Raw genomic sequence first — 72,089 nt, 5'->3', positions numbered from 1 at the left:
ATGCAAGGACTTCGCAGTATTTGAATGTTTGAGCCCCACATCCTATCCTCTTTATTAGTGGTAATAGATAAGTAAATCAGAACTACTTGGGGGAGACTTTGGAGAATTGTGCAAATCAACTAACCTTTCCTTGAGAAGAACGGATGAAACAGCTCTGTCTTTTCTGTATGTGTAACATTACATACGAAACATAGACACGTGTGTCTAGAAGCAGACTCCCTTCATACTTACAGCATGATATACACATGTATGGTACTTCTGCCATGGCTTATACCTATCAGCCCCAGGGTACCCATTGAGATGGCACGTGCAGGATCATGTTTTCATCAATCTGGTATAATAATAAAAATATTCTGACAAAACCCTGCTCTGGTGCAGGTCAGCCTTATTCCTCTCAGGAGTATCAAACCTGCTTCTACATGATCTGAGGAAAGTCACCGAGGGCGAGGAAAGGAGGAGAAAGATCTCATTTCTCCCTTTAGCTACATGACATAATTGTGCTGGTAGTTGCTGATCTAATGCAAAAGTCCTTGAGTTTATCTCCCAAAGTACCACTTAGTAACCGAGGATCATTTCACTGCCCACTTGTATAAAAGGCTGGGAGAGAAGGATGAAGTTGAATAGGCTGTTCAGGTAGAAGAGCCTAAATGTCCCTAAACAGGGATAGTTGGCACTGGACCTGCTGACTGCACACAATCCGGCTCATACAACCGTGCTGGGGCTCCCCTTGCCCACCATCAGGGTTTCTCTCTTGCAGCACCCTGGGGAACCTGCAGAGGAATGCATTTTGCGCCCAGCTCTGGCTTCACATCGTGGGCAGGACAGGACTTCAGGCACTGAATAAAGGACGGAGACCACCTTGGGTGGTTGCTTTAGAGCAGCAGCCTGCAGTGCTGTTGACAGCTTCAGGCAGTTTAAAATATACGACTCCCAAAGAGGCACATATATAATATTTACAGCATTTCTAATTAAGTCAGTGATGGAATTAAATTTTGCCTCAAAGCTTGTTTCATAATAACTCTCCAATTGTCAGCACTGCACCTTCCTAAATTTTCTACCATCTGAAAAAAGAAATGGTTGGTAGAGGAACAGCATGACCTTCAAATATTTTCAGTGGGTTGTAATCACGTAATAGAAGTATGCAAGGGTTAAGCAAATTTGATCCTGCCTGTCTCCTGCTGTGATGCAGTTTCTCTAATCAAGTATAATTAAAAAAAAAAAAAAGAAACAGCAATACAATACCGTACACATAGAAATAGTAATCACAGTGGCAGCAAAGTCACTTTTATGCAGTGGTGTATGTCACACGCAGCACCGAATACTCACAGGCTGTTGCTCGCATGAGTGATGTTGTTCATGGAAAGAATCCACTGCTTTTTCTGGGACTACCTGCCTGAGAAAGGATTCACAGAACCAGGTCTGTGAACACTGACAGACATCAGATTCTGTCACAAACGTACTTTTCGCATTGTGATGATTATCTTAGACCAAGTGACATTAAGATTTTAATTTATTTCCTTCTTTTTATGTAGGTGACATTTGCCAGATGAGCTGCAGAAAAACCTGTGACTGTTGGTAATAGTTGCTTCTGGTTCCAGATGAATTCCCATACAGGCAAAAAAAAAAAGAGCTCTGATGAACACAAATGCAACTGAATATTTTTGGTATCGTTTATTTTTCTTCAGATTTGCTAATAATACCTAATTATAATAATAAATATTTTAATTTAGTCGTGGCATTAATCATCACCTTCATTCTCATCTCACGTCAGCTGTGACATTCAAATAATGCTCATGACTTCAGTGGAATAATTCCAGCTCTACACTGACACTCCCAAGTAAAACAGCTCTACTTTAATAGGACTGTAAAATACAATTCACTTTCCCAGTTAAGCCCCACTGGAAGGAGTCCTTAAGAAGGGAAAATTAAATTGGTTTTAGGAAACATCATTTCTGGAACTTTCCCTTGTTTCCCAGCTATGTGTGCTACCAAAAAATCTCAGTGCTCGGGAAAGTTGCTTTACTAATAATGATTTCTCTGTTTCACAGGTTGGACTGTAGGGCTGCTTTTTCTTTTTGTTATGGCTGACCAGAGAAATTGTTACGCAGAAAGGAAAAGGTTAAAAATAAAGGATAATAAAGTTAAAAAATGAAGATTTCTGAAACTATATTTAAAATTAAGATTTCTAGAACTATGTTTCTGTTTAATAGGATAGGAAAACTGCCTGCTATGTATTTAAATTTTTCAATCAGGGTAGCTGTTTTGCTCTTTAAAAGAAATGAGATAAATTAAGCAGTTTTAATTAAGCTCATCTCATTTTCATAGTCCCGCTTCTCACCCACACTATGATGGAAGGTCTGAAAAGTAATTGCAGAGGAACACCGCACTGCAAGAACAAATTCCAATTATTGCGAAGAAAAGTTAAAATATTTTATTTTCAAATATACATAATTTTTTTCCTTTCTGTTTAATTTTGAGAGTAATTTCTTACTGCTGTTCATCTCTGTTTTTCCCCTGAGGCAGTTTATGTTAGAGAAATGTTGATAGATGGCATGTAGTTAGGGGATGATAACAGCAAAATGAAAACAAACGCTGGGGAGCTGACAAATGCAGCATTATCAATATTGATAGAGAGATTGCTCCCAGTACTGGCAGTCCCACTCTTCCCAGGCTGCAGGGCATGGGCAGCAGATATCCCAGCCATCCCCTGGGGCTGAGCAGGGGTCTGCCCTCACTTGCCTGCTGCACAGGGGTGTGCAACCTTGAAATCGCACTGTTTACACCAGTTCCACGCCCCTACAGATGGGTGTACGGCCACGGCTTTCTGCGGGGAGCCGTTCCTGTTGGAGGGTATTGAGTTGGGATTGCGGCTGTGGTGGAGATGGAGGGATGGGGCAAGGCTGGTCATGCTGCTCCCACCCCAGAGCTTCTCTCACAGCCTTTGCCCATGGTCGCGAAGTGCACGTGGCTTGGTGCCCTTGCTCCATCTCCCTTGCCCTGGCACACCCGGCAGCGAAGGAGAGCGGCTGGTACGCACAGGTCGGTGGTGGCACTGTTCACCCCATCCCAGCCTTCGCCGGACCGAGCCCAGCACATTCCTGGTCTTCTGCCCGTCTTCCCAAAGCAAAGCTCCCCAGGGCGTCACCTTCCCAGGCCCTGTGCGTGGTCACCGTGCACACTGTTGATGGCAGCTCTTCATCAAAAGTCTCTCTTGTGGAATGCCATTAGCGCGGCAGAAATTAAAGCCCCTCAGATGTGTGGTTTGCTACTGGCATTTCACAGGCATTTAGCTCCAGGAATAAATGCATATAAATTAACCTGACTTTTATTTAATTTTTGCTTTATTTATGAGGTACTTTATAATAAGGTTGTATTATTACAAAATATTATTACAGATAATCTTTATTATTAGTACAGCCTGTAAATAAGGTTGTCTGTACTAATGTTTCATTTCATAGCTCCCATAACAGTGTGAAATAGTAACTGAAATCATGATATGTGATCGCCAGTGACTGGCAGCTTTGGTTTTTAATGGAGCTACCGAAGAAGGGCACTATCTATCAGTCTGCCTATGAAGTAAAGGAAACTAATAGAGGAACTCAAATCCCTTCTCTTCTCTGTGGGTTCAACATGCTGGGAAAGCTGATGGAATCAAGACACGGGCTCTTGTAGGTCATGGTGCTGAAGAAATCATTCCTTTGTTTTGCCTCATCTACCTCTTGGTTATTTTTTTTTTCCCCCCACGTAAAATTGTGCTTTTAGGAAGAGCTCATTCCAGATAAATATTCAGGCGTTCAATTGAGTAGGTTTTTGCAGAAAGGTCAGAAAAAACTGCCAATGAATAATGGCAAAGGACTTGAGGTGATGTGAATAAACCTGGCTTAGGAACACCAGTGAAGCTCTGCAGGCAACAGCATAGCAGTTGGCAAGAGTTCACTGGGAGCAGCTTAGATGCAAGTGAGACCAACCACCAGCTCTGCAAAAGCATTCAGCACCTGTAAGAGGTCTGCAGCTCTCTCCCTTTGACTTGCGTTGCTCCCTGTCGCAGTCACTTTGACTCAGCTTTTCCTCCTTCGTTAGCATTCTTTCCTGCTCAGATACGTCAGATAACGTCATTGCCATGCACATTTGGCAATGCATTGAAAAAGGATGTCCTCTCACGTCACTAAAATAAATAGCCCCATGAGCATGCCAGAGAGGTTTTGTCTTCTCTGTGGGAAGAAACTCCAAAGCTTGCAAAGGTCACTGCACTTATCTGCCCTTCTTCCTTTCTATCAAAAAGTAAGGAATATGTATTTTATGTCTCTACACGTAGAAGACTCTTTAAAGTCTAGTACACAAATATAAACTAGTCAAAACCCACGCAAAATAGGAAAAAGCCCCCTGCTTTGGTGACATTTACTCTCTGAGGCAGAGCACTTGAGGTAAAATAGCTGTTCCGCATGCTAGAAGTATCTTCGTTTGCACCTCCAGCAGAGAGCGTGCCATAAGCCCTTAGCATGTCTCAAGGCCAGATTGTCCATGGGGCTTGGTCCCTTCTGGTTAGCTCAATAGCTCAAGGAAAATCCGAAACTGGAAAGAGCAGCGGTCCCGTGCAGCCTCGCACAGAGCTGAACTCTCTGTAGCGTAAAAAGGATAATTACATACTTCAAAACCATTGGGAGGTTTGCAAAATTAAGACAGACGTTCCAGCCATCCCTTGCACAGGCAGGTCTTCTGGAATCTCTTTTTCTTGAGCTCAGGAAAGAGCACAAGCCTTAACCAGTTTGTCAGTTTGTGTCACAACAATACAATTTGCTCGATGAGGCATCCGGGGCTTTAATACGTACTTGACTGGCAGTTTCAATCACAACGTTTCTCTACTGGCCAGCAAGCAGAAATCGGAGGGTGTGAGAAGCCCAGAGTGTTGGCAAGTTTTGCAGCAAGCTGTGTTTGCATTAGTGAGTGTAAATAGGTCTCTGGGAGGAGGCATCACACATCATGCTTGTGTTTTTTTCCTCTGTGCTTGCAATTAGCTGGGAGGGGAGCACAGATGTTTTGCAAAGAACTCCTCTCAAATTTAAAGATGCGAAATTGTTAGGGTGGCTCTAATTAATTTTCTGCATCAGTTTAAATGACATCTTTATATTGTAGCACTGTGCAGGATGTTCTGAAGTGACGGGACCAAAATTGCCCACTGAATTTTGCTGCATGAAATGAATTTGGCCTGTTCCGATGAGCGTGTGTACTGAGGATACCATTTTATTGAGTCCCCAGACAAAATAATATTTTCCAGAAGACATTACTAGGAAGTCTGGTGCATTTCTGTTGTTTATTGCTGTTGTAATTTGTCCTAATTTATTCTCATTGTGCTAGTGGAAGACAGAGTATTTTCACAGGCCCCATCGCATCTGTAGTGTTTACAGAAATGTATTAGCCGAATCTAATCTGCTCGGCCAGATCAAACCAGAAAAGAAGTGTTTTAATCTCACTTTAGCCTAGTGCTTGGTTTTGGCTGGCGAGTGACTCTCGAGGCAGAAAGCCTGGGAGTTCGTGGCTTGCACGAACTCAGCTCAGAGAACTCGGGGGTAAGACCTGCCCCAGAAACTCTAAATCAAAGAGGGAATGGCTGTTCCAGGCAGCCCGGTTGCGGGCAGCTGTAGGTACCGTTCACACGGCCTGGCCTACAGCAGTGTTAAAAATGTCCCCGCTCAATCTACAGATGGGAAATGCACTGACAGACACAACAGCACCTTATATTTATAGCATGTAAGAAGCCATAAATTGAGAAGCAGTCACCTCTGACAAGCTTATGTTGTACTCTCCTCCTGGCGATATCCTAAGTTCGGACTGGCAGAAATGCAACCAAGGAAGTTTTAAGCCCATGTTCCTAGCAAAGGCTAGCTAGAGGAAAGAATTATTTTGCATGATCAACAAAAAATGATTATGTTGATCTGCAAGGGTTTTTTTTCCCCTTAGCAACCTGGCTGGTTATAGAAGAAGAGGTGATCCTTCTTAAGTTGGAGCGTTTGGGTTGTATTGAAACGGCATCTTGACAGGCAAGTCTGATACTGAGATTGTAATAATTTATATTGGCCTGGGAATAGTACAGTAATTGTTGCGAGAATACTTAAATGTGAAGTGCGATTAGCTTATTACAGCATTTTTAACTGGCAGCTTGCAGTCCCGTGGGAATCCATGGGCTACTTCTAGAACATCAGCAAAGATTAAGTAAGGAAAAGAGGCAGTACACTAAAATTTGCTGGGCCAGATTCCACATCTTTAGAGGTCCAAGATGCTGTGGCCTACAAGAATAAGTTTTCACGCTATAATAAGGGACTCACATTCTTCAGAAGTGTTTAGGAAAATATATCCATAGAGTTGGTAAAGTAACTACAGACTGTTTAAATATTCTTAGTCACCTTTTGGGCATTTATAAATTGAAATTTGTAGTTATTCTAACGCAATATTCAATATTCAAAGAGTGCCGTATCCATCCTGAACGACAGTGTGATAACCCTTTCCGTAGTAAGCTCCCACGGTGTAATTCAAACATGACTAAGCAACATCGGGTTGCTACGAAGCAGAGGGAGGAGGTGGGAGCAAGAGGAGGGTACCATCACACTCTTGGCAATCTAGGTTTTAATCCAAAGAGAAATCCAGGGGTTAATGGGGGAGGTTTATATAAATACCACAGATAAATGCTCTTGTTCTTAAAATGCCACAAAGTTTCACTTGAGGTGATCCTTGAAAATCAAGAGAAAAATAGCAGCGGCTGTTTTGCCTGGAGCTGGAAAGTCAGTGTTCCGAAAAAAAGTGTCAGGGAAAACGAGGGAAAAAAAAGAGGGAGGTGGAGAGGGAAAACTGCAGTCCGACTGCTTTGGAGCCCGCAGTGCCAATTCTCCCAAAGCCTGCACTGTGCGTGGCTACCAAAAAAAGCTTTGCAGTGGATCGTTAGCAGAATATATTTTCGTGTGTGTGGCTGCAAGTAGCAAATCATTTGCTGCCAGTGTGAAGGCAGCCTTGCCCAGCAAGCCTGAGGGAGCCTCCAGAGCAGCCCGGAGCAGCCATGCCTCGCTGCTTTGCAAGTTCATTAGGTAAAGGATGCTGCGAGAATAGCCAATGTAAAGACCCTTGCAGCTGAGGTCTGCTGCGAGCCAAATGCGTTGCTAAGAATGCTAAATTTAGGTTCTCGAATGCAGGAGAAACCCAGGCGTGAGAATTGCTGTCTATGGGTCACTGCTCTGCGTATGCCGTGTGGTCCGAGCCACAAATGGCAGAACAACCTGCTGTACTTTCTTTTTGAACCTTTGGGTGGAAATAGAAGAGTTAGCAGGGACTGACAGCGCCGGGGTTAAACTGTGCTGCAGTCAAGCGTTAGCTTGCGCCACTTGTCAGGGGACAGAGACGGCGAAGACACTAAGCAGACACTGCAATAGAAGGTCTTTGACATTCCTCCGCGTAAGGGTTTGATGAAGAGCGTACAGTGTTTTCCTTCAAGGCAAGAGGAAGCTATTAAACCTTGATTATTATAGGGGAAGGAAAATATTTATCACCATCTTTATTTCTCCTCATTTCATCAAAATAAGGTGAAATTTCTATTTCCGTCAAAGATTAGGATGACCTCACTCATTCTGAGGATGAAAAATCTTCTGCTCGGCAGTTAGCAGCGTATTGACAAAAAGAATGCAAGGCTGAAAGCTTTTGCAGCAGAAAGCTTTGCAGCAGCTTTTTGTTTTCAAGTTAATTTATGCTAAAGACCTTGAATAAAAGAAGTCTTCTCTGCAGTGCTCACTTTCCCGTGCACGACAAAATCAGCAGATTGATTTTTCAGCTGGTCCTCGCTTTACCTTTCAGCATGGAAGCAGCGCTCCCTAAGCCCCAGGGTCTGCTGAGCAGCACTGTGGGGTTTACGTTTACAAAGCACTCTTTGTGATCAGATTTCTTTAAAAGAAGAAAGGACAGTATAGCAAGTTAGGAATACTTGTTCAGGAATACACGAATATGGAGCGTCACAGCCTATAAATTAGGGCCCGTGAAAGCACAACAAGGCTTTTGTCCTCAGCCTCGGTACCCATTGAAATGCCAAAAGATGGGCACGTCTAGGAATTACTGCTGGACTTGAACTTTTCTGAGTTAAGGGAACAATAGTTAGCTTCACTGAAAAAAGAGTAGATGCAAACCACCAAGAAGAGAAGACTGCACAATTTTAGCCTTTTGCCCTTTAGGGATGGATACTGAGAAATGTGGAGAAAGTGTCTATAACACCGCAGCAGTAAATCTGTGCTCAGAGACTTCCTAGCAAGTCCCAGAAAAATCCCAATGTCGCCATGGTTTTGAGAAGCCTTCCCCGGCAGAGCATGAGGTCCCAGCCAAAACCTTCGCTCGAATCTGCGAGGTAACATTTCAGGTGATCACTGCTATTTGCACCGGTGTAACTACATATTCCAGCAGACACCACAGCTGGATTCCTCCTAACCCCAAAGCTTCTCTTCAAATTTGTCCTACTCCACAGCATCCTTAAAATCATAGAATCATAGAATTGTTTAGGTTGGAAAAGACCTTTAAGACCATCAAGTCCAACCGTTAACCCGGCACTGCCAAGGCCACCACTAAACCATGTCCCCAAGCACCACATCTACCCGGGTTTTCAATACCCCCAGGGATGGGGACTCAGCCCCTGCCCTGGGCAGCCTGGGCCAGGGCCTGACAGCCCTTTCGGGGCAGAAGTTTTTCCTAACAAAATGCACCAGTATTCCTTGGGACTTTGGAAGTCTGCACTGACAGGCATCCATGATCTGTGTTGTTAGTAACATACTTTTCATGGCAGTGTGCATAGGTCTCTGGATAAATTCTTGGAGCTCTTGGCCTCTCAACCTGAACCAGATTTGTGTTTTGCATCAGCTTTGGAGTTGCAAATATATTTTTTTGGCCACCCAGACCCTACCGAGGCTATGTTCCATGATTCTGAGATTTGGCTTTATACTCTCAGCAGCGAACAACTGCACAAACCAGCCTGGGACAAAGGTTCAAGAGAAATATCGTTGCTGACAAGCACAATGTGGGAAGAGTCCAGAATGACTAAAGAGCGACGTGCCAATGAATCGCTGGTTTTCATGAATGCCCCAAACCAGAAGAATCCCAAATGACGTCTGTGAGTACAATCATTTGACCCAGCCCACAGGCACAGATGGGTATTCAGAAACACATGCCAAACTGTTCAGAAGGCAGATGGAGATGAAATTAAATGGTATCAGCTAACTCACTCCGAACACAGTTGCTGACAGTTAGCTTTGCATATCCTCAAATTCAAACCAATGTACTCTCTGTCTTTGTAGACATTTGTAAAACCAAATGCTGAGAAATTAAGACAATCTTTCATTTTTACAGGTAACTGTAGCAACATTACTGGTACGCTAATGGCTTTGGGTGCTTTTCCAGAGTTTCTTGCCTTAGCTAGGAGCCACTCGGTGAAATATCATCACAGTGGTTATTCTATTGCTTAGTGCCATAGTGGTAACAATAAATATCACCACTAAAAGCAAGTGGTGATAAGAAAGAAAGATTATTTAAGAAAAAATGGAGGGAAAAAACCAGTCTAAATCATAAAGCATGTCTCTTTTGCACTTCAGGGACAATTTAGGCCAATTTTAAGTGTGCTAAGGATCCTATGTTGTATGCTCCCCACCAGCATATCTCAGATGAAGTCTCATGATAAAAGTCGCAGCCCCTCTTTTGTTTTGTTCAAGACACTCTTAATGGAAATGAATGTCCCATTTTCAGGACTAACTCAAGTTATTTCAATTGAGGACTGTGTACAATATTTGCCGGACTGCCTGAAAAGCAGAGGATGGGAGTTCGCTTATCAGCTGCTTAATTGCCCTGATACTACTGCCATCCCTCTCTCGCTCCGTGGAGGCAGCAGGCTGTGGAGAAGGCTGCTTTCCCCGACAAGCAGCCGCTGCCCTGGCAGCGCAAGGGGTCTCTGGTGGCTGGCCGCGCTCATCCCACCTCCCCAGCACTGCGCAGCTGTCCCAGCCAAAAAGGAGGCAAACAGATTCAGAACAGTATTTAAAGAAATATCAGGGAGAAGCTGCTGAGGGAAGCGAGCCACCCTGAGACCTCCAGAAAAGGACAGAGTTAGCAATTATTTCTCTCTAGAAATGCCCCTTTCTGAAGCACAGTCCTCGCTGCCAGAGATTTTAACTTCTGAGACCACCGTGATCCCCTGCATGATATAGACATCAAACATCAAATGCTCTTCTGGAGTTCCTTGAAAGTTTTTTTTTTTTCTACTGACAAAGGTTTCTGCTCCTCCCCCTCAACCGCTTCCATACCCCTTTCCTAAAATTGCTTATGACTTAGAGAAAAGCTTCCATCCATTTGGAATTACTGGAGCAAATTGGTGGAATTAAGAAGGCACATCGTAGCTTCTATTGAATCCCCAATGTGGGAACAACAGGTCATTTTTTTTTTTAATCTGGAGGTGCAGCTTTACTTGCTCACACACTCCTGCCCACGAAGACAGATTTTCCCAATACAAACCAACAGGGTTTGGTATCAGGGTGACACTCTAATTTGGACAGGTACAAATGCTTCTTTCTGGAACAAGTGAGTGTCCATAGCAAATGAAAGGAAAAAGAAAGGGGAGGAGATTGGAAGAAAATTTGAGAAGGTTTTTTTCTCTGCAGTGGTCCATATCATCATCAGCAATTTTATTTTATCTGTTCCTGAGCCAACAAGACCTCAAAGTGTGTCTTCTCCATCCTGTTCTTGTTTTTAAGGTACGATGAGCCAAATGTATCTCTGTCAACTTCTGTGTGTACAGAAAGCAGGCATTTGGGCCGTTACATGCACTTACATTGAGAAAAACAGCTCATAAGCAATCCTGCAGATTCATGAAGCAGAGACAGAAAGGGGATAAGGGGCTGCTTATAATTCTGCCCTGTTCCTGTTGGGACACAGGAACCTTCCCCGCTCGCTTATGATAGATGGGCACGTATTCTTCAATGCAGGGTGGGAAATCCCTCACTGATGGCTGCTTTTATCTTTTTTCCTTGCCTGTGACTCTCCTCCTCTTAGGCTATTAGGAGCACCAGAGCTGTCAGATGCCTTTCGCAGAGCGGGGTTACCTCTTCGCGTCCGAGCGGGCTAAGCTGCAAGTGCAAGGTCTGGTTCATGGGCTTATTGGAGCCTACACTGAACCTGCAGCTCTGCCTCCTGGGCAGAGAGCTCCTGCCTGGGCACCGAGCCCAGCCCTCCTCAGCTGGGGATTTATTCAGCCTGGATGAAAACCCATTCTAGCTATTTTCATCTGCCAGTTACGTATGAGTTTATTTACCCAGTTTGTTTTATGCCTTTTCTGTTTCAGCATCTCAGCTCTCAAGTGGGTTGTACAACTTCCATTAAAAGCATGAAGAAACTCTCGCTCTCAGCAGCGCTGTAAATCAGAGATTTAATCTCAAATGATTACAAAAGCAAAAAGAGTAAATCAATCATAGTTAGCAGATTTACCTGGTTTTGTGTAATATTTATCTCAGAATAAATAGTTCTACTCTGACATCAGTATATTGCTTTGAATTTATTTTGGTTAAAAAGCTCTGTAGTAATTAACGGGTCTAATGGGAATTGCACCTTGATTATTTTTTTCCTGGAGATTTATTCATCCCCTTCCTTTATTCATACTCCTCAAGATCTGGACGGGCTTTTGAATAATTTGTATTAATTATGAGGCAATGATATAGGATCAGTAGGGAACATCAAGAAGAATCACTGACATGAATTTTCATCAGTTTTAATAAATATTGAACGCATTTTTCTTGGGTTTTAAAAAAAATATAATCGTATGTCAGAGCTTGCATGTTTGTGAAGGAGTTAGGTGAGTGGAAAATGAAAAAGAGATTTTCTCCTCTGTGTATTTCTGTCTAGCAGCTATTCAAGTGTAAGAGTTTATTTTCTTCTTTTCTGCTTAGGACCCAAGGTATGCACTTGGTACTTTTAAATAGAACCTTGCTCCTAATCTCTAGACAGAGAGATAGCAGGATTAATTCAAATAAAGTCCCTGAGAAAGAATTACAGAATTTGAAATCTTAAAAAATCTGTATTTAATTATACCCCATTTGTGGTTTCCTTTTTTCAATACACCAAGGGTCAAGAACTATACTGCCATAAAATGTAGACATGAGCAATTCTTATTCTCTCTTCTTTGCAGGGGGCTTCCTTATCTGTACAGAATTATCAGTGATAAGTTCATTTAACTGAGCAGCACAATAAATTGGCAGGACAGAAAGAAATTATATTCATCAAATCACCTCCAAGGTACATGCAGAGATAGTGCAGAACTTGACACAGGTGCCACGTACTTCATGTTTGCTGAAAAATCTTTGCTCTGATGAAAAGGCGTCTAAGTTAGAAGCTAGCACAGGATTTAAGGTCAGATGCAGTGTTGGAGAAAGCCATAGCTCAGCCTGGCTTCTGCTAAGGAGATTTCCACCGGCCTTTAATCAGCGTGTGCCTGCCCCTCGGTGCGAGCGGCCCAGCAGTCATAGAATCATAGCATCATAGAATCGTCAAGGTTGGAAAAGACCCTTAAAATCGTCGAGTCCAACCGTTAACCTGTCACTGCCAAGTCCATCTATACCATGTCCTCGAGCACCACATCCATCCAGTCCTGCTGGAAGGGCGTCCTCCGCGGGCCAGGCTGGAACTGGAGAAAAATGAAGGCAGCAAAGGGTTTTAGGCAAAACACCTTTCCTTCTCTGGCTGTCTCAAAATCTGCCCCTTGTCCTGAGACGTGTGAAGCAGGTCACCCCAAAGACCCAGCCAACGGCCCGCTGAAATCTATTGCAGTATGTATGGAAACCGTAAATATTCTGAGCTATGCCCTGGGCTCAGAGAAAATGCGCAGCTCGAATAGGCAATTTTTCTTTAGTTTTATTCCTTTTATACTGTTTCAGTGACCTTTATTTCAGAAACACCGTTTTCCTGGTTTAACAGCGGACATGTGAAAGGCAGTTTCATGCTGGCTAGAGACTAAAAGGGCCGAAATAAGTGCCATAGTGATAGCTTTAAAAAAGGAAACTATAACTGTTACTTTTTTTCTATGTTTATTTCTCTGCCGTTTTCACACAAACCCTATAGCTTATGCCATTCTTAAGTGGGACAAATCAATTTCAACTGATAATAATTATTTTAATCTAAAGACAATATACAACAATATAAACTGTGACCTGCCTACCTTCATAAATTTTCAGATAAATTCACTTTGAAATAGGCAGCATTGTGAATGTCAGATATTTCCTGGATCATAAGAAAGGTCTGGGACAAAATGATAAATTTTTTCAAAAAGATTACTGAGAAAATGATCAGTTTTACAGGGTTTTTACCCACTCAGCTGCACAAGTACTCAGACATTTACCCTGCGGCTCTCTCTGATGCTTTAATCTTGAGCACCAGTGAACAAAGCATTTCAGATCAGGCAAACCTGGAGTTGCTTTGTGTGGTCAGACGTCACTTGTTTAGTGATGCTCACTAATCGACATCCAACAGACTCCTAAGACTGTGGCTAGATATTAATATACTCTTTCCATGCAATTTCAATTTCCCCTTATTTTAAATATTTTTTCTCATATTGCTTCCCATAAAATAATCCCAGCAAAGCAAAATCATGACAAAACCAGTGTCTCAGTAACCAGATCATGCAAAACCACTCAACCAAGTCAGTCAGTATGAAAATACAGAAAAATGTCATTATCACCACCACTTTTAGGAGCTCATTTTCATTAGCTGTGAGTTATGTGACACACCTGAGCTCTAGCCTATACAGAAGGCATCATCACAAGCCCTGTGCCACCTCAGTGCACAGTGTTCGTGGGAGCTGGGCTAAGCCAAACCCAGCACTGTTGGTAACCTAATAGAAATAAAGAGGACATGCTAATCATCTGAATTTCACCCAAGTATCACCCTTCTACGCACGAAATTCAGACTCTGCTGTGAGACTGTGTGAGGTCTTAGAGGAAGAGGAAAAGATAAGTGTTGGAGACGATCAGTGCCACTGCTGTACAGAGAAGGGTACCTTTGGGTCCTGTATTTACATGTATTTTCAATATTTATTTTCACAGAAGTATTTTCATGAACTATGGCAAGGTTAAAGCATTCAAAATCATACCAATAAACGCAATGACAGAACAGCAGAAACCATCACAGCATGGTAACGTATGTGCGCTGTGTTTTACGCAAGACAGCTCTTGTTCTCTCTCGGCCATTATCTAGGGCAATAACTCTAGGGCTGGAAGACCTCACTGGTTCATCTAAAAATAGGGTATCAACTGTGTCAATGCAATTATCAGTTGTTTCAATGCACAGAACTCTACGCTAACCTTACAGCCAGAGAGCTTTGTTTAAATACGTCGGCCTCTGAGCGCACACAATACCATTATCAGCTTTCATTCAACCAGAGTGGTCATCCATTGATGTGTGGAACTTGCTAATGGGGATTTTACCCGTGGTCCGGTTGTCGATAATTACGCCCTTCTGACCAACACATATTAAGTGGATTATGCTGTTAAATACTTGTTCCCAAGTGTCCTGGATGAAAATTGCATTGCCTTTTGCTGCTGAACAGTAAAAAAAAAACCTGAAAAAAAATTATCGCCATTGAGAGCTATAGCCAAAGAAATTCAAATCACCTGCAAGCTGATCGAACGCAGCTCATGCCGTTCCTGATTTATTCTCTTTGTCCATATATCGCACCAGTCTAGTCAAATTTCATTATCACCACCACTTTTAGTAGACATTAACAAAACAGTTCTCGCCTCCACTCCCTCCTCCCACTGACAGCTCGTGAACGACAGCCGCGGTGTAACTCTGCTGGGAAGTTACTTTCCAGAAGCACAATGACCAAAGCAGCTCTTAAAAAAGTGTGTGAGCCTGGCTTTACTCGGATTAGGATTCGGACTTGAGCAGGAGCTGGGGAGGATGGCAGGTAGGGGAGCAAGGAGTGTCCTCGGCCTGCAGCAGACGGTGCTAAACTGGCCATGCTCAGGACAAAGCGGGATGGGACTCAGCAGGGAGCAGGGCAAGGCTCTGGATGCAGGCACGAGTAGCAATTCTTCAGAAAGGGATCTTGGGTGTTAATCACAAGCTGGAGTGGATAACATTGCTTGGCTGCAGAAAAGGCTCAGCACCACCCTGAGACCTCTGAACCGAAGTAATCCCGCAGAGTGCTGCAGTCCATTCGGGGCACACCGCTTCCCAAAAACACACATCTGCTGGAGAGAGTCCAGGAAAGATGAACCAGGGTGAATGAAGGACGTGACCTAGGAGGACAGACCAGAACATGTCGTAGTAGAGTTGGGGTCAGTTGTGTCAGCACAAGGAGACCCCAGGACCCCGCTTCAGGCGGTCCTGCCCCCGGCCTTTGCCGTTCCCGTTGCCTGTTGTGAGAACTTTTATAGATGAGACAAGGAGGAGCGGAATAATCCATACTCCCTAACTTCTGCAGGCAGTGTAAGAAGCAGTGGGCTGATAGTACAGGAAGGAAAACAAAAGTTAGACATAACGTAAGCTTTCCGAACAGAGGGTTGCTGCAGATTGCCTGGGAGACAGGTATTTAGCAAATACATGGAGGTGAAAATCTTTCATCATATAAATATTGTTACTTACTTGTATATTTATATTTTACCTTTAAAAATATATACATTATATGATTACATAATAAACCAAATCAAGGTTGATACATTTATACTGATATTTATAAAACAGAAATGTATCAACAGTAAACATCGCACTTGCTACTGTGGTACAGCAAGATGAACGCCTTGCGTCCTTTCAGACCTATTTTTCTCTGATTTTTCTATGCTCTTTCTGAGGTAGTCTCTCCTGTAGGTAACTTAGGAGGAGGTGTATGTTATGCCTCGCTGGTACCTTCCTCAGTTTCTCTGATTTGCATCTAACTCACAATCGTTAACATCTGATATAAATCTTTGTTTGCTCAGAGGAATTCAGGCAAGTTGCTAAAAGCAAACGTGTTTAAATGGCGCCTGAAGGGGTTGGCAGAGTTTATGCAGAGTCTATAAATTAGTCTTATATGAGCCCTCGCTGGTTGTAGAAATGTCCTTCCTCTGTCCTTAAGCCTTAGCCCAGCTCTTTCAAAGGACGTTCAAGCCAGCAAGTCTTGGCATCAGTCAGGAATATTTCTAAAACCGATAATGTGAGATTTTGTTAGCATAGAAAATGCAAATAAGTAGAATAATTTTTTTATTAAGGTTGTTGTCTGCATCTGAATATTTCATGCACTTAGATCAACTGAATGATATAAAAATCTTTTTATTTTATTCCAACAAATATAGGATAAGTTGAGTTGATTAGACGTACCTTTCTGCTTTGGTTTTGCCTGCCTACATATCTCAAGGCCAAGTGGTTCCCAGGTACTCCTATAAATCAGCAGTAGCCCTGCTGACTGACGTGCAGTCCTACCCTTGTAAAAGCTTCAAGAAGGAGGTCAACAGAATTTAGAAATTTTTCACAAGTGCTCTCTTTCGAAACGTAGCGGGTGTGATGGAGCAGGGAGCCTGCCTCAACAGCCGCTGCGCTGCACCCCCTGCCTGCTAATATTTATGTATGCTAGCAATCTTTTTTTCGTGATAAGAAATAGGATGACAATAATAAAGGTGAAGCCAAATAGTGCTACTGCTGGCTTTTGTTGTTAACGGAGTACCTATCTCGCTGACTCGCAGTATATTGAAAAATCATATGTAGCCTGAAACCTACATATTATAGATGCTGGAAAGCACATTCCCGATGCAAATGCCATGTTACAGACATTGCAGAATTAACATATGCAGCCTGTAGGAATGCTTTATTATAAATAGTATACCTAAATACAGATAAGACTCCATGTGTATTTATTTTGTATATAGAAAATGTAATTTTGTTTAGTATGAGGAATCGTGTTATAGGATCTGGCTGAAGGATCATTTCTGTGTAATTCAGTAAGGGTGTACATAAATTGGGTCTTACGGATTTAAAGTTATAAGGTGCTTTAAGATCTGCAGGTAAAGCTGATGGAAGATGCAAAATACTGCTTTTTGCATAGCTTCTGATTACATGCGTGTTCTCTCAGGCATCACACTTCAGACAGCCTTGTACCTTATTCTAAACACGCAGATCAGGATTCCTGCCAATCTCAATTCATTTATCGGCTGAGACTAAATGTAAAATAACCCCAACAGATCCAAAACAATTTTTGATGCCAGGGTACAAGAAGTGCATTCATTACTGGTCCTACAGAGAGCTGTAGGAATACAAAACAGGCTCAGATCACGCTCATCTTCTGCATCCCAGGGATAACGAAAATAGATGTTTTGTTCTTAAAAGTACATCCGAGGCCCACTTATCTTCATACACTTGCTGTTCTCCTGTTGCCACCTAAAATCTTGAACCTCCAGTGTGATTGTTTTATCAAAACTCTCGTATGTTGATACATATTTTTGTCTGGACAGAATTTCAGGCCGTTGGGGATGGCCACCAGGCAGGGTCAGGGGAGGGCTTTGGGGATGGCTGAGGTGTGGGAGGGTTGCTGGGAGGACTGGGGGTGTTTGGGATATCCCCAGGGGTGCAAGTGGTACCCAGGATTTCTCTTTCTCCTGCAGATGACCTTTACGTCACTCAGTTTGATCTTGGAGCACCGACTCCCTCTAATTTCTCCTCAGGCATTAGGATGGGCCCCCTGCTCCCATCAGGATGAGGATTTCCCTGACATTTGACACTGGAATGGGACATGGTCACTGTGCAACATTGGAAAATCAAACAGCTTTCAAACACATTGCTTTGATCATGCTTTTTATTAAGTTGGCCCTGTATTTGGACATGATTTAAACACAGTCCTTGAGCTTCATTAGAAGATAGTTTATAGTAAATTTTGTCTTTAATTTTTATTGATATTAAAAGCAATGCTGTAGAAAATAAGAGTCATATTCTTGTTGCCTCAAACAGTGTCAAGGATGAACTTTTCACAAAAAATCATGGATGCTTCACTGCAGGGGGGGCGTAGGGGAAAATATCACCCGAGGAAAGCACATTTGAAAACATAGATTTACTTTTATGTTCTTATGCTGATTATCTGATACATGTAGTATCTGAGAGGTAACAACTGAGAAATTAATTTTTCTGAGAGTCTAATTGAATGGCTTTTAATCTGTGCTACTATCAGCACTGAAAAAACATCACTGAGATTTCTGTCTCTTTACAAACTACTTGGTGCTTCAGAGCTCTGAAAATGTGTTGTCCTGAAGGAATTTAATTGGGAATTAAACAGCTGGAACTCCAAAAGCAAGAGCCACTCCCGTAGCAGTCTGTCCATTACAAATTCACATTAAAATATCTGGTTATTAAAACCACTCAAGATTACTCAGAACTCTTCCCGCATTTGTCATCTTTGTCAGCTACGTAAAGCTGAGCTTGCCTTCTTAACAGCTTAAACCTTGGCAAAAATCCTTCCTAATATAACCATGTGCAATGGTAAAAAATAGAAAATTGCCTACTTTAGCCACAGGGTGATGAGAGACAGGAGGGAAGTGGAGGAAAAAGCAGTTTTGGTGTCGGGCTGGAAAACCCAAACACTCATCCTGGCAGCGGTCTATCGGGGGCTGCTTTGCAGGCAGCCTGCGTGCAGAGCACAGCAGCAGGGTTATATGCAGTTTATTAACTTGCCTGGAGATGTAAGAGCTAAAAACACAGGCTCTCACACCTCCTGCTTTGTTGATCACACGTCCTGCAAGCCAGATTAAGTGTATAAAAGAGCAAAAGGGCCTAACGGGTAGCATGCAGTACGGACGCTGATGCTGCGGTGACAAGCTGAAAATCCGTCCCTGCAGTAATCCACTCCCAAATCATTACAGTTCCTCTGCCTCAGGGAGGGGGCTGGGGTGGGTATTCACTCTTAACATAAAAGAGCATTTAACTTTCAGTTTAAATTGAAAGAAATTGGATTAATGAGTCACACGATCTTGCTATTGTTAGAGGTAGGTTTGCTGTGCTGCTTGCTCATTAACTTGGTCTCTTTGAAGCGAGATGGAGCCTCCCAGCAGTTCGCTGTTTAAATCCTCGCAGTTTGTTCGGTGACTGCCTGGTTTTAGTTATGGATTTGGTACAGATGTCAAAAGCTTTGAACAAACAAAATGAAGATCATTAGTGGAACAAGTTGTTCCAACTTTAAGAAAAACTCTTGGAGATTTGCTTGTGGAACACACAGAAGAGAAGTTTTTCCCATTTGATGTTGGCAGTGATAAAATATCTGCAGGCTTTATGGAGGCCAAGGGTCTCATTTACTAGCGAATCACTACTATCTGTCTATAAGGAGTATAGCATATATGCTGGTATGTGTATCTTCTACATACATGCTGCTTAAGCTACTTGTGAGCTTGGCATAGGTTCCCTTTCTCAGTGAATGAGTGAAGTTTATCTCTGGAGAGCTGGTGATTTGGGCTAAAATTATTATTCTATGTGTGTCGTTTATATTTCTAGTAAAAGATGTCCCATTCTTCAGTCAGGATGCGCGTGCCTTTTCATTCTGTGCTTTACAAACACGCACTCGGTGGTGCTCCGTTCACCAGGGAGCTTACAGCCTGTGGCCCTGCTCCTGCAAAGACTCGCACCCTGCTTTTCTTTACATATTCTGAATCGTCCCATTAAGCCTAGCAAGACAACCAATATTTTGGAAAGAGGAGACAAACGCTATATATGCTCTGCATACGTGTGCATAGACATCCACACATGTGGACACCAATTTAGCAAGTGAATGCATATGGGGAGTTGTTTTCTGATAACAGAGTTGCCAAATTTCTGCAGCTGAGGTTTGTCCCCTGCCTCAGCTTTCCTTGCCCCTCAGCAGCACATCTCCGCCCAGCCTGGAGCGGGGTGAGAAAGGAGGGTACCTGGAGACCTTATGGATGAGTCCAACAAGAACAGTTCTCTAAGGAAAGATATGCAAGAGGTGCTATGTCAATTTTTATGAGACATGCCCAAAGGCAGCCTCTGGCTGTAAGAGCCTGTGGCTTCAAAGGTGCCAATTACAAGTGTATTTTGAAAATGAGTTGGTAATTTTATTTTTATAAAATCCTATCTAGACAATTCTATCTGGACTCTTTCCAGCAGCATGACAACAACTTTCAGTATTCCTGCAAACATCCCAACAAATGCCTTTTACCAGCCATCCACAGCTCACTTCAAAAATACTAGAAACAAGGAGTTTCAAAGCGAGTAGTGACACAGACAGACATCGCTGTGGTTTTCATGTCATGTTCCCCTCACACAGGAGTTTTAAGAGATTAACTTTGTTTAACATTACAGAAAGACTTTCATAATGCCCCAAGTGTGGAGTTTATTTCTGAGCCAGCGTAATAATTCTGTACTTTTAAATTATTTTAGGTTTCCTTAACCTTGGCGGGAAAGCGAAAGGGGAAGGCGGTGTTATTCATAGTTAGCTATACTGATAGTCAGGTCAATAAAATTTATTTGCCTTCTCCCCGTTTAAGATTTCCCCAGCTGCCTCCATCAACTCTCCCTCGTTCTTTCTTCATATTTTATCCTTAGTTTTAAATCTCACTCTGAATGACAACATTAGCTTTCTAAACTACTCAGCAATATCAGTTTTCCCCCAAAGACTTCCCTGAGGCTGATTTGTACAGGCTGCAATAGTCTTTTTTTTTTTTTTTTTCTGACTTACGTTGAACAATATCCTCACTAATGACATTTCCCCAGCAATGATGCACCAGGGAAAAACATGGAACGAGAAGTAGGAATGATGAATACAGCCTAAATGGATGGAGGAGGACATGCTAGGTTTTGCTCCTGTATCACTCCATAAAAACTACATCTCTTGTCTCATTCCATCTACCATAAAGATGGAGCACCGTGCTGCAATGTTCTCAGACAGTTATATCAGGCGCACTATTGCATAATACATTTTTGCATCTGTCCAGATAGCCTGATAAAAAAGCCTCAGCTAAAAGAAAAGGCTGAAATAATTTGAGATAAAAGTGCACTAAATAATTTCCTGCGATGAGAGCAGGTAATACGCAGAGGCAGCGTCATCCCAGTTTGGCAAAACTAGTCATTAAAAAACACCTCCAGCGAGCCATAACCCTAACTGCTTCTCCTCTCCTGCCAGAGCTGCACCTGGCTGTATCCTTGCCTTGGTGGATGATTTCTTTCTCTCCTCTGCCTGTTTGCTCAGGGATAGACCCTGAAGTCCAGCTCTTTTTAAAGGCAACGAGAAGGGCACACTTCTTACCAAAGCTCAGTCTCTATATGCACGTGCTCCTTGACTGCTGTTGGTATTTGTTTCAGAGCCCAGCCTCTGAAAAACAGACTCATGCTCTCCTCTGTCCCCTTCCCAGGGTATATAACCGCCGCTTGCATCTGCCCACAATCTGTAGATAAAGACACAGTTGATGTATCAACAGAATGAACTTTCATTCAAGCTGTGAGCTCTTTGGAGCATGCGTGACCATCTTTGCTGTAATGACTTGTAGTTTTAAACCTTTTTCCTAAGAAGGAAGCTGTGAGAAAACTGTCCCCATCAAGTTCTCTGAAGCTGATACACAAAGTTGTCTCCTTCCTTGCTTGCAGTCAGGCTGCAGAGCTCCTTGGGGTAGAAGGCATTGCAGATGCTGACAGTCAGGGACTGAACAAGAGGTGTAAACAATCTATTTCCTGTTTACTTGTGATACTTGCTTGTTGTAGCTGGAATTTAATGCATTTGAATTCATTGACAGCAGGAATTATGCTGAAATATCACATGCTTGCACTGGAGAATTTCTGGGTTACTTAGCAATGTCACATAAGATAATAGAAAATGTCATTTTTACTCAGCCATCACAAGGTGCCTTATAAAGTGTGTTATTATTGCCTTTTTGTCTTCACTTCTCAAATAACATGTGTCTCTCAAAGCTATGAAATCCTATTTAGGAGCTGTCTAACCCAGAAAAGTAACAGAGGCAAACTTGAGAGGGAAGCAGCCAGGACCCTTCAGGTTCCCCCCTGAGAGCTGGAGGCTGCCCGGGCTGCTCAGGCACGGGCGAAACAACTGGGCAGATTATTTGCTTTGCATCAGAATTAGATCTGAATCGGGGAATTAATTTCCTAGTCCTCAAAGGTTAGAGTACAGTTCACTGCTGGATTTGCCTTCTTTTTGTCAGTGGTCATTTTCAGAGGCACGAGCAAAGATAGACTGGAGGATCTGTCTTTAATAAAAATTGTAGCTTGAACTTTGAGTATCAGTAACTGAACCAGATGAAGAAGTGGCTTTGCACTTGCATTTCACAGGCTTTCTTTTCTAAATGAGGTGTTGAGCCCATGAATTTCACAAGACGATTCAGATAGTGAAACATCGACACACTCCAGGGTGAAAGCCTGGAGGGTTTTAAGATTTTTTGGAAACAATCCTAACATTTCTCTGAAATGACTTTTTCTAGGATTTCCCTGGAATGCAACAGTACAGAGGCTTGATTTTAAAATTTGGAGCATCTAACGACCTCTGCCCCGTTCCTTTAACCTGGTTCTGACAGATTTAAAGAAATTAATTTGCTTTTAATTTGAAAAGGGTGTAAGCATGGGATACTAAGTTTGCAGTCAATGAACCTCTAAGAGAAAACAGAAAAATAACTTTTCACCACAGGCTGCTCTGTAGAGTAATAATTAATAATTAGCTTCTACTTATCACTTCTCATTCGCTTAATCTCAAATTGTGTTATGAAGAGGAATGTGTGATTATCACTCTAAAATGGAGGCTGACTGAGGCACAGAGAGGCGACGTGGTTCCTGCGGATTGTGCAGAAGTCAGCCCAGGAACAAGGCTAAACCACGTCCTTCATTACGACCAGCCTGCAGGCAACAGGTCTACCCTCTCTTTAGAGCAACTCCCCAGGTGAGAAACTGTCCTTTCTGCTGCACCGCAGGGCGGACCAAAAGAAAACCCAACCAACAACCCAACAGAGCTCAACCAATACAGACCGAGCCCCACAGCTTTTTGTTGAAACGGCTGCAAGGTTACATCCCATGCAATCGTGGCCACCAGCTACAGTACATCCTTCCTGCCCACGGAGAAGCTCATTTTTACGACAGAGTCTTGAAGTGATTCCACATGAATCATTTTCTTAAGTCCTAATGATAATCAGGCTCACTTCAGTTTCGTTAACTCTAGCTATCTGTTGATATGGACACTGGCTCTCCCCGCTCCTGCAGTCTGTCTTGTACATTTGCAGTCATCCTTTACAAAGCTTAGAATTGATTATGCCAATATTGTGTTAGCGAACACGGGGCTGACAACCCCGTGACGCTGGCAGGTCAATATTGTTTGATTCTACTTGAGAGTCTATTTCAGGAACTCATTGAGCTGTTTTGGGACTACATCACGTGCACAGCTAAAATTTACAGCAGTGCACAGCAGTCAGAAAGCATTTCTAAATATTTATGCATATACACTGGGACACAAAAACATACACATAATCAAGCCTGCAGGTTCCCACTGCATAACTGATTGTCTTTAAAAGGATTGCTAGAATCAGAGTAGAAATGACTCCTCTTCAAATGATGTCCTCCTTTGGCCAGGTTTGGTTATCTATGTGTTGGGTTGACAGAACATAGATGGTTATGACCTTGATAGAGCTGCTGTCAAGGTTTGACAATGCAAAGCTGGACACTGTATCTGAGAGCACTGAAAGAACCCCCAACACCTTCGTCATGCATGTAGCCCACGTTTCCAACTGCTAAAGGCATTTTTGGAATAGATAATCCATTGGGAACATTTTTACTCTCTTACTCTTCAACAAAGGACTCTCTGAAGTTAACAGGCATCAATTTCAGCCCCACGAGTCAGCTGAAACATCAAAGCTGTATGCCCCCAGTGCATTGCAGTTAGTCTAACAACACCTGGAGAGGTCTTTAAATACAGCTGGGATACTTGCCTTGTCTGTCTCCACTTAGCTAACATTTAAAACACCTGGGTACTAAGTGATAGTAAAGCTTTGTCTGCAAGGAGGATGCCTTCGAGGAGGCCTCTCCTCTGGTAAGTTCAGTGTTTTGAACTGTCTAGAAGTGATTTCTGAGTTAACTCTCACTTAAGAATGGTTTTTTCTGGCTTCAGAAACTTGATTGATTAATGTTCAGTAACAGCAAGCTGAATGAGATGGGCATACATGAGAAATTATCGTTATTGTCAGGTCAGTTACTGTATGTTATGAACCTGAATCCTTCCTCTAAGCTCTTTCTAAATGTTTCAGTTTGCCTACAGGTAAATATGACCATGCATCTCTCTCTCTCTATCTCTCCCATGCATGCTTTATTTCTTGAATAGTGACTAAATGGCAAACGTCAGGAGCTGTACTGAAGAGGTTTGGTTTGATTGAAACCTTAACTCATTTTGTATTATTAGAGCCAAGAGAAAAGAAAGGTGTTTACTCATTTTGTTGTGATGATGTAAAGCCTTGGATTCTGCTCTCTCGGGTGTGAACTGCCATCAGCGATGAGGAAAGCTGCTCTTCCTACCTAAGCAGAAGCATTCACAGCAGTGTATGAACTGACCTGCTGTCGAGATTCTCGTTCACCTAACTCCTCTGTTCTGACACTGAACCCCCAGTTATTTCAGAGTGGGTATTTTTATTTTCTCTATTAGTCCTTCTCATCTCATTAGCTCTGTGCATAGCAACTAGTTTCCCTGCCCATAAGAATGTAAACAGAAGACATAAAGCAAAGTGAGATTCAAAGAACAGGCATGACGTTATATTCTATCGTTTTCTTGCTGCCTGTTTCTTTTCTTGATTCCTATAATAACTTCTCTCTTCAGCTCAGGATTTTAACAAGAAAATTGCTCTCTAATTTACACTAAACAGTTTTACTACAGTTGTCTTAAGACCTTTCAAAGAAGCATAGGTTTGCTGGAGGCAATATTAATGAGGGGCACATGTGAGCAGTTAAAGCCTTGATTTAAAAGCTTCCCAGAATTTGTCTGGAGATAATGTGGAGCTAGCAAGAAATATAGGGAAGAAACTAAAACACAGAATGGCTCATTCAAACAGGCATATCGGAAAGCTGGGGGTTTTTTGTGGTGTTGGTGTTTAATGGAGAAAAGGGAGGTAAGTTAAAATAAACGAAGCCTGCTGAGATTTTTTTTTTTCAGTATTTTTATTTTGGTTACTTACCTACTACCTTTTCATTTGTTATCACTATTTAGTTTTTTGAACCTTGAGAGCAAAGTGCCACAGTTAAGATAATATGGACTTAAAGTGGCCTTTGGGTGGATGTGGGGGGCATGGGCAGGGGGGAGCAACTGTGTACCCTAGCAGCATCCCAAGGGACAAATCAGCAAGAGTACCTGCCTGCGGGAGAGCAGTCAGGGCCCTTCTCCTACCGCTGATCACCATGACGCAAGCATGGTTAGATAATCTGTAAATGCAAAAATCTGCAATCAACAAAATTAACATAAGCTCCATGCCAAGCCATAATTAATGATAATAACAAAAAATAGGTATCAGCTTGGAAAGGCGAGTGCTTAATACTTCCAGAAAAGATTAGTGGAAGAGAAATATTCAGTTTTAGGGACTCCTGGTCACAACTACCAGAATTTGGAAACGTGAGCGTGAAAAGTGTATAAAGCAGTTGCTGTATGTTAGCACACATAGCTCTGGGAAACCTGCTTTGGCGGCTTCTGCATTTCTTTCCACTGGTTGAAAGGCTGCCATTGCTAAACTAGTAGAGTCACTGCAGACTTCTGGTTTAACTGGGACCAGAAAAGCCTAAGTTTCTAATTACTTACTGGGTGTTAAATATATCTGAACTTACTTCTTCCTAGAAGCTTGTGTGGTTCCAGCTCCCCTCTATGCGTTATTCCCCCTTCCACATTCCCAAATGGAGTCTTTGAGGGCTTCTTGTTCGTGTGCTGTGGTGGGCAGGTTGTTTCAAAGCTAGGCTGTACAGGAGCTTCATATTCCGAAATCCTGCTTTCTCATTACAAAATATCTTAATCTTTTTCACAGAGTAGCTGAAAAGAAAGTAAAAATGAGCTGGCAGTGAGAATTGGCATAAAGATATTCTTGGAACTATTATGGCATAAACACGGAGACTGGTTATGTCTAATGGAAGTCAGAAACTACAGCTTGGTGCAGTAGCCAGAATTTTGAGTGGGCAATAATGGTGAGGGGGGGAAAAAAAAAAAAATCTTTTACCCATTTGGGAGTAGCCAATGACCTGGACTGTGAGGACTAAGAGTCCTTGTATTTTAATCCTTGCTATTACGATTGACGATACTATTCTTAGTCATAGAAATGTGTCATCCTATTTTAAGCTTAAGTAAGCTGTGTGCCTCTATAGCAGCTTGCAATTGTGAGTTCCAAAAACCAATTGCTGAAACATGCCTCAATGACTCTACTGTTATTATTTTATAATATTGAAGTAGCAGATGCTGCAAACAGAATAGATACACTGGCTAGACATTTTGGTACTTCCCCTTCATCGTTTAATGAATTTAATAAATATCAAGTGTACGCTAAGGACACAGTCCTCATCTTTCAATTAATGTAAAACAGAAGCAAGATTTTCAAGAAAGGATTTAAAGAAAACCCTAAAGCAGGGAGGACTGGATCTCCAAGACAGGACTCGATGCAACCCCCTTGCAAAAATTCAGTCTTACAAACTGATTTATACACGGGATACTTGCTTTATTCACCCAAGAAACAAAGACCTTACTCTGCACACAACAAGCAAACTTTCCTTCGGTCTGCTGACGTATCTGTGGGAAGGCTAGCAAGTGAACCCGTGCAATTGAGGGAAGATGAGAAAACAGTAATAAACAATTTAAAAAGGAAAAAGATTCATGTTTGGAGAAGTGCTAGCTCCTGAGTTGAATGTGATGTGACACTACCATCTGTTTATCTTTGCACAGCTTAGATGGGAATAGTCGAGGTGTCCTAGCAGTGCAGCAGAGAGAGAAAATGGAGAGGAAGAGGAGCTGCCATCCCTCTGCACCGACTGCCCCAATTCACTGGATTGTTCTAATTTGCAGTTAGCAACTGTGAAAGGTGCCAGAGTAACAGGGCAAGAACAAGAAATCTCCTGTTTAATTACAGGAATTTTACATGCTGGAAGGTGGCATTTCAAGCTGTCCTTCGGATCCAGCCCTTGAGACCACCTAGGGGTAACGCTATATTGAGGGGTCAGACTGTAGCTGGCCGCTTGCAAGCACAAGCGTGAGGTGGGGAAGAGCGATGTAAGGCAGTATTTCTAACAAGTCTCAGAAACCTCATTTGGAAAGTACTCTTAGAAATATCACAAAGCAGCTCCCTGATCTTGCAACCACGGACCCATTAGTCTGCCAACGAGAGGCATTCGAAGAAAATATAAGAGGCTTTACTCCTGATCCCAGGATTCATGCACTCACTCGGAGAAGCAGGGAATACTGCTAGCTTCAGCTCAGATCTATGAACTTTAAATTCTTTGGGCTTTCCACACTGATTTCGTCAGTGAACTCCACATGGTAGCTCCACAGTACATTTACCACAAGCAAGGAAAGGCATCGACTCGTATTTTTCCAATAGTAGCCAATCTTTGTTGTCTCCAGAAGGTGGACTGGGACTGCTATGCAAACTGGGAACTATTCATGACCTGCTAGTTTCATATAGCATAAAAAAAAGAAATTATCTGATAGGCTGAAGCAGGAACAGACTACAGAGATGGAGTGTTCTGGTGTATAACTAGCTCTTGGTCATCCCCCTGTAACAAACATCATGGCATACTCTGGTAGCCAAGGAGCAGGGCAGGTGCTTGTCAATAGTAAGGGACAAACCTATATGCTCCAAGATAAAGTTGTAGGATTGAAAGTTTTGAATACTTTTGGCATGTCTAACTTGATAAAGAGTGGAAGTTCATAGCTTTTGGGGCTGCGCTTGTGTGAGCAGCCGCATCGCTGTGTGTGTGAAAACATGTATTCCACTTTGGAAAGTCCAAGATGGTCCCTGCCGGCTTTCAAGCCCCACCATCCAGCTGGAATTCGCAGCTCCAGGGTTGTTTGATAGACGCTCCAGCAATATTCCCTTTGTCGTGATGCTCCTGCCTCTTTTGAGAACCAGAACAGCACAGGAGGTGAGGGATCTTCCTCCTATGTGCTGAGAAGAGCAGCAAATTCTTTGAGTGAGAACTATTTTCAGCATAAGAAGTGTCTTTTATGTCTCAAAAAGCAATCCCAAGTAGCTGGGCCAAATTTATACAGGCAATGAGGTAGCCAACACTGCTGATAAATGCCTCGTATTGAAATCAGTGGGAGCAATCGGGAAACCTCTGTCTGCATCTTTAGGCACTTGGTGGTTTGAAGTGCATAAATTCATCCCTAATGGGTATAATATAAAGATAGCTTTCTTGAAGACTCTAAGGTTATATACATTTCTCATAGAAAACCAAACTCTTCAGCTTCTAGTGAGAGATCTATAAACACAAGAAATGTCTCATTTTAACAAACCAAGTATCTTTTATAAATAGCAAAATAACTTCAGCTGGGACTGAAATTGAAGGAAATAACCATGCTGTTCCAACAACCTTTGCTATTACTAGCTTATAGCTTCACGACTACTTTTGTACTTTTACCTTCTGCTGCTCTGGGAGCACATAATTGTCATTGCTTTTCAATTGTTTCTGCTTCAGCTGTATGATTTTCCATGAGTTATAGTTCTTTCTCTGTTAGATCGGTGGCTCAGAATATTCCAGATTTCAGTTTAGCATCTGCTTTCTTTGTCTATCTACTTTTCTCCACAAAATCCATTTTAGCTCTTCTGCTAGATGACACTTAAATGTGCTGTGGGAGCCCCAATAGATTACACTTTGCTGTCCAAATGAGCAGAAGTGTGCATTTCCATGATCTTTCTCAAATAACATTGTTTTAAAATGTATTTTCCCTCCATCTGTCAGTCAATTGCCTTTTATGGTGAATTTTTTTACCACCTGATTCCTTTTTGTTTATCCTAATAGGATAAAAGCTTTTAAAAGTAACACCCAATTCAATGATGGATAATGGCTAAACTGGTTATCACAAATTAATTAATAAATATTGCCTGTTTCTTTCTCTTTTCTGGTTTATTTACACAGGAAAGCTATTGCACAGCAAGGTAGAACATGAATTTAAAGTAAAGTAACTATTTCACATTAGCTTCCCACAAGGATACTGTCATCCTGCACGCAGGTTTCATTTAATCCGCTCCCAAATTGGCTAAGAAAACTGGCATAAATGTATTCTTGCTGTGAAATTCTGTCCATGTGCAGAGTTAAGTATGACATAGCTTTCCAAGCTCCTTTCCATGACGGCAAGAACTTAAGTACGTTTTTGGTCCCCACTGCAGCACCTCTGAGTTTATAACGTATTTATTCTCATCACGCTCCTAAGAGGAAGGGGAACCCTTGGTGTCTTTCCCAGGTTTGTGCAAGAAGGCTGGAGTAGAACAGAGAAAAGAATTCCGTTTTCCCGAGGCCAAAAATGTCTTCGTTGCTGCTGGGTCATCCTTTTACTCCATGAAAAGCCTGTAGCTCCTAATCCTGTCTGCTAAATCATAATTCCATTTCTCTTCCAGACAGGTGTGACTCACTGCACACCACCCCTGATGGATCTCGTAAACTGAAGTTGTTTTTTCCCGACAGCGACTGGCTGTGTGGCTTCATGACGTTTGTACTAATTCATGTTCTCATTCGCATTCAATGAAGGTAGAGAAAAGCTCAGTGTTGTATTTTGATTCAGTCTCAGAGGTTTGATGCACTTGGGTACGTAAGTCCCATGGATTTTAAATAACTTTGAGAATCTTATTTAAACAACTGTGATTGCTGTTTTTTGGAAAATATTGAATGGACTGTTTTAAATCAAATTGTGTTCCCTGTCCTTTCTACTCTCAGAGGAGTTTCATTTCCATAGAAAGAGGATTCTTTAAATAAAGGCACAAGTCAGTTTTAGGAATACAGAGAACCTCAGTAGCCAAAACTAATATTAGGATTAAAAATTGCTCTTCCAACTCAATAATGGATTGAGAACTCCACAGCATTTCACTGAATATTAGAAATAGATGGAGTTTTAATTATACGTTGTTCCATCTCTTCATTTGCCTTACTCTCAGCATGCAGAAGGTTCAAGGCTCCTTTCATCTTGCTGTCCAAGATCTGATATCTAGAGCAAATGGGGCCTGTTTTGCTGCATCTCTCAGAGGGCTGACAACCCCGCAAGCAAAGATGAGGGTAGGGGTCGGACATCAGTTCGCCAAACACCGAGCTTCAAAATGCCTATGTGTTTTGTTAACTCTAAAGATTTTTCTTTTAATTCTTTTGCTTTAATGTAATGAAAAGATGAATCTGAAGTAATCTCTTTTCTTTGAAACTGAGGTTGCTTTACCATGTTTCTGTTCAGAATTTCTTCCCTGTCTTGGTTGTGATTTACTATTTCCTGGCTTAGGGTTGATAACGTATAGGGAGCGTGTGGATAGAAGCCTACCCATTGTAGGTCACTTGTCAAGGGAAGGCAAAGGTTGACTACATCAAGAGGGTATTGGTTGGTTGTTTTTTGGGTTTGGTGGGCTTTTGTTTTTAGTTTTCCAAAGTCACTGTGAGCATTTTGGTTAGCAGTATATTCTTGTATGTAGAGACCATCCTGCTTGCAGACAAGACGTTTTAAATCCCTGGAAACTATCAGCCTGATATGTTGCTAATAATAGGAATAACCATTCCTTTCAAATATTGCCATTAATGCGTGATTTTGTTTTGCATGTTGGCATTAGCAATATTAGCAGTTGCCAGATCCCCAAGACTTCATCCGATGCCTGAGCTGCACAAAACGTGTAGGCGGTTACTGCATGGTCAAAACCCCCCGTTGACACACGCAACAGGCATCTGTGGGGGCTTTCCTGCCTACGGGTGGGAATGCAAACTCCTGCCCACGCAGAGGGTGCCGGGGCTGCCGGGAGCACCTCGCTTCCTCCCCTCCGCACGCTTTCTGGGTGTGAAACACTGCTCGGCGGAGGCTTCACTGTGTCCTCGCTCGCCGCTGCGCTTGCTCCTGGTCTCACCCCGTCTCTGTGCTGCTGCGTGTCCGTTACCAGCACACAGATGCGGTTCTAGCGTTTTTTATTTAATAACTGGCTCACAAACAGTCACAACTAACTGCAGCTCTCATCTCCTACTACCAGGTTGGTTGGGGTTTTGTTTGGCTCTTTTAATACCTGAGGTCTCTAACTTCAGGTAAGCAAAAATCCTGGATTATTTTTATTTTAACGCTGAAAGAAAGGGTTCAATCTGTTTGTGATAATAGCGCTGACTGACATTGTTTCAAAGCAGATTTAGAGATAAGTTTGGTCCTGACATTTAGTCAGCAGGTGGGTGTTGTTTATTGCCTAGCAATTAGAACTTAGATTAACATAATATCTCCTCAACTTTCAAAAATTTCTGAGAGCTCTCCATGAACAGATTCCCAAGAGCTCTCCCCTGCTCTCTTCCCTTTGTCTTTTCACTTTCCCACCTCCACACCCATCCACCCACCTGCCTTTAAATGTGCTGTTTCAAATTTAGTGTTTGAGAAACTTTGTTTAAGTCTAAATCACGGAAGATATTTTCTTCTAGGGCAGAAGCAGCCCACAGCCCCTTTATTTTAAACCAAGTTAAAACAGTGCTTTTTAGTCTTCAGAAACTTTCTTCACTTTCTATATTTCTCTGTGAGCCCTCCACTACAGAAGATGAGTGTCGAGGAGGATGGGGTCGGTTCCCCATCATGAAGGGGTCCAGGTGCTACAAGTATTTTCCTTGCCACCTGCATCTTCAGGGGTCCCTTTCTCTTAGTATTTTCTCTGTTGTTGTTATCAGTTTATTATGGAGACACATTCATTAGTTTTATATTATATCTACTTTTTATGAGATTGTCATATTCATTTTGACTTCTGTGCTAATGAGTTGTCTGCAGGAGAATGTGAAAATGAGGTAGCTTGAGCTAAAGATGCAACGAAGGCAAACAAATGCGAAAAATTAACTGACTAGAAAACCTAATCCAAATGTATTGTTTTAAAAATAATTTGTAATTGACTTCAAACTCAAGTCAAAAGACCCTGCTGTCCAAAACCAAACATACGCTACTGCTCTGTCACAGGCTTTGCTCACAAAGTTGGCTTAGCAAAATGGTAAGGATTTCCAGGGATATTGAACAAAAATGAACATCGTTCATGTGCATTTTCACCTGTGTGTATCCATGCATGACCACACATTCTTAGAGCAAATTTTCATCCTTCCTTTCAACCTTTGTTTTCTTAAGCTTAAGCTCCGTCGTTTCAGTATTAAGGAATAGCACTTGCTGACACTATGCTGTTTTTTTCCCCAGCCCCTTAGAGTGCACTTTTTTCATCAAAGATGACACCTTCCTCTCTTGTCTGGGAAGAGATAATTATGGGAGATAAGGACTGATCTTTCTTTTCAAACAACCATAATTAACACTGGAACAAAACAGCTTTGGAGAGCAATCAGTGCCTTGCTCTGATCCTGGGGCAAACCCTGAAAGATCAAACCTCGATTCCTTCCCTCGCGGCCATTGCCACGACACAGTCACATGTGACTGGTTTAATAAATACCGTCATCCTAACCCTCTGTGGCAGTCACTTTGCTGAGGAGCACGAACAAGCTTGTTTACTATCAATGCAAAATCGCTGCTCAAACCCTGATGGTTAGGAAGAGGCTAATTGGATGGGAAAGTGATGAGGGAGAGATCAAATTCTTAAATCAAGCCAAATCCAATGAGACTGTTCTATCATATTAGTACCTTTTTTTCCCCCTCTCTGGCAAGAAAATTAAAGTAACTTATCCTGAAAGAGGGCAGCTAATTTGATGTGAAGGCTGCCAACGTAAGCAGTCGCGGTGCTGCTTTGCATTAGGAGAGTGACAGTAAAGGGAGAGCCGGCGCGGTGGCCGGTCCCTGGCCGAAGCCCTGGGAACGGGGATGGCAGCATCGTGGCTGGGTCCTCTCCTAAATTAGAGGGGAGAGAGCGATAGCTCAAATGGCTGTGTGTGGTGGCGGCTAGGAGTGATGGCTTTTTTTGTGGTGAATGGGAAAACGATCAAAAAGTGTACAGGCTTTTTTTCAGCCTCAGCTGGAAATGAAGAAAGTGGCTTCTCTGCTCATTAAATAAAACGGCTCCCTTGAGATCAGAGCCGTGCCAGCTTACTGTAACCGAAGCTCTCGTACAAAGAGTTGACCGCAGCCTTTATCCCCCAGATAACAGGCTTGACAAGTACCTTTGCCATTTCGGCACGCTGAATTCTCAGGAGAGTTTCACATGAATAAATCATTACCTCTTTAGTGACTCTCCAGAATTAATGATCCCCCACCTTTTTTGAGAAGTACTTCTTTTGCTGTAGGTTGTGACTTGCGGCTCCTTAGAGGATGGTGACAACTGAGGAGTCTTAGAGGCTTTTGCTTTCTCCTTCTCAGATATTCCAGTAACTTTTCCTGTGACTGAACAGCTGAAAAAAAATCTATAATTTTCACAAAGGCTAGCATTTTCAGAATAATAGCATAGAGCCAGGAGAAGAAATCCCAAATGAAAGGAAAACCATCATGTTAGATCAAAGTCAGAATCAAAAAGAAAACAGAATTTCCCAGAGGCTGAAAAGTAGGATTTAATTACTGTGCATATTGGGGCACTTCTTGCTTCTAGTTTTTAATTAGCAACACATTAAGGTCTGAGGAAACACCTTTCTTTAGATATTTTCATCCTAAACTGAAAGTTATGAATGTTTTCCATGTATGTAGTCTTGTACGGTTTCCCATACAATTTTGCTGTCCTGATGGGCGCAAAGAGTTTGGGGCATAGCCCTGTATATCATTGCATGGTTGGAATATCAAATGAATGTGACCCTTTAGTCCCTGATTTTTACTTCCATCAGTGTAATCTGTTGAGTGATTTGAGTGTCAGACTGAACAGCACCACATTTTTCTTATGTTTGTATCTCATCTCCAATGATGTTTTTATAACTTGGATTGGAAAAGCAGAGGACTGGCTCCAGGGAAAAACTTTAAGTTCAAATATGAACTTTCCCAAAATTCAGGGTATTTGGATCTTTGGTACTGTGAGAGCTATTTCTGTCACAAAGCGTGACTGTGTCTTCTAAAATGACTTGATAGGTCATTAACATATCTTTAGTCTTGCTTTGCTAGTACAATTCTTAAAACTTCAGTGCAAGTTTCCATGAGTAGCCACCTCTCTGCTCTTTGGGGGGTAACCAAGTAGCCATTCTAGTAAAGAGAAAAAGTGGAAAATATGACCTGAGACCTCACCACACTGAAAACAAAATGAGAAATAGAAAGAATCCCCAAGTCCCTAGTGTTTAAGGCATTCACTTCAGAGGGGAGGAGGAAAAGGAGGATGTTCGGTCAGCATTTTAGCATTCCCAGTGCTGAAAAGAGAATGAAATTCCAGTTGGCCTGAGATTCAATGGGGCCGGAGGAGCTCCTAACTCTGCTAACCGGGATAATTCTCAGATGTAAAAAAAGTAAAGGTACAGTGCAGCAAAACCTTTAATGTTTTAGTTTCACAGCTGTGAATGCCTGCCACCTTTAGAAACACTGCCAGAGTAGCGGGATGAACCTTCATCTGAATATATTCTTCCCCCCGAGTTTTAAGTTGTTGTTGCCAGGCAGTCTGTACAGCATGAGATCAAAATCTGTGTTTTGCAGCCTGCCCTTACCAAGGAGGAAGATGGAGAAGAGGGGGAATTAAGAACTTTATTAAACCTTGGTATATAAAGGTTGTTTTTAAGTAACAGTTTAAAAAGTATCCAGCAAAGAGACAAGACAGTAGAAGCAAAATATTCAGAATAACCACTTTTATGACTGATACAGAACAGTTTAGTGTCAAATGTATTCTCTCACGGCTAAATATGCTCGTTTTGCAAAATCTGGACCTAGGTCAGAGGTTCAGTTATATAATCTTTATCCTTGAGTTGTGAAATCTAGCCTTACATGTAACCATGAAGTTTTAAAATTATTATTTTTTTAACATTGGACTTGGTTAAGATGTTATACTGATCTATGTCAGGAACCAAATTAACATATCTTAAAATGAATTTGCATAACCTGAAAAAAAAGGTTTGCACAGCCTAATGTAAATTTACATTCCTAATAAAGTATTAACATATCCAAAAATGGATTTTAAATAGTACCACTATATTTTAAATCCTTCCTGTAGATTCCTAACAAACAGCTTTGATTTGCATGTCCTGACTTTGCTGTGTAACATAGAACTAATAATTGACTGGTTTATAAATCAGCCTTTTAATCCTCTGCTGCTGCCACCTTTGTTCAGGCAGATGAGAATTAACAGTGCAAAAAGGCAACCATAAACTTTGCCGTTTGCACATAGCAGGACTGAAGCTAAACCCAGAGTTTGCAATGGGAGGATGTTCCAGGAACTGCTTTGCTAGACTCGGCTGCAAGCTTGGGTGCAAAGCTTGGACCAATCTTTCTGCATTTGAGGGCTGACCCTCAAACCCAGAGCATCTCTCTCGCTCACTAGACAAAATCAGAGTGGGGACTTTGGGCTACGCTTAAGTGACTATTCTAGATTTCATTCCCTGTGAATAGAAGATGTACGTTATTCTCCAGGATAAGTTGTTTTTTTGTTGTTTGGTTTTTTTTTTCCTGAAGCCTGGAGAAATTTCTAGAGAGAGTTTGGCAGCAGCATGGTAGGACTGCGAACTCAGTAAAGGGTGTGAAGTATTTACCAGTGGGGGAGATCCTGACATCCGAAAGCCAGCAGCTCATCCCAGCTGATATTTGAATATCGGTACATGAGTCTGTAGCCACTGATGCATAAAGGCTCTGATTCAAGAAGGTACTTGAGCTTTAGGAGTCCTACTGAAATCAACAGAATGATGCATGTGTCTAAAGTTACACACATAAAATCTTCCTGTAATGGAGCCAAGCGTAATTCCCATTGAAATCTGCCATCGAGTTTACTCTTTTGCTGCAACTGAAACACTGGCTTTTTAATATAAAAACAGAAGAAAGACCGAGCAGTAACTTGTTGCCTTCTGCTGTTACAGTTTTCTGGATGAGGTGGTACAAGCTGGCAGAGAAATAAGAAGGTGAGGCAAGGGGAGACACAACTCTCATTCACACTGTGGTCTTCCTCAAATCCTTTCCAGGTGTTTTAATGGCCTCTTTTGGTTCAGCTCTGTGTTGGAAGCTGAAATACTGCCAAGAGACCCAGGGCACTAAGCCAAACCCTGTGGCCAGGTAGATAAAGCTGTTTCTGGGGCTGAAGGTGTGTTGGGAGGTTCTTAAAATAAAGCGATGACTCTAGGAGTAGAAAAGCAGAAACCAGTATACGGTTTAATTTGTTTTCCAAATTCCATCCATCATCTTCACAAGATTGTGCTAAAGTGAGTGAATAGCTTTAACCTCAACCCTGCGATGAGATGTTGGGCAGCTCAGAGCAGTTTGGAATATCTGGAGGGCCAAGTGGGCTCCTAGTGTCTGCCTTTACAGCCATCTAACGGTGCCAGCCTTATTTTAGCTATCACAAAAGGATTCTTTTTAGCACAGTGCATGCATGGATTACACGCCTAAGAAAATAAAAATTCCAAGCCAGGTGTTCAGTGGCTGCAAGCCAGTGTAGCACTGAAACCCAGGGACCGATACCAAATGCATCAAGTGAGAGCCTGGTTCATTGCCTTATATGCTGCCTTGTGATTCTCCTCAGCAAAGTGGCCCCGTGGTGGGACCTTCCTCAGCCTGCTTAACCTTTCTGTCGTCTTTATCTCTTGTGCTTTGCCCATGAATCCAGCCAGTCGAACTACCAGATAAGGCTCTGAGTACTGTACTGCTCCTTTTGCTGCTGATAGTCAAAGCAGAAATACACAGCTTGATTTTTTTATTATTATTATTTTTTGTGTGTGTGTGTGTCCCCCTAAATGAATTGGTTCTGCAAGCAGTTAAGCAAAATTCCCTTCTGACTGGTAAACTGTGTGGAAATACTGTATGTAAATATTGTGTGGACACCACTGAAACAGAGTAAATATAGAATCTACATGATGTTATTTATAGCAATTACGGCTTTGGAGCATAATATCAGGTCTTTCTAAAGACCTTTGTTTGTCTTCATTACGTAATGCTGCTGCCCTCTCCATATGGCAGGTTTTGCCTGTGGTTAAGAGCCAATAAAGCATCCTTTGGAGATGAATCCACAGGAAAAAGGACAGTAGGTACTGAGATTATGAATATTCAGTAGGTGATTACCTGTTGTTATTCCTGACATGCCCTCCCTTTTAAAACTCCTGGAATAACACCCAAGGGCCTCATTTGAAAGGGAATTAGCCTCCAGCTCTGAAAACTAGGGCCAGCCACTCTGAAGTGCTGACCAGGCAGATGGGTTGCACTGGTACCTCATCCCTGGAGGCCAGGCAGGATTTCTTGTGTTTAAAAGAAAGCACATCTAGTTGAAGATGTCCCTGCTGATTGCAGGGGAGGTTGGACTAGATGAACTTTAAAAGGTCCCTTCCAACCCAAACTATTCCATGATTCTATGAAAACCCGCAGTGTTCTCCCATAGATGGTGTCATTAATGGTGCCTTACACTTCAGATGTTCTCTTCCATTCACATTGTCACAAACACAGAAAAAAGGCAAATTGAAGGGACGTTCTGTTTCTAACTCCCCATGGGGTAATGCACGTTTGACCTAGCTGTGAATATATTTCGTGTATATTGCCTATTCCAGAATACAGCCAGCCCTGTAATAACTATATTAACTACTGAAATATGCGCTGCTAGTAAAAATCATACCTTAAGGTATGAACAATATATCAGCTTCTCCAAAGCCTTAGGTGAAATAGGTACAGGAGATTAAAATATCTTTCACTTAAATATATAGTCATAACACAAACTGTATTGAATCATTAGTCAAAGTTGTTATATCAGATTTTTATTGGACTGGATCATTTTATATGTGTTATACTTAAATATGTATCCCTCAGGAATGCCAATTTTATTTCTGCAATTGGGAGAGCCAAATAAATCAATCTAAATTTCCTCTGTTTAGTTTACTGTGGGAATCGAGCTGAACTCTCTGTTCCATAAACAGAAGAAGGGAAGTGAACTGATGAATGAAAATGATTAAAATGTGTTTATCTAAGCATTTGTCAAAGTCAAATACAGATCATAAGATAAAGATGATGGAGAAAAGATGTTCATGAAACTATATAAAATACTTATGCCCACTATACCTAGTAGAAGAAAAAATCTCCAACTTTTTTCCTCACTTGTAAGTAGATGCAGTAATTCTTCTAATTGTGTCTAGATCTTATTTCTTATAACATCTCTCTTGTTATTTCTTCATAGTAATATCTGCACATTCTTGACTTATTTACTGATTTTTTTACCTCCATTTTTAAAACACTTTGTCGAACCACTATGCTGTAGGTCCCAAACTGGACCACGCTCCACATAGCTCGTGATCTGTTACATGAGTGGCAGAATTAGGGGTGAAACCACAGCCCTCTAGCTTGGCTAGACAGGCTGTCTCCTTGAGTAAAGGCTGTGATGAGCTGCCAGAGAAAAGTCTGAGCTTTAACTTCATGTACCCTGCTCCAGAAGGCACCGATTGAGGAAAATCGATGATTATCAAGATTCAGCTCATCTTCCAATTACTCCTCTTAATTTTCCCGAGCACCGGGCTCTTTGGTCTTGGCTATGGTATGATTCTCGTGTGTGTCATTAACATGGCAAAAGCCAAGTCCTAATCAGAACTGTCTTGGTGATGACTGTCAAGAAAGTCTCTCCACCACCCTTGCCTGTCCCGTAGGCTGTGTTATGCACCAAGCCTGTCGTTTGGGCTAGGTATGATAAAAGTTGCCAGCAGGGGTGTGTGTATATATATGTATTTTCAGAACACAGCACAGAGATTATTTGAGAAACTCTACTGACTTTAAATTCAGAACTGTCACTTTATTTCTCTAGCAGACAATATAATTATTCTAGAAGAATTAGGAAGCATAGAAATCCTTTACACAATGCTATGTTAAAAAATAATAAGAATGTGCAGAATGTATAAAACATGAGAAAGGTTTATACACAGAAATTGCAACTGAATACATTAAAATCAAAGACAGGCAGAGAATGAATTAATTTGTTTCAAACGATGGTATATAGTTTAGTCAAGTTCTATAATTTAATTTTAGTGAGCACAGTACTTTAATTATCTGTATACTAGCAGATTTATAAATAAAACATGGATTTTTTTCTTGTATACAGTGTTCATATACAAAAAATTCCTCAAACCCAACATTTTGGTAACTACAATGTAAATAAGCCAGCAATAAAACAGTGGTAGCAGGCAATAATGACTTTATGTGAACAAAAATATTCTCATGAAGTTTTAAAGCATCTGATGATAATAAATTCTTACAGTTCCTCTGTGCAGATGACTCTTATGCATGAAAATTGGAGGTACGTGGAGAGGTGTCTTCTTGCGAGGCAGGGATTGTATTTGAATTTTTTGGTAGAATTGGTTGTGGTGTTTACTGGGGCAAAGCGGAATACATAAATATTCTGCACTTTGCGGCTGAGCCGCAAAGCTTATAGCTTAGACAACACCTATTAAAGAACCAAAAAAAGATTAATTAAGCTATGGATACCCATCTGGGCAGGTATGAGCCAGGGGAGAGAGGTCAGCCTAACATTAAAGTGTCTGTTCGTCTCCTCTGGTGGCATCACAGTAAGAACTAGAACCCACTTTGATTTCTAGGTGCAGTCCTGTAGAAGCACCATGCTGGGAGCATCAAGAAGTCAGTTTAGGGAAAAGCAAGCTGTTCTTGGCTTTCTGGAGTTCAACAGGCAGTTTTTAAAGCAGTTGGAAGTCCAGGAGGGGTCTGAAGACCCAAAGGCTGTCAGAAAGCATGACCAGAGAAGTATAGGTGGCTGATTCACTGGAAATAGCATTTTGTAGCATGCCAAAAAATTTTCAGGACGTTTTTTTTTGCATTCTTAAGAACAGTCAGGAATAAGCAACATGGTAAGGACAAGTCAAGTATATGGGGAAAAACAAGCCCAGAAATAGAAAGGAATATTGACTTAAAAGAATTGGTATAAATCACATAAACTTGACTGAATATATATATGTGTGTGTGTATGTATGTGTATATATATATATTAAACTTCCTTTCTAGGGGGCACAGGCTTCAAGGTTTCCACGCAGGCAGATCTGTAATGGGAAGTGAAGTCTTTATCCCATACCACTACATTAATTTAATAAGTTGGTCTTACTTCTCAAACCTTACTTCATGGCAGTTGCTATCTAGCTCAGGGTAAGAGCCACAAGCATTATTTCTTTCAGCGACTGTACTGGACAGACTGACTGGGACAGGGATTTCTTTGTGTTCCCTGTCTGTACAGCACCTGGCACAGAGAAGTCCCAGTCTATGTACCGAGCACCTGTGTCTTATGAAAATTGTGCTCTACTGCTATGGATAGATCTTACATTTCATTACTTTAGCCCAGAGACCCAACTTTACAGAAGTAAGAAGCCCTCAAGAATCATACAAATCTTAGAAGCCCTCCAGTTTGCGGCAAAAACAGCAAATGCGCCGACCGTGATGCTGTGGTCTCCCTTTTGCAGCCTTTCCCAGTGTTAGAGAATCTTTTCCCACACGATGTAAGCATCTACAAGAGGTTAGCGGACTGGACCCTGAGAGGACGTGTCCTTAATAATGCCTGTTCATCGTAACCACGTAGTAAGCTAAGGAACCTGATCGATTATGGACTCGCTTCCTCCTCTAGAAGAATGAAATAACACGGAGGGGACTGAAGGCAATTTCTGTTCTGCGTTTGCACTCTGGTTTGTAGTATTCCACTCTGGTTATAGTATGGATCACTGTGATTAAATCAGTCAGCAGTAGCTCAAAGCCACCACTGGTTATCTTTCTGCCCTGATAAGCAAAGATCTCCCAAGTATACAGGCTTTGGAAAAAAATCGCCTTGGGTCACTTGCTTTGCTAGCAAGGACATTGCAGTATTTTTAACAATATGTTTTACTTTGAGAGGTCAGTGACTTTTGCCTGGGTTTTTTTTATTCTAAATATAACATTTATCTAAATGGTTAGAAAAATCCAAAATGTCAGTTGTCTTTATACAGCATTTTAAGTAACAATTTTCTTTGTGTGTCCTAAATGCCCTGCAATTTGCATGGAAGAAACAGAATCAGAGTCAAGCAATGTTTTACTGTTCAGAGAAATAAGAACAGAGTTACAAAAGATTAAAGTACCCTGATTTTAGGTGGATTCTCATAAAAGACTGTCCGTCTAGGTCGCTGGTTACTAGCTCTCAGGGGACAAAGTGCACAATGCTGAGCTGTTTGTGGTTTGCCACGTGGACTGTGCGGCCCCCATTCCGTGTCTAGAGCCGTTATGCACAATTCAGTACACCTCTACCGAAAACGACAAAGGTTGGGGGAATTCTGCTGCTGCAGTTAAAGTAGGTCTCAATCAGAATCACAACCAAGCATTCAAAATCACCCGAAGGGAGTATTCCTTTATCATCTGCTCTAAAACGTTACGTGAATAGAGTGAGGTATCTCTCCTGGTTTGACTCAAGCAAATATAAGCGCTCTGCCATACGATGAACTGTGTAGAGCTATTTCCTCTGAAAACCTGGTACTAACATATCCCTACAACAGTCCAGCTCACTGAATAATTAATAGCAGATAACTTTCTTCAATAACTTTTATTTGCTTTATTTCATGAAAAAAAGAAAAAAAGGCTTCTTCCCAAAAGTATTTACTAGTTGAAATTACTGGATAATTTTAGCAAGCAGCTCTGCGTTTTCTATTTGTGAATGAGTAGTTCACTGTGCATATTTAGAATTCAAAGTTGAAGCGGTTTTGCCTGCAGATGTAGAATTTGGTTGCAGACAGGACATTTCACATCTATGCAGCTTTGCTTTCTGATTCTACGATGCTAGACAGCCCTCTCCCTTCGCTCTCCACTTTCAGCACAAATGTCAGCCAGACGCGGGGCTTACAGTACACTGAAATTTCAGGAGTGATCTCCAAAATCGCTGCTCTGTTTTGGCACACACAGATGAGAATCTTTTCACGTAGTATGTCATAATCATCAGATTATTGTTTAGAGGGCTACACAGCATTACAAATATGACTGTGATTATACTTTTACCCGATAGCTTTCCCTCATAAAGAGGGGATGAAAGGCAGTGACAACGTGAGAAATAGAGATCTGCATGCTTCAGCAGCCTTAAAGGTGTGTTTTCCTTACAACACAGAAGGAACAACATGAGGTCTTTCTGAAGCATGCTTCTGTACATATTGTTATTCAAATTTTCCTGAAGCACGTACACCTCCCCTGCAACTTTTTATAACATATCTCAGGTATGGGATCCCATTGCAGAACTGGGGTGAGGTTTTTGAATGCAACCAGTGAACCAGTGCTGACTTACTAAGATTTGCAGAAACTCCAGCCTCCACACTTGATGAAAATCAAGGACGTTATTTTTAAGAGGAAGAAAATGAGAAGCTAAGAGCCACTGACCGTGGGTTTAGATCTTTTGGCCGTAGCCAGTGAGGCAGTGTTTCTGCAGGGGTCTATGCGGGAAGGTGGTGCCACACAACGGGGGTCACCGCATGAACGCGGTCTTGACAATTATCAGCCCTTTGCATGGGGAAGCTTAATGTTACAGTCCCCAACTGCCTCACTGGTGTTGCTGCACAAGCTCATAGTGATGTTCCTTGAACTTCTGTGATTTGTGGACTTGTGTTTTTTTTCAGTGGAGACGCTCCTCCTTTTTGCAGTTTCATATACATGGGTAAAGAGGTTGTTTTTCTGTGTCAAGTTAGCGGTCATTTGCGGAGCATTAGAAATGGTTAACAAGAAATAATTCTGCAAAAATGGTTAACAAGAAATAATTCTGCAATGTTGGAAAGTCCGGTATGGTAAAGTCTTTTGTAACTGTACTAGTGCACGATATACACTATTCTTTAGTATCTGGCTTTTTTAGGCTGTCAAGTTTCAGTAATGGAATTTCAGCAAACAATAAAGACAGCACAGTCCCTATATGTTATTTCCTCCCAATTTTGTATCTTCTTGACAAAATAATAGCTAGCATCAACATTTTGATCTGGTTAAGTGCTCTTCTGTCTACGGATATTTGCAGCAACACTTTACAACAAAAAGTCAATTAGCTGTCAGTCATTTAGCTCTATTTTCTGGGTTTTGCAAGGTTTTTTTGATAGCCTTCACTTTTTGTTTCACTGTGAGGATTTCTTTAGCTGAAAGACGTTAATCCCACGGTAATAACAATAATGTTCTTAACACTTCCAAGTGCCAGCTTTGCTAGTCTTCCTTCAGGATAATCAGATCTTAGACTACAAACTTTTCCCATTTAATTTCTCTTGAGAATGACTTCCTGAAGCAGAAGCTTGAAGAAACAAAAATGATCAGAGTGAATGCATCTGATTGAATGAGATAATCAGGATGAACGCTATGTATTCACAATCCATTAACAACCCCAGACTATTTTCTGTCATAAGCTGTGATGTAAGTACCATGATTCTCCAAAATTTCAAGATAAAGGTCAAAAGACAATCTCCATAAACGGATTAAAAAGCTTTTAAAATGTGGCCTTCAAATGTAAATGTTTTTAAGCCCAGATGGCTGTCTTTATGAGCGACTCAGAGGCAGCTCTACAGTATTGAATTGATTATAGAATCATAGAATCGATTAGGTTGGAAAAGACCTTTAAGATCATCAAGTCCAACCGTTAACCCAGCACTGCCAAGGCCACCACTAACCCATGTCCCTAAGCACCACATCTCCCCGGCTTTTAAATACCCCCAGGGATGGGGACTCAACCACTGCCCTGGGCAGCCTGGGCCAGGGCCTGACAACTTCACTTTCAGTGAAGACATTTTTACTAATATCCAACCCAAACTTGCCCTGGTGCAGCTTGAGGCCGTTCCCTCTCGTCCCATCGCTTGTTACTGGGGAGCAGAGACCGACCCCCCCCCGGCTCCAGCCTCCTTTCAGGCAGCTGCAGAGAGCGATGAGGGCTCCCCTCAGCCTCCTCTTCTCCAGGCTGAGCCCCCCCAGCTCCCCCAGCCGCTCCTCCCCAGCCTTGGGCTCCAGCCCCTGCCCCAGCCTCGCTGCCCTGCTCTGGCCACGCTCCAGCCCCTCCATGGCCTCCTTGGGGTGAGGGGCCCAGCGCTGAATGCAGGATTTGAGGTGCAGCCTCATCAGTGCCCAGTACAGGGGGACGATCCCTGCCCTGCTCCTGCTGGCCACACTATTCCTGACACAAGCCAGGATGCCATTGGCTTTGGCCACCTGGGCACATTGCTGGATCATGGACGTAGCAGTAAATGCTGGTGCTTGAATAAGTAAAATCTATGAGGAATATAAATCACATTTAAAAAATATAGTTTAAAATTTATTCCTTGCCATGTACAAAAAAAATTTTCTTGAACAAATCGGAGAGTCGCACAGAAGTACAGTCATTTAATTAAATATAGTTAAGAATTGGAAACCAATTAATTTCTGGAGAAATGGAACTGTAAAGTATTTTTCATTAATTGCGATGTCATTAACTTACCATGCTACTGCACCAATTGAATGTAGAATTTAAGTAAATTCAAATGCATTGTGTCAGATTCAAGGTTCTTTCAAATGGATTAGGAAAGAATGAAGTGTTATACTGAGATGACAAGTATAAGGCTTAAAATCCTTTTTTTTTTTTTTTAAGTGCACAATTTGCACGTCAAATAGATGGATGTTCACAGAATCAATTTATTTCCGAGACCTTTGATCAAAGATTTGGGGGGAGCCATAAAGAGCGATTCTCTTGAAAATGTTTGCTGCCTTCTAATGAGAACTGGCACCATTTGCGTACGTAGATGAAAGCACACCTAATCTTTTTTTACTCCTCCTTCTTAATAATACCCTTGGATTCAGAAATTAGGCACAGCAGGAGGAAAAATCCTGTACAGCACATCTCTGCACTAATAAAGCAAGCTGTCTAACTCCTGAAGTAAGTAGATATTTCTCATACAGGAAGTCACTTGTCTGGGGGGGAACGGGACGAGAAGGCAGCTCAGTTCATTTTCACACAAAATTGAGGAATAAAGATTTGGAACGGTGCCCGTGAAGGCTGGAATAACTTCCATAGCCTGGGATAAAAACAGCTCCAAGCAATTTGACTCTGCTGCATAAGGAAAGATCACGATAGAAGATCCTTCGTTAGAATTAACAGAAAGAATTGGAAAACGGAGCCAAAATTTCATTTGCTCCTTCCCAGATGGTGCAGGACAGAAAAATCATGAGGACGTGAGCAAAGCAGGGGAAGTGATGGAGCTGGGAGCAAACACTCATATGTGCCAAAGTGGCCTCATCCCCTAAGATCAGAGCTGAGACTCATAACCCTGGGAAGGTCTCACAGCAGAAGACATCAACATTTTGACTCTGAGTTAAATATGATCATGGCCTGCACAGCATAAAACATTCTTTGATGGACAGGAATGATGTTTTATTGCTTCAAAATAGTTCCTTCTCATTCTCTCACTAACATGCAATTCACTTTCCAAAAAAACATTCCCTTAGCAAAATGGGGAGAGAGGGATATTTTTTCGTGCTACCTTTGCAGGGGAAGCCTAGAGCCTGATTCAGCCTTATATCGGGACATGTTTTATGGCCCTGTGCTCTGCCTTGTACAGAGCCGTGCCTGCTTGCACGCTGGGGATTCCTGTCTGACCATCTGTGTTGACTTGATGATCTGTCCTTTAGCATGTCATTTGACCCTCCTACCAGAGCCTGTCCCTCAACCCAGTATGGACAGGGCATCCAGGAAGAATGTTTTCTCAGTTTATTATCACTACAATTAATATTTGAGGATGACGATATTCTCTCTGAATGCCTGGAAACACATGAGGTTTTGTCCATGATAGGATTGAAAGAAGATATTTTTTTTTTTTTACATAATAAAACAGAGACACTGAAATTAAATAGATCCTTTGTGTTTGGTAGTATTTCATGTTAATATAGCTGACATTTTGCTCCCTCTTTTCTAGGGAGCTATTAGCTTTTGTTATTCTTTTGACTGCATCAGATTATCCAGTAATACCCACTGCTGCGAACTACATGGCCTCAGAAGTTTTACAAATTATACTGAAGTAAGAAAGCTAAGATAAATTAATGCAGGGCAAATCTTGAAGTGACACCACTTGACCCCTATTAAAATTTGCTGCTAACACTGTTTGGAGTTGTGCTTAATGTTTGAAACCTCTATATCATTTAAAATGACATTGTGAAGTGGTATAGTTGCTTTAAGACATCATTTTTAAAAATGAGGGTTACCATGCCATTTGCTGCAAAGCCATGAATCCCAGGAGAACTGAGTTGTTCCTCCATGTTAAATTAAAAGGCATTAATCTCTTCAGATGCAGTATCCCAGATACAAATTCTTCCTCTGTACAACTAGAAAAGTTTCTCAGTCCTAGGCTTGTCAAGACATAAAAAATTGGAAAAAAATAAACAAATCTGTACTGTATGCCTGGAAGAAAAGACATGGGATGCATTTGTAGTTTAACCAATAAATCCTTCTCTACAGGGTATGATACGCTTCTCAAAACTGGACAATAGCTCAGCCTTCCAGTGACAGCAGTCAGGTTAGTCCTTGCATAACCAAAAATACTCCTTGGGTATGGAGGCTGATGGGCATCACACTATGTCTTTGAGGCAGTACCTATAAATAGGATACCCACTCTGCTGTTTTCAAGATTTGGACTTGGAAAACTTTCTTGTCTCCTCTTACAGGGCCTGGCACAAAAATGGATTGTATAGAAAAATACAGATCAAATTGGTCCACGTCCGATGGTGCAGGAAGATATCCCCAGCAAGTTCTCCTCCTTATTCAGCTTGGCTTTCCATCAGGTTTGTGGTACTTCACAGTCATCCTTCTCTGTAAATTATCATCTTGTTCAGAGCAGATTATTACTGTTGGGAGTCTGAAGCAAAATACCAATGGATATGGCTTTGCGCTCCATCATGTTTTGCCTCATCTTTCTCTTCTTTGGTTCCAATTTTGATTTTATCTCCATTTTGCATGTTCGTGACGCTATTGGAACAAAAGAGAGGAAGGGTTTACGGTGTGTTTGTTGGTAAAATGAATACACACTAAATTTAGCTTGATGCTTTTCTGCATGATACCCCTTGTCTTTTGTTGATATAATATCTAGCTTGAAATTTAGTACAGCAGTAATGATTGCATTGCAGCCTGGGGCACAGTACTGAGGAAACAACAAACTGCAATGCTGAATCAAGTCAATTCCTTCACATTTGAGAGCAGCTATATGGGCCTTTGTTATCATTAAATGAACTTCAGGGAGTTGTGAAGATATGCAGAGACAAGCTTTGTGGAGCTCCTTGTATTTCATGTGAAAGGAGGATCCATCTCACCCTAGCTGTGTACAGAGTCAGAGACTGTAGTGTGGATCCAATCCTGCTGATATTCAGCATAAAATGGAGCCACCTAAGTTTAAGCATCTCTATGTAGGTTTATACATGTGAGCAGGATGTTTAAATTCCTATTTTGGTCTGTGAATGAAAATCTGCCAATACAGCCCATGAAGGTGGAGGTTTGGGAGCTCTTCTGCGCACCCTAAAGAACACGGAGACACCCCCATCTCCGAGGGGTGACGTGAATCTTCCCTCTCCTTTTTGTCTGTGGGGAGAGCTGACAGCAATTGTGTTCCGAAATGGCTAAATACATTAAACTAAATACAATACGTGGTAAGTTAATGAGGGCTAATCAAGATTAATACGCTGAAATCACTGAGATTCATCTTTTCAAGAGGAGGATAAGTCAGAGGGAAATCAAGCTGCATATGTCTGATAGCTGCACAAGATTGCTCTAGATGATTTAATGGGTCATTTTTATTGTTTATGCTCTATGCATTCCTGTTCAATAAGAAAAAAGACTTGCCAGCATGAAATTAAATGAGGGATCATTGTGTCAACTAATACCTGAAACTGGATCTAAATACAATTCACCAAATGTATGAAATACTCAAAGTATTGGAGGATATGGGGGCCTGAGGGCACCACGCACCCACTGGTCCACAGACAAATGTAAACCCAGCTCTGCATAAGAACAGAGGATCTCTTTTTCTCATTCTCAGACATAACATAATTTAAGAAATACTCTGCATCTTGTATTAGTTACATACTGTGCACATAAATATCTGTGGACAGTATTATATCTAAGGATCTGTTAGGAGAGCCAAGAAACTTGTGAGATGTAGTTTTGTTAAAGGCAAAACATCCAACAGTGATTTACATACAGTGGGACAGCACGTACGAGGTGCAAGGCAATAAATGATAGGTCTGCTCAGATGTTTCAGCAGCAAAAGAAATAGGAAAGTAGAAGATGATGATGGGGTCAGAGAAAATTACGGAAATGCAGTATTGTAGGGAAAGAAAAGAAGGTAAAAGCTGTATAACATATGACAGGGTTTTTTTTTGTCATAGTATTTATCTCCCACTGCAGGAGTTACACAAACAGTTTGTTTTATATTTATTTCATAGGCATGGAATCTGAAAGGAGAAAAATCTTTTGTTATTTAAAGAGCTTGTACAAGACCACTTTTACTGCTGAGACCTAATATCTCTGTTCAGCTGTTTGTCAATGCAAATAATTTTAGATGTTCATTTTGGAGAAACTGACAGTGAAATGCTGCCTCTGTGCAATCAAACATATTCAGTAAAACATGCACCATAATTTTTTCTATGCTTATCACACGTGGTTGGGTATTTTTCTTGAATGTGTTTCTGCAGAAAAAAATGATTTATCCATATTTGTAATTATAGTCATCAAAAGAAAGGATCAGTTTTGACAATTTTCTTCACTCTTAATTTCTATAAAACTTTGAATTGTTTAAATCTGCTAAGATATTCTTGAATGAGGAAATTTGTTTTTCAATTTTTGAATCAACTTTCGTTTCAAAATGTAAGCTATTTATAAGGATATGTGTTTTAAAAATGAAGACGTATCGAAATCAAAATGAAAGCTTGACCTGAATCTATTTATTTTTCTGTTCAAATTTGCAATTGACGACAGCTTTTTTACCATTACGTTTTTTCTATTTCAAAAATTTTCTGAAGCATGAAGGAAGCAGGTCTGAATGTGTGAAACCTCGTGCTTTAAAGAGACACACATCTGGACAAGCTTAGAATAGATGAGTTGTTCACCAGGATAGGTAATATTTTGGGGTATCTTTTTACTTTTCTTCTTGTTTCTAAGCCATTAGGACACTTCAGATTTTTTTTTTTTTTTTCATATCCAGGAAGCTGAAGAGGTTTGGTTGGTTGTTGGGTTTTGTTTTGTTTTGTTTTTTGTTTTGTGTGTCTCTTTTTTTTTTTTTTTTTTGAACAGTTGCTGAACCTTTCTAATGGCCCTTTGGTTTCTGGAGCTTTAATCAAGCAAGAAAAGCCCTAAATATCATGAAGCCCACTGTAGAAATGTATACGCAAGCCTCACTCTCTTCCTCTGCCCTGTTAAGACAGTTAAATGTTTCCACAGAGAAAATGTTCTGACATAATGTGAATTTTCCGTTTTTTTTTCATTTGCAGTAGGTCACCTGTGTACCACGATGACTTGGGTGAGAGCATCTGACACTGTCACCCAGATGGCCTGGCTACATGGACAGGTATCAGAACAGAGCAGCTGCTGGAGCTGGCATGAATCGCAGAGCTGCTCCATTTCCCTTCACAGCCTCTTGCTTGACTCATTTTTCGTTATGTAGCTTGGTCCTGTCCCTGGCTCTCTCCAGGCAGCTGAATTTTCATGATAAAAGCAACAAAATCCCCCTACTAGGCTCCAAACTGGACTTCCCTGACAAAAGATACACCAGTGCTATCATTCAGACACCAGTCCCTGCCTCAAGTCTTGACTTTTTAGCAAACTTCAACCCTCACCACTTTGGCAGAACCATGATGCTGTGCGGTATTGTGGGCACTATTTATATGGGTTCTGCTAGTTCAAAAGCAATCAGGGGAAAGAGATTGCCAGGACCCTTTCTTGTGGATGCTTCTGTATAAAGCTACAGCTCACATTGAGCATGAGGCTTTCTCAAAGATTTCTGCATCTAGTTGATATTTCATTGAAATCGGCAATTTTTGTAATCAAGATGAGACCTATCTAATGGTTAAATAATTATCTAGATGGCACAACATGTCCCATTCCCTCTACTATTACAGATAATTTTGTTAATTTGGGTAAAACCAGCAGCTTTAACATTTAACATTGGCCCCTGGCGAATTTTGATCACTCAAGTTGGATGTAATTGAAAAGCAAAATTCCAGGTAAAGGTTCTGTGACTCAGTAAAGGTCGCCCAAAGTCCTCACTCCTCCAGTGCTTCTCTGCCTGGATGCTTTGATTTCCTAGTCTGTGACAATCATATGCATTATATCACAACTATAGGTTGGACACCAAGATGAAATCTTTGCCTGACTTGTGGATACGTACCAGTAAATACAGAAGTCTGCATTCATACCTATTAAAAAAAGTAGTCATACTTCAGACAAGAAAGAAAGACAGAGCTAGCTGAAAAAAGCACAAATCAAATCCAAACGAAACGGTCATTCCAGGCTTCATGTTGTCTGCTTGTAGTATTACACTGAAAATCTAATTAAAGTAATGGGGACAGCAAACTTTCTCATTGGTTTCCAGAGCTTTTAGTTGTACAACAAGCAGGTTGAAAATGGGTGTACCAATGGCTGTTGCCATAATAAATTCACTCATATCAAAGCTCACTTTTGTGGGAATAAAAAGAGTGGAGCAATAATATTGATAAATGATGAAAATACACACACTTATGGAGTTTTTCCTTAGTAGATCTCCATGCACTCAAAAGGAGGAGACTATCCATCATTCGCCTTGTTTTCTGCAGGTAGGTACACAACGGAGTGCCTATGCTGTAATCACCGCGCATAGCTAAGCTTGCCTCGTGTGAACATATCCTGAGGATAAATACTGTAAATCATTAGCTCGCACATGGCTCTCCAACTGGCCTGTTCCCAGCAGCTGAGCTATAAACAGCTGAAGGTAATCCAATGTTTGGATAATTCTAAGCTACGTTGCAACCAAAGAGATGTGGTGGTGGCATATGCAAAGCCATGCTTTGGAGCAAGAGATGCCCAGCACCCTGTTTCCTGACAGCTTTTTGGTTTGCCCAGAGTGTCCGTTGTTGCAGGGAAGACATTGAAAAGAACAACAGCAAACCAAAGGAACACATCCATCATTTTAGACTTATAGCTTCCATCAGTAGCCTGAAGGTCTCATTGCAGCAGGGTTTCATAGATTCATATTAACAGCAACTCTTTCCCTTGTACTTCGATCTTTTGCTTACTCTTTGAATGTAACATTTCAGTTTCATAGAGGATGTTATCCTCTTTTTGGTGTGCCAGAGACTGTGGGGTTTCCCCTGCGGTCATACCTTTCACTGCGTCCTAGGGGTAGGTGCTTTGATTAACTTTCATATATATATATATATGTATGTATGTATGTATGTATGTATTTTGGTAGTTTCAGGGACCAAGTTTTTTCAAGACTAAAACAAGGGATTTTTATTTTTATTTTTTTTTAGCTCTTTTTATGTAACTGTTGCCACGATCTAATGGGACTAAATTTGGTTTACTTCTAAATAAATCTCAGTGTCATTTAGCGAGACTGCAAAATTAACTAGATGCAGCAGTTCTGTGCTCCGTAGCAGGAAGCCAAAAGCAAAGATATTTTAGATTAACAAATGAGGTGGAAATGACTTTTCCCCCAAGGACTTATTTCCCATGGGAAAACTAGTTTCTCAGAAAAAGGGGGCTCTAAAAATAGATCATGTCACAGAGCACTGAGCCAGCCTGCATCTTCCTCATCCTTCATAGAAAAGCACAACACGCACGCGTGCTGCAGTCTCCAGGAAGACTCGGGCAACTCGGAAACATTTTAAGGGTTCAACAGCAGCAGCACAGAAGCGCAGGCGTGTAGGGATGTGAAGGTAATGCAGGTGTGTGATTTACTGGAGTGTTAATTAGGCTGAGCAATTATAAAGGACAGATAAATTCAGCTGGTGGAAAAAGCATTTTGCTGCTAGCAAAAGGACAGTGTAAACACTTTGCTCATCTGTGCAGAATATAATGAATGTTCTGTCCTTGCACTGCTGTGGCAGAGCTAGGAAAAGATGGGTAAGACCTAATTAATGGAGAACTTAATAGATTTTGTCCACAGTAGACAGACATGAAAGCTGTATCTTTTCAATATTTTAATTCTTACCTAAATGGACACTTATTGATCTCCACAGCCTGCATGCCTTACCCTGTCTCCACTGCTAAGTATCTTCAGGCCTTGTAAAAGTGACTCCATTCCTGCTGTTCAGGTTAGCGTTAAAGACACAAAGCATTCAGCCTCACAAAGCGATGAGCACTTCTGCTAAGCCACTTGCGATCCAAGGATACCCAGTAAAGTATTTTGTACCTTGTAAGCTGCAGCCTGCTTACGCTGACAGACATGCTGAATGGGGAGGAAAGCCACCAGAGACTCAAAGTGGGGACTGAGGCCAAAGAAGATCTAGGAGAAAGCGGTGCGAAGCCCTCAAGACTTGTTCTCCTGAGGACTTGGCTGCAAATGGCAGAGAATGACCGAGATGAACTGAACTCGTGGTATTTTCACCACTGGAAAGGAACAAAATATTTCATGATTTTATATAACTTCCGCTGTCCTCGCTTATGTCTGAAATAGGCTTGTATTTGTCACCGATGATTATTTATTCAGAGCGCTGGGCAGGTGAGTCAGTGTTTACTGCTAAAACACTGAAGAGTCCCTTACTCACTGCCCTGTCACACTCCTTCATAGGGGCTAAGCAGTTGAAAGAGGAAATTCACATTCGATATTTTAACTTCAGTCCCTCTGTATTTATAGTTCACCTAATGCTTGTGAACATGCAGTTATTAGCTGTCATCTAACAGCTTCCTTCAGTAGTTTTTATACAGGCTGAAAATGATAATGGAATTAAATAATTCAATTGTATTATTACTTATTACTTTTCTCCTTGTAAAACCTGGGAACTAAGGTAATAAAAATACTACTTTATAGTATTACCATATTAACAGAGATGGAAATTTTCTAAGATACAGACTTTTTTTAAAAGTCTTACATCTTAAATTATGAGATGAGGAAACGCTAAATGGTTAAGCTACACAAAAGTTTAAGAAGAAAGACTGTTTGAACTAGTAGTAGCATTATTTTGTAGGGAAAAAAACAGGGAAAGATAAGTCGGAGAAATATATTCTGACCTTTACCCATAACACTACCCAAAACCTAACAAAACTCCTGGTGAGATGATGAAGACTCAGAGTGTTTTTGGCACCAAGGGAGGCTGTGGTAAAAGAACCTGTCAGGTAGATAGAAGAACATCCCGTGTTGACTTTCTTAGCTAAACAAAAGTTCTCTGGACTTCTGCTAGAATAGCATTCATCCTTTTAGAGCAGGAAAGGCTTTCCTTCGTAATAAATCTCTTACCGCTCCAGTCTGTGGCCTCTGCAGGACTCCAGCATACTGCCGGGAGGGAGTCTGTCTATCCCTGGAAGTTGAATTGATGCAGTCTTTCTATTCACAAGAGCTTTCTCTAGTACATGGCCTCAGATCTAGCAATAGCCGTTACTTCAAGGGTATTGAACTATTGTAAATATCTCAGCAGTTGAGTATACACCCAGAGAAAGGCTCATGTAGGGCCAGTGAGCACTGGACACGTTTTAAGAGGTGAACTGCAGCAAAAGATAACTGTGAGAATCAAAGGAGGTTAATAATGGAAAATCATAGAAAAATTATTTTACCTCATTAAATTGATCTTTTTAGCGATACTTAGAATTAACAGCAATATACATGTAATTGAGACATTTATTAATAGATTAAGTGCCTTTCTGAGAGCCAGTCTCTCCTCTCCAGTACATAATTCAAGAACAACCCAATGGAGACAGCACACAAGAATGGACCCCCGGGTCCTCTTCATATCACAAGTATGTACTAATGCATTTTTTGGCAAAGTGACAGAATCAAAGAGAGAAAAACTAGAGATGAGAATGTTGTGGCTGAGAACACTTTGGTGGACAAAAATGCCATTAATGTCAGAAAATGGTACATCCAGGATAGAATTTATATCAAAATTTTATCAAAAGGCACTGAGAAATGAACAAACAAACCAACCATGACAATCAAAAAGAGGAAAACTCATTCACCCCCACCCTCAAAACCTTAGTCATTGCCCCGCAGGCTGAGCTTGTCTTCTGATGCACTGATCTACTCTGTAATACATATAGAAAATTCAAGATGTTCATCAGGCATGGTAATATAAGCTATAACAGTCATAGAGGAGACTTATAGGTCTGCCAGGCAGTGTGGCTTAGGCTATGGTTAAGAAAAAAACTTGGATCTGAATTAACCTGATAGCCAGATAAATTTGGCTTTGGAATAAAATTTTAGGCTGGCCTGAAAAAGGGTTACGGAGCCGAGATGAACATATTCTCTGATCTTTGTGAAATTTTGGAGATGAATGATGACGATGATCATGCTCATGTCTATCACCTAGAAATGGAATTGGAAGCAGAAGAGTAAGGAAATAATAGAGCAAAAAACCCTCTTTACATTAATAGCAACATTTTCTGCTATCTATCTAGTACACAAATACCAAAAGGGCTGAAGATGAAACATAAAGATGTTGTTCTGGGCAATGGATTTAATCTTAGAAAGCTTGGCTCCTCTGTGCCATTTTAGGCACTATTAAAGTAAGAACACATCCCAGCCTCAGTGTTGCGGTCTCCAAGGCATTTTTGGAAAGTAAACAGTGAGCCTATGGAGGCACAATACCCGATAAAAACACAGCCCATCCATCAGCAAGTGAGCACTTCTCACCTTGCCATTTAGTCCTGACAGTATATGGCCCCCAGGTGAGTAAGGGAAGTAATCATCTCCTTTTGTCATCTGCAAATGATGCCCCTACATCACCACAAGTACCTCCTCCCTTTGGTCCCTTGGCAAGGAAGACACCACTGCCGCCTTTCTGAAGCAGCATCTCAAGGTGACCAGAGTCCGCCTGCAAGGGGCAACGGTTTATGCAAAATTTTAAGCTATACATTGCAAGTGTTAGAAATGAAAGCACCATCTTTTTCTTGTTATTTCTTTCCAGATATTATTCATGATTGACAAAGGTGGCAGAGAGTATCCAGGATGTCCCATACAACCTCCCACGCTTATTGCCCAAACACAGCTCCTTTAGGGTATGATCATTTCAAGGAAGAGAACGGCAGGAGAACTAAAGGATGTGCCTCCTGTTACTTACTGGGGTGATTCATGTGATATTGTGTACGATACTGTAAAAAAATTTCTTCAAACCATTCTGAAAGGGAGAACTGATTTGTTCTGAGAACTGAAGAAAAGTTTCTTCCATTTGTTTCATTTCTAGAATGTTAAGAAATCTACAGTGTTTCCTCAGATGCACTGGATTCCCACTGACACAAATAATTCCAGCTGTGATCAAGGCACGCAACAAGGTACCGTCTTGGCTTACACAGCTCTGCTGACTTCCTGTGCAAATTTGGGAGCTGTCTATGCTAATTACCAGCTCTGATCGTTTGTTATCAAACTCGTGCTATTTGTGCGCACAGATGAATCAAGTGCATGTGGATCTGGGACAGACACTTGCAAATGCTCTGTGAATGTATAATTGTGTTTCTAGTTCCTTCAAGAGAAGTCAAACCTCTATCTGAAATACAAACCACCATAAATACAAAAATTGGGTGAATGTTTAGTGGTTGTAAGCTCTTAGAATTGTGTTTTCTTCCAGACAAAATTATTTTATCATAACATTTCAATTTAGTCAGTAAAACAAATTAAAAAAAAAAAAAATGTTGCTTTACACAGCCATAAACCTTGTTATTGCATTATCCCATAAACTCATACAGTTGAAATATTTGTTGGGTCATTCTGGGAAATGAGCTGAAACCTTAAAAAGAAGTTTTATTTGGTATACTCAAGAGTACCTGCCACTCAGGCCTCCTACGTATTTAAATGCAGCCATTATTATTCATGTACTGTTTGTACTGAAGTACTTCCTGGGCTCCAGTCACGGAGAAAGGCATCACAAGGGTGTAACTTCGGTTCCACCTTAAGAATCAACGTGTGATTTTTTTGTTTGTCTATGTATATCTCTATGTAACATTCACTGTACATTCATATGCACAAAGTCTGGGTATCTTTGGACAAAAAAGCAGTTACATACATGCATATTGGTGTTACAGGCAATTTTTGCCTAAAAAAGAAAAAAAAAAAAGAAAACCACAGATACTTCATACATTCTCCTACCTTCCTATCTGTAATACATATTTACTTTGATCAGATTTCTTCTCCAGTCACATTACTTAATTGTCAGTTTGGTTTTATTTTAGTTGGTGACTACTGTGAAAGCTGATGAGAATAGTCATCGCCAATACAGAGCTCAGAGGTGGTACTAGATTCACCAGCGGATAAAACAGAGGCTAGTATAAGGACTTGCATGATTCCGCTATGCTTGTCTTCTTGTTGCCAAGAAACTTCAAGATACCCATCCAATATGACAGTAAAATGAAGTCTTAAATATTCTTTTGGCTGAAGGCTGCAGAATGAACTTAGGTGCCTTTCCATCCCTCAGATCCTCACTGTCAAGACTCATTGCATATTTCCTTGAATCACGTTCACTACGTGGATGGTAATATGGATTTTTTTTCCCTATGGTGAAGGTTCATGTAGTGAGTCATTTTGCTGTCCTACGTAAAATAGATTCTACATCTTTTTTTTTTTTTTAAATGCATGGCTGATTAAATCACAAGTAATTGCTCCTCAGAAACAAAAGTATTTTAAATCTCTTAGACTTTCTGCCTTTCAAATCAAAGACTTCAGTGAATCATTAGGCATTTCAATGTATTAACAATTTCAGTAGTGTGAAGAAAAAAACCTCTTATTTCCTGCTCTGTTAAAGTTACTTTTGTTCTTACTTATTATGTGCTCAACAAAATTAGCATTGCTAGCTCTCCCAGTGCAGCATATATCAATGGCTGCATGTGCTATATTAAAAATATAGCAGTGACTTCCATTTGTTAAAACCATGAACAGGTCCTTGAGCTCTGTCTGTGAAGCTGGCCCTCAGCTGCTGACCTGTGGAAAGCTACACTACAAAGAATTGCATCTCGCTTTATTTAAAACACCCACAGGGGTGGCAGTGACAGTATACAATAGCAATGAAAGTTTGCGGGTTTAATATGTATGTCCTGAGCCTACACACACAAGCGTACACTGGCTGAATTGCCAATTAGAAAATAAAACTGCTGCCAAGAGACTGATGTGTTGAAGTGTTACGGTATTGGAAATCAAAAAAACCTTGACTAAGAGTCATTATTGTTATGTATCTTCAGACTAAATGGCTTTTATTTTAAGCCAAGCTGCTCAGTTTTGCCTAAATGCCTTGTTTGCATGAATCAAGCAAGTGAACTCCTTACAGGTCCTATTGATTGCACCAGCTGAAGATCTTCACCCTTATAGAGCCAAATCTTTGATTTGATCAAACCTGACAATTTACTTTAAATCCAGCTATATTCATATCTTTACACTTAAAAAAGGGACGATCAAATTTCTCCCGTGAATAGATCATCCAGTCCTGCGAGATGCAGAGCACATGGTGCAATGTGCTTAACGTTCTTCGTTGACACCAGGAAGCAGAGTGGTCCCCAAACCTTCTGGGGACTAAAGAGAAGATTCAGTCTCAGCCCAGAAAAGCCAGCATCTTCCGTACCTTGTTCAAGAAGCGGAGCTGCTCTTGGTAGCATTCAGAGCTGCCTGCTGCGATCATTCAATCGCCTGATACATCATTTCAGTTGAAAAAGCTGTTTAATGCATTGATAGTGAGTGGTTTGCCCAGCTGGAAGCGCGTGTGTAGTACTTTGTACTTCGTGGCAAGGAGCTGACGTTTGTTTTCATTAACGACACATCACGTTGTTACGCGAGGCAACCGTGCATAGTAAGTTTATATAATACCTCCCCTCAACCGGCGAGATAAAGATAATTTCCTCAGCAACCAGTCTTGACATTAAAACCATTTCTTTTCCTACGATAGTGGCATTTTATCTACATTTCACACAAAAGAAATGAAGGACAAAATTATCATCCAGTAATTTTTTGCAGGAAGAAATGTCCATGATTCACTAGTTGCCAAGTGAAAGTTATGACCCAGTATCTGAATTCCTTATAAATGAAACAATTTGCTACTAATACAAGCAAATCAATCAATAAAAGGACAAAATATTCCACATCTTCCTGAATCGATGAGTATTGTAATCACTGAGTACATGCATACTTGTTTTTGTTTTTTAGGGGATACCTGCAGATCAGCAGGATGTGGGCCTGGAAGAATGGCCATGATGCTGATTAGCCCAGTGCTGACTGACTAAGAATGTCACCAGGCGAGTTCAGGTCAGTTACTGCAGGCTCCTACAGATATTTATGTAGGCAACCTTTGAGGCTCAGGTATAGATGGGAGGTATGCTTGGGGCATGGTGCGTTGTGGCTCTGCCCGAGATGGCTGCTGAAAAGCAATGTGACATAGTCCTTGTTTTCAAAGGAAACACTGAGGAATGGGATAGGCCTCAGCAGGATTAAAATTAGTTCTCATTAGTTCGTTGGTTCTAGGCTACTACTTCCGAGTAATGTGTGGTAAAGACAAAGTACAGAAGAAACACGAGGAACTCAGCAGTCAGCCTGAACAGGTTGTCCTTCAGCTTATCAAGGAGTCTATCTGCTCCTAGCTGTGGATTTCTACAGCATGCTCTCTATTCTCTGTGGATGGTCATCATAAAGGACACGAGCCTGTTGAACAAGAACAGAGAACTAGCTCCAGGCTGTTTGATTTTGCTATGTTAGGTATCAAGCAGTGCTCAGGAGGCAATGCTCGGCAGCATGCCTTGGAAGCTCTACTCAGCATCACGCAGCTGTCAGTGGTTGAATCAGGGATGCAATGCTGCTTCTAAAAGCCAGAACTAAAAGCAGGATAACTTCTGTTATAAACGTCCACCAGTTTTGTTTTACTTCTCTGTGGTCTCTGGCTATTGAGCTCATTCCACATCTGCTTTTCAGCTGTCTTATACCTCTAGATTACTTGTAGCTCAGCTGGAAGATAAGATGACACAGATCCCAAAGAAAAGGGGTAACTCCATAGGCAATGTCCTTGCCATATAACAGTAATTATTTTTCCGTGTTGCAGTTTCATAATATTGGATTTTTTTTTTGTCTGTACTAGCTCATTCTTCTCTTCTTCCTTCTCTTTTTCTGTTCTTTCAAATCTTAAGATTTGTTTCTCCCCTCTGTACATTCCTCTGCCTACAGTTTCCCACCCACTGTTCCTCCCTCAGAAGAAAAACTGGTGCTACTCTAATTAGCAGTGCTGTGCAACGCATGCAGAAGTACAAGGGTGTTGCAATGCATTTTTCAGGTGTTATTTAGTCAGAGGCAGAAAGATGCCCAAAGGGATTTCTCTGGGAGTGAGGTGCTTTACACCTAACGGCTCTGTTGCTAGGGCCCCTTTCAGCTTATTCCACTAATGCTCTTTTTGCTTCTTGCTGTAATATTTGTGATGTGATAAGAAAAGGTCTTAGCAACACTTTGACACCAAGTGGTCTGTGAATCTGTACTTTTTTCTGAAATGAGGTGAGACTCTAGAGCTGGCAAACTGGTGAGAGAAATATCATTAGCAGAAAATATTATTTCTTGGCCACTGATGAAAAGGAATGTACCTAGCCAACTGCAGAGCTGACTCCTTCATGGTAAAATGTAATTTGACTATTCTGATAATAGTAACTACCCCTTCAAAATTAACTTCCCAATTTGTACAGTAGAGGAGCAACCCAGGTGCTGTGTTGGATGCTGTAAAGTACCTTATCTTGCCTCCTGCTGCTGCTTCAGAAATCTCACTAGGTCTTAGATCATATCTGCCAGTCCTGGGTAGAGATCTCAAACACACCAGTGTACCCCAAGCGGTGCTGGGTGCCCATGTTTGAGACTCTCCTGAATTACTGCCTTGCTTTCTATCACGTGACAGTATCACTGCCTGGTTCTAAACCTTTATTTCTACTTGGTTTTAAAGTCTCTGTAAGCCCCAAATGTATTATCAGCTATGGAAATGAAAATATCTCAGTTTTTTTAAGCTTTTCTTACCTTACCTGGAGTGCTTGGTTGCATCATATGGCATGCTCCAACAATGTTCCATTCATTCAGGACATACCCGCTAATTGAAGTCTCTGTTTTATTCACTTCACAGTCTACTGGTAGATTGAATCCACCTGCAGGACTTCACCCAGCTGACAGCCTTTTGCTAGAAGAGAGGAGGTCAGCACTTTGCACCCTTCATGCTGTGAGCATCCACTGCCTGGCTCAGGGACAGCCCCATTTCTGGGCGCAGGGGCATTTCAGAGCTGCTGCCCAGTGAGATGGGAGATCCAGCAGATGAGGGGAACCAAACTTCAGTAGATGTTGACGGGCATGTTGAAATAACAGTAAATGAGGGTATAACTCAGGGAGACTTACCTTTGGTACTCAACAAAGTGGAAGGATGCATTACAAAGTGGCTTAGTTTATCTTCTAAACTTGTAATCCGTATATTTAATAGCAGGATGCTGTTAAATAAGGGTTGAAATGAAAAGCCTAACTCAATTCAGGTTTAATTACCCATGTCTCATTACTGCAGGGTGAAAACCAGGTGTAGTTGAAGTCAGTGGGGGCAATTGCTGTTGATTTCAAGGAGGAGGGGACTCAACAGCTTGGCTTTTCCTCCTGCTGATGCTTGCACCTCCATTCATAAAGCAAACAACATTGTGAGGATAAAAATAGTGGCTTTCTCCAATCCTAGGATCCTCGTCCAGATTTTCATATCCAAGGTGTTTCTTTTGGGAATGACACTTACTTGTCAACACTCCCTCCTTGGTGATTTCACTCCCTGGTGGCTCCATTGTCAAAAAAGGCTTCTTCGTAGACACTTTGGTTCTCCTTTCTAAATTTGTTTTAATCTTCTTAGTTTGAATCCATGCCTTTTAGTGATTCGAGGAGTCTTTAATCATATTTTCCAAACTGTTACTCTAGAGCCATCTCTGGGTGGCTTTTTAGGAGCAGCATGACTTTTATTATGTCTTAAATAGTAGATTCAGAACATCTGCACTTGGATTACTCATTTTGCTCCCACTTTGAAAAAAAAACCTAACAAATCAACCCCCCCCCCCCCCCCCCAAAGACCTGTTTGTGCTCCTCTCTGCAAGGAAACTACAGCAGTAGCAATATGCGCAAATGGCTGAATACGTATGGACTTGACAACTGATTACAAATTAAGTGCTATTATTCGGCACTGGGAGATTCATCTTGTCTTTCTAATCTCTTTGAGCCTGGAGGCTGGCAGAGGTGTGTGAAGGAATAAATACCCTATACTTAGTGCTGGTAATCAGCCTATGACCGTACTTGGTAGCTGACTCACCTGAGGCAAACAGTGGAAATGATTGGCCTGATTCTGTTCTTCTTTGGATGTCTGTGAGTTAAGAGCAAGTCTCACCGTAGTTTGGTGGTGGATACTTCTTGGCTTGAGAAAAACGTCTCTAAAATAGACGTACTGGAGTCTTCAGGCTGAAAGCAAGTGTCAATTTTCCTGTGACAAGTTGGGGATCTAGCCCTTGCTTACTGCATCAGAAAAGAACAACCTTCCTTCTTCCTAGAGACAATTGCAGCCTCTCCTGTCTCGCTGCAGCAAAACTAAAACGTTCCTTCCGTGACAGTAAAAAAAGAAGAGTAAGTTCTCTGCAGGCTAGCGATGCAGACCCAAGAAAAACCAATACCTCAGAGAAAAAAAAGACAAAACGGTAACTTTACACAGAGGGCTACAAAGAATTTAGTTTACTGTGGCCTTGGGGAGGGCTGGCCCTTCTTTCATTATTCAGGAGTGTATGGACAGGGAAAGCAGGGAAGCCCAGCTCCCCCTCACTGGGGCGGGAATGGAGGATGCCAGGGTCAGGGCTTCCTGCCTGGTTTTATAGGAAATCCCTGCTGGGATGAGAAAAGACAGAGAAAATCACCTCCATTCTATCATAGATATGAGGCATGCCTGGGTCCAGGACCTGCTCCACAGCATCGCACCCCAGTGACTCTCAGAGCAGGCGGAAAGGTGCTAGGAGGCCACTCTAATGACCCCACTGGCTGCGAAAAATAAAAGCAGGCAGGCCTTGTGCCGCTCCTGGACTAGTCATGTTGAGCAGGTATAAATCTATGTATTAGCTTCCCTGTGCAATGTTTTTTTTCTTTTCCTTACATTAGTTCCTGCGCTCTCTGTTGGTAGCTTAATTGCCCCCCGTGCATTGTTGTTCTGTTCATTCCTTTGCACTGTGCCCATTTAAACCGCAATCCAGGCAAGAATTATGAGGCGCTCCCAATAGAGAGTATAAACGTGGGGTTGGGAGTGGGGCAGGCACGTAACGAGCAAATGTCTATGCCAGTTAAGAGAATTTTGCAGCATCAACTGTTCAGCTCATGTCGATGCTCTAAAAGGAGCAGATGCAGAAGACAGCACTATTTATTTTAATCCCATATATACAGTCTGTTCTTTCATTCTTTTTACAGAGCAGCTGGTTCTTCATACAAGCAATTCCACTCCCATATAATCTTTTTTTTTTATACAGGACAGAAATATATGCCTAATTTATACTATGTTGACATCTATGGCTTCAGTGGTGATTGTGTCTGTGTAAGAGTGGTGTTAAAATTGATTGAAGAAGTCACAATTTGTCTTATATATTTCTTTTCCGCAGAACCCCAATGGTTGTGACAACATTGTTCTTGCAAAAAACCAAAGACCTCTGCTTTTGTTGGTTTTGTTACTCCCCCTTGCAAGTCACCCTTTCTGTTGACAATGCAGTTTGTTCAAAACGCTGGTGCTTCCCTCCCAGGCATTTTGAGAACGTTTCATTCTCCCCTCTTTGAATGTTTCCACACAAGGGTTAAAGTTCTCGCTCTGATGCTGCTGTACCAGTCTGACTCCAGCCTGTTTCCTTCCCATTCTTCTCCTCATTTTCCCTCTGCAAGCAGTCTCTCCTTAAATGATCTCCCTCTCTTTGTTCAAGTGCCTCCATAAGACAAATTTGGCTGTGAAACTTCCTGAAGCTCTGATCCAACAAAGCACTTGACTTCTGTGGGATTGCTGACCTGCTTAAAGCGGCGCAAGTGCTTTGCTTGCAGGCGGCAGCTCTTCATCCATTTTATTTTCTGTTTCTGAACTGCATCTTAGAGCAGACCTGTAAGCACCTCCGAGTGCACTGCGCTTTCTTTTCTGTTTCTAAGTACGCTAAGCATGCTTGATACTCACTGAACAGCAGTCATCACCCTAAGAGTGTCACAACACAAGCTGTGGCTCCAGAAATCAATGCAATGTCATAAATGGAGAACGATTAGACTCAGATGGCAGATAAAGGGGAAGAGCAGGTTTATTCTGAAGCAATATGAGCTCAAGCTTTTGTATGTGTTTTTCTGAACTGTGACACAAACATTCAAACATTCAGAAGGAGTGAAAAAAGCAAGACTGCTGTCACGCAGAGTGCTTTTTAGCATCTCCCATGGAGCTTCAACCCATATTTAATATATCAGGAACTACAAATCCCATAAAGCAACTCAGAAGAAACACAGAGCACTTTGTGTCCCTGGTGTCTCTTACAGTTGCTGTTATGTGGTTCCTTGAGCGAGGTTTCATACTGAACACACATAGAACTCTTTGTTAAAAGAAGCATTTTACTTTAACCCACTGTGCTAAAAGTTGATCATATGGAGTTGAGGTGTGATATCTCTGATAGCTTACTTTTCATAGTCCATTTCAATTTGCAGTTGCGGCATTTCCCAGCTACCTTAAGGTAGGGGAAAGAAAAAAAAAACGAGCAGGAAACATTTTTAATATCTTTGTCATTCACCATTTTCTCTTAAATTAGAAGCAAAATAGAAAAATATTTTACTGCATCTCTTTTCAGCTACTTCCCCTAAAAAGAAAGTAACACAAATGCTGCTACTCCAGCCGTATAAATTACAAGTTCCCTTTCTCGCTCAGCCCAAAGACGGGTCAGCCAGGATCTTGTCCTCCATTGAATAAAACTTCTAAGAACCACATGGGAAGGAAGATGATGGAAATGGAGACATTCAGACTTAAGGCTAACTGGTTGCAAGAGCTTGCAGTTTTTAAAGGCAGGTACACAGGCACTACTCCCCACTTATCTGCATTCTTAGGACACTAAACACCCTTAGAAACCTGTCCATAGGTGTCTGACTTTACTGCTGAACTACACTGTTGGGTACAGATACACGAGCTATAAACAAACTAGCTTTGGGGACAGATGCAACCTAGCTGCGTTGTGCTCGGCCCCAGCTGATTCATCTTGCTGCTTAGAAAAAGCAGAAGCAAAGAGCAGTTGCTCATGTGGAACTCCAGACAACGCACACCAAGACATCTAAATGGCCTTTCAGGGGGAAAACACTAGACTTGAAGGAGACATTGCAGCAAGAGTGTACTAGCAGAGAGTTGCCTTCCACAGGTACTGGCATCATGGCCAACGAAAAATCTCAGCCCGCTGGGGCCGCTATCGTAGACTGGGCAGGAAAAAAAAAAGCCTGTTCACATGCTGCTTTCATCTTCCCACCCAACAGTTTCTGCAGTGCTCTCTATACACACCAGGAGCCAGACAAAGATTTGTTTAAGGTGTAATTAATGTGCAACCTTCTTTAAATCACACCAGGCAGATGACACCTCAGCCACTCGGAGATAACTGGAGCAACAAGAGAGTTGCCAGTACAACTACCAGCAAAGCGAGTCAGGGATCCAGCCTCCGAACCAGACGATGCTCTCGCTAGAAACAAAACCTTCTGTAACAGCAGAGTTCAGATGGCTCCATCGGCTAATGAAGCTACTCCTCATGGTGCTGGATGACAGGACAACTGAGAAGTTAGATAGGACCAAACATACTAACAAGAAGTTGGCTTCTTGTGAGAAATAAGCAGCAACTGACTGAGAATTTTAATATTGGGCCAATAGGTAAAAATAATTGCTGGGCAAGTAGGATTTATGAGGTACATAGGTCTACTGATGGTTTCCTTTACATGCTGTAAATCCCAAGCAGCACATCTCACCCATTATTCCTGCTGTCAAGAGCAAATGCTGAGTTAAAGAACACAGCGTATAAAATACATTTCCAGGTAATCTCCAATGAATTCAAGCTGCATTGCATTATCTGCAGTGATAGGCAATAAGCACTTACTGCTGCTTGCTTCTCTCACTCCTCTAGGATGAATTCACTGAGTTTTCTTATGAAATGCTGCAGCTGTTTGGGTAGATCCTGCTGATCATACAGAAAGCACAACACATAGAATAGAATAGAATAGAATAGAATAGAATAGAATAGAATAGAATAGAATAGAATAGAATAATAGAATAGAATACTTATGCTTAATTTCTTTCAATTTCCTTTAGACAACAGAAAGCAATAAAATAAGAAAGAATGAACCAGAAAGGGGCAACACAGCACGTATGTGTCAGTCAGCAGAGGCAGCAAACTGCCTCTCTTAAAAGATAGAGTCATTGCATTCACAGAAGTGTAGGAATTTGCCTACCCAGTTCATCCTTTTCTTGCAGGCACTGCCTGACCCTGAAATGCACAGTAATATTCATACCAAAAAAATCCGTGTTTCATCAGAATGCAGAGTTTTAAGCCATACAAGACTGCAGAATTACAGCCACCCAAGATCAGATCCCCATTTTCTTCCATCCTCACGTGTATGTATTTGCACAAACCATGCAACACTCCTAATCTTCTAAGAAAATAAAAACTTTTCATTCAGAAATCTCAAAGCTTCAAAATCCACAATTTACTCTGCATATTGCTAGGTAGAGTCCTAAATTCATATAGATGAATGCTAAGAAAATATGCTGAAGAGTGTTTTTCTCCCTGCTTTCATTTCTTCTTGACCGCTATCACCTCTTAGTTGATGATAGTGTCCGAGCATAGTCATCAGAACTGGTCTCTGGCTATGTGACAGGTAACAGCAGTATCTATCCTCTTGAGAGCTTTAATGCAGCAGAAACTGAAAAGACTTATGTGGACAAGCCTGACAAAAATGCTGTTTTCTACCTGAATTACCTGCCACAAAGTGAGTATCCAATGTGTCCTGTCAGTGTGTTACTGTTACGCCTTGCAGAGGAACGTTCTGAATGAAGGTGGTTGTGCCGGGACCTCAGCTTCCATCAATACAGAGCTGGAAAGTGGGGTGCAATAGACATTTCCCTTGCACTCCACTTCCACCCGTAAGGGGAAAGGGCAGTAAGGCCCAGTGGAAGAGTAGTAATCTTGTAACAAAGGGATCTTGAAATAAGATTTGATGACTACAAAACTACAGACTCTTGCTTTAGGTAACAGCTGACTGCGTAAGCATCTCAACAAAAACTAAGCTGGAAGATCCCTGGTACATTTAAGGTATGTCAAGCACTGGAGGTGGAGAAAACCTGAAACTCTCTTTACACTGGAAAGTAAGAATAACCCATTTAGAGTAGAACTCTAAATTGTCCTGATTCCATAACTTCTCAGTAGAAAACTTAATCAAGAGATCAAGGAGTGAAGACAATTTTTGAAGTCAATAGATCCACTTACAAAGTATAATTATGATGAAACCTTTAGTTACTAAGTCTACATCAACACTAGCATGTCTACACTGCACACCATGTGAAGACCACTGCAGACTTTCATCTACATTAAAGCCCACCACAAATATATGAACTTGGCAACCGCTGGCAGAATGAATGGGAGGAAACTTGACAGCAGTAGTAGCAGACACAGTTTGATGAAATGGCAAACCCAATATCAGTGCACTCAAAAGACAGAAAATCTCCTCTGGAGCTAGCCAAAGGCTTCAAACACTCCCCTGAGGGAGAGCTTAATTTTCTTGCTCTCCTTTGCTTAATTTCACAAGGATCGCCTAGAGTTTGTTAGCGCTGACCTTGAGAACTCTTCAGTTTTAGCTTCTTTAATCTGCTCCTGGTAGCAGTTTAAATCTCATTTGCTGTCAAACCTCTCTGACCTTGAGTCAGTTCATGTCAAAATGCTAATAAACAAATACATTTCATCTAAATTTGTATTTGTGACATGCGAAAAAAATGGGTACAATATTATACACACAACACTAATGATGTTTTCTGGAACCCTATCATTATTTTTATAATGATAATTATCTTAGAAGAGTGTGTCTAGAAGATGAGTTAAGTTTCTACTCTTGAAATTCTCCCAGTGTCAGTATAACAAACTGTCAAGCCCATGCTGCGTGTCTCCGGGGAACAAGGGTTTTCCTTCTGTATAGACCTTAATGTTTGACTAGTAGCCCAGTTGCTAGTACAAAGAAGAACAAGCAACAGCGCTGTTCAAATTTTCTAATCTTTAACGAGGTATGACCAAAATCCCAAGTTCAAACACCTCATATGCTTTGATTTGTTAGAAATTTGTACCTTTGGGGGATAGGCAATGTACAGAACAGAGTTCTGCAAATATTTTATGAAAGCCTGAACGCAAACAAAAACCTTGGACCTCCCCGACTCCTGCAATGTGATTCTCTCTTGCCTTTAATATATTGTTGCTATCATTAAGTCTACACACTTGTGACTTCTGTACAAACAAGATTTCAGCCTGAGGAATAACAGAATTCAGACATATTACTGGTATTAAAAATTGTAAAGGTAACATTACTTCCGAAGCTTAAAAAAAAAAAAAGCCTCCTCAAAAGGTACATTTGAAATAACTCAAAAAACCTTTCTTCGCTGTATTATTTTTGTTGAAATCATAGGTTTTAACAGCAACTCACAATAGAAACTAGACGTTGAAATGTCATTTTGATAGCTCTTATGTCAGAAAAATTTGAAAACTCATATCATATGTTCACATTTTCTTTAAAAGTTTATTTAACAGGATTTTGATTTTGAAAACTGTGCCAAATTTTAAATTGCTACATGTCATTAATAGTATACAAAGAATAGTGAAATATAGAACATGATAGCTACTGAAATATTCAATTTCCTTTTTTTTTTTTTTTGATTAATTAATGTTCGTTTTTACTTAGCATGACGCAGGGATCTTTTCTAAATCAAACTGTCTTCTGTTGGTAACACAGTGAAACATGCTTCAGGGGTGTTCATGCTATCTGTTTGCAAGTTAGACGCCATAGAATCGTTGAAGTTGGAAAGGACCTCTGAGATCATCGAGTCCAACCTGTCCTCCGAGTCCAACCTGGAATCAATGATAGAAACTCAGAATTCCTTACAGGGTGAACAGAGAGAGGGAGGAAACCGCAGCGGACGTTCAAAGCAGCAGTGGGAACGCCTGCAGTGCAGAATTGGGTTGGTCTCCCTGCCCTCCACCACGGCCAGCTCACGGAGCAGGACTGGAGCTGCTGCAGCACCAGTTTTGGTCCACCTCGTAGTGATTTTTTTCCTAGCTGTGTCCCACATGAAGACATGCAGGTGTGAAGTACTGCTTTACGCCTATGTCACAGCATCCCTTTTGCCACTGCTTCTGTAATCCACTTCATACAGAAGTAAAGGCAGTTTTAGCCTGGAATCTACAATCTGCGCTTCATAGAGTCCTGGGACTAAATAATTTCATCTTTATCCTGTATTAAAAGGAACAGGTAAAGGAAAATCCCTACAGATACTAGCCAGGATTGCTGATTATAGTTCTCCAGTATTTCACTGTCCCACATCACAGCCAGCTCTTCTTGGAAGTTAGATGATTTTGCATTCCCAGCTAAGTTGTATGTGTAATTTATAATAGATATGTAAAGACAAATATCGTCAGGTATGGAGAGAGACAGAGAGAGAATGACTGTTTTCTCAAGACTCAGAAGTGATTCTTCTCTCTCTCTTTGTGATACCAAGAAAACTTTATTTCTGTGACTTTAACTATGACCTTTGAAAGACAAAAAAGGAAATGTATAATTATTGCCACTTACTTCTGTGATGTTCCCCTATTATGCTGTTACTAAAGACAACCTACAGTGTTCTTTGCAGTGGCACTGTGAAGTTTCACCTTTCAACATGGTCGTAGCTCAAAGAAAGGGCTTGGAAAGCAGTTTAAGAGCTGCCTCCTATTTTTTTTTTTTAATAATTGATGTCTTCATAGCAGAATGGTAATATTAAAAAGAAGTGTCTAGTTTGACTTACCTAGAAAGCTACACATAAAGCCATATGCAAAAGATGCACATCTGAATTACTCTCATTCTCAGAAAAGGACTTCCCAGTTCTAAACCTGTTGACATAGTATTCCGTCCGGTCATTCAGATGAAACATCCTGTCCACAACATGGTTTGGCTTCAAATGAAACACTTTATCAGTTTAGCTTTGGTTCCTCTTTGCTGATTTTTTCTCAGGTGTTCTTCATGCTATCAATCTTAGATAGTTATGCTTAAAAGATACCCTGCCTTCCCACTGGCAAAAATAAACTAAGAAAATCTGATTAGAGAAGTGCTTCTTCTGTTCCCATGTCCCACTTACACTCTCTTCTAGTGCTTTTATGATTTTCCACGAGGCGTTCTAGGTCAACGATTGGGGCTTTTGTAGCGGGAACCAACTTTGCTGCCATTGCTGAAGTTAATGGCACAGAGCTTGCAATACCTTTGCCAGTCACTCTACTGGCCAGGATTATAATGGCAAACACCCCTTGAGTAATGGTTGCACAGTGTTATCACCACGCAAGTGCATTTGAAAAAGACCTCTCTTAAATGCACACTTATTTTTTGTATCTTCCCCCCTGGACAGTGCCTGATGCACTGGTTTATACTGTATAAAGTGTTACAGCACTAAGTGAGACGTTGCAGGCTCTAAGAAAAAGCAGATGCCATTCAGGTGGTTGGGTACAGACTGGTGAAAACTGCTGGTTCACATCGCCTTCTTCTATACAGTCAGACAAAATATGTAAGGTGTTCTTGCAGCAGAGATGGGAACCTCTAATCCCCATTGGCTTGGCAATACACTGTTTTTGGATCTGACTTGGGCCCCTGCATCCTGAAGTCTTTTCTGAACTAGAAAACAGCTTCAAGAGAAAGGCCTCCAGATGGTAGCTGGAGGTTTCTCTAGGCTGAGGGATAAGAACTTGAACCCTTTTGGCTGCATGCAAGAAGTCGAACTGCTGAGGTTGTCCCAGGTGTCCTCCTCCAAGATGTATTTGAGAAGAGAGAGGCAGAGTTGTGTTTTTGGAAGAAAAGCCAAAGGCACATATCTTCAGATAAAGCTTCTAGGCTGAGAATCCCAAAAGGGTGCAGGTCCTTTACTCCTCAATTAATGCTGGATAAAGCATTTAAATCCTAGGGAGGGGAAAGAGTCCAGCTGCACAGATGCTCACCTCACTGTCCTCTCTAGTGAATAGTTTTCAGCTAATTCCTTTCTTGGTGGGTCCCACTCAAATGCTGTCAAAACGCCTGATAGATAGGAGGCTGGATGGCGAGCATCTGTGCATGTCTGCTGTGTCGTCATGGGTATTTCTTCAGTTTCTTGGAAGAAGATGGCAGTCATGAAGTAAATACAAGTGCTCTCATGGAGAACCTGTGATGATGATGCAGGAGAACCATCTAACAATGACAGAGGAATTCAGAGATGGTAAAAAATGTGGATTTAACAGAAGCTGAAGAGGTGCATTGTCTTGGACAAGTCCATGTGGAGTTTTCAGATCCAGTAGAAAAGTGAAATTAATTTAGGCAGTAAAAGAAGAGATTATGGAGTGGAAAATTAACCTTTATCATTGTAGTATTAAGCAGCTATTGCTTAACTCCCTAGCTCAGCTCCCCATTTATCCCAGCTTCTCCATGTGAATTGCTTTCAGATTGCTCTTTGCTCAAATAATGCTTTCTAATATAGGGCTCGCATGCCTTAGGAATTATGATTCTTACAGGACATTTGGAAAACTTCATTTTCAACATAAGCCTGGGTAGAAGGAAAAGCATTTTAATGTATTTTGGTCCGATAGGCTTCTTTGTCCTAGCATAAAGGCCTGCTGAGGCTCAGTTGCATACTGCTGCCTAGTTTATAGTGGCATGAAAAAGATACGCAGAACACAGGTAAAACACAACTTGAATTCCTTCAGTTTTTTGAGATATATGCAAATTTCAAGCAAATATTGTTCTCCCTCTCTCAGCTCCTGTAAGAATTCATCCAGAGCTGATTTCTTTCTTCTCTCCTGGGCTGGCTGAACTCCTTTTTTGTTTCTTCCATGCTTGCAAGCTGAGCACTGTACATTGATAAATCCCAGATCCAGCTGCTCCTGAACTGTTAAACCTTTTCCGATGTAATTCCACACGAGCAAGTCTGGTCCTCAGACCCTCGTGGGTAATGCTTTCACAACTGTGTGGCATTATCAGAGATCCCAAGCAGTCTGTGGTCCTCCTTGCAAAAAGACTGGCTATTATATGAACCCAGGGCAATTCTACATGGCCTTTAGTTGTGAAGTACGAAGAGTCTGCAATGGGTGGCATTGTATGCGTTAGTCCTTGTGCTATGCTGGATGTTCCCTCTATTTCATCATATAGCACCCTCCTTTTTTCCCTCCTGCGCTGCGAATCGGTTGTTGGCTCTTTCTTAAGTAACATTATGAAACTTTCTGACACTTCAAGGTTACTTTTTTTTTAGTTTTTTCTTCAGCTGTGGAGGATGTTTTTGTAAAGCCATGGGAACTGAAGTGAAATGCATAAATGATAACATTTTCTGCCTTTTGACACTTTTAAGAAGTACTAATTTTTTCAGTTTAAGGTAACTGAAGGAAGAAACAATATATAAATGAGTGAATGCTTATCCGCTTAGAAAGCATGATTATCATTACCCTCAGCAGACACCTGTTCAACTATTCTCCCTTAAAAGGGTGAAGCACAAAGGTTTCATCAGCAAATGAAGCGGGCTT

General features: G+C 41.3%; 1 long non-coding RNA gene across 1 annotated transcript; it reads left to right on the top strand.

Annotated features, from left to right (window-relative positions):
* The first annotated feature begins 23,969 nt into the window (after positions 1–23,969).
* LOC148056128 (uncharacterized) lies at positions 23,970–52,757 on the top strand. The gene is made up of 6 exons (XR_015703918.1): positions 23,970–24,046; positions 46,638–46,695; positions 46,844–46,960; positions 49,658–49,734; positions 50,923–50,977; positions 52,382–52,757. It is a non-coding gene; the product is annotated as an uncharacterized LOC148056128 (long non-coding RNA).
* The last annotated feature ends 19,332 nt before the right edge of the window (positions 52,758–72,089 follow it).

Source organism: Nipponia nippon, unplaced genomic scaffold (genome assembly GCF_047370975.1).
Source record: "Nipponia nippon isolate SJK-2023a ecotype South Korea unplaced genomic scaffold, ASM4737097v1 scaffold_17, whole genome shotgun sequence".
Classification (NCBI taxonomy): domain Eukaryota; kingdom Metazoa; phylum Chordata; class Aves; order Pelecaniformes; family Threskiornithidae; genus Nipponia; species Nipponia nippon.
This window is presented reverse-complemented; position numbering and strand designations above follow the sequence as displayed.